Source organism: Camellia sinensis, chromosome 2 (assembly GCF_055761805.1).
Source record: "Camellia sinensis isolate YWXY chromosome 2, ASM5576180v1, whole genome shotgun sequence".
In the NCBI taxonomy this organism is placed as follows: Eukaryota; Viridiplantae; Streptophyta; class Magnoliopsida; order Ericales; family Theaceae; genus Camellia; species Camellia sinensis.
Genome location: NC_138962.1, coordinates 182,122,933 through 182,195,021, shown reverse-complemented (window position 1 = coordinate 182,195,021; position 72,089 = coordinate 182,122,933). Strand labels below are relative to the sequence as shown.

Genomic DNA, 72,089 nt, shown 5'->3' with positions numbered 1-72,089 from the left:
ATGTTTCAATATATGTATCTGTTATGTTGGTGTAGGTCACGCGCCATGAGCTGTTGATCCATTGGTTTGCTATCAAGTTATCTGTGAAGTTATTTGTGAGTAATAACTTAGTAAAGCTATGTTCGATATGAAATACTTTCTAAAAATTGTGATACGATTTGAACGGTTTTGTTTTGAATGATAGAACAGAATGTGATGTGATTACATGAATGATGATCTACTTTAGTGAAATGTAGTTGTGGTATCCTTAGCAGAGGCTTTCGCCTAAAGGACATAATATTATGGCTTATGGTCATGAAGCCCTTGCCCGGGGGAGATAATATTATGGCTTAGGCCCTTGCCCAGGAAAAACAATACCGTAGCACAAGTCCTTGCCCGTGCAAAACAATACCGTGCCCAACAATACTGTGGCCTACGTATGAGATATGTTACTTGGTACCAGAGGTTCCAATGTGGAACTTAATATGCCTGACCAAAGAGATATGTTTAATGTTAACAGATATACCACGCATTATATTAATATGTTCATGACTCTGTTTCTGATATGAAGATGCTTATGCTTCTGTTCAATAAAAGATTTGAAAGTTATATCTGTGAAGGACATCATTCATTAAACCTTTTACTCTATTATTATTCACTAGGCTCTAACTCACTGTATTATATGTATGTAGGTGACCAGACGCGTCACCAGGCTCTGAGTTAAGAAGCTGGAGTCTCAATCGTGTCAGCTAGTTGTTACGCCTCCCAAGGAGGTTACCTTTTGTAGCTCCCATGTGTTTGGGACTTTATTTTCTTTTGGAAGTTAAACAAGTTTTATGTTTATGTGTATATTTATAGCGAATGTGGCATGGACTACTGTATGTTTGGCGTCATGCCTATGTATATAAAGTTTGATTTTGAATTACTATCGCATGGCTGTCAACATACCTTAGTGGACTATACATATTTTCTATATTTGCTTCTGTAGCCTCTTATATTTTATGATTTTCAGGTCAGAGGCCTTAGGTAGTCCGAGGATTACTGGTCGGTTACAATGCTAAATCTATAGGGGCGGGTTTGGGTCGTGACATTTTTAGTCCAAAAATCAAATGATTTCCAACAAAACATCTATTCCTTTCAACATAACTTAACAATATACTCATCTCCACAATATTTCTAGTGAATCGATTCGAAAACCCCTCTTTTATACTCCCAAAACCAAACCATAAATCAAAACCACTACTCTCAAATCACTATAACTTTCAAGAAACACATAATGAGGCTAAGAATCATACAAAAAGGTTGAAGAAATCCCTACCTCAATATTAGAAAGAGAGAAGAATAAGATCCGAAGTTTGACAGAAAATTAAAACTTTTCCAATTAGAATGTTTATTTTTACGAGCTCTAGACTTTTTTCTAAAGTACTACGGTAGCGAGAACGGATTTGAGTGTATAAAGGTGTTTAGACAAGAACTAAAGAGAGAGTGTATAAAGAAATTTGGTAAAGTTACCTTTTAGAGAGAGAGAGAGAGAGATGTTGGAATTATGGTTTTTATAGGCTTATTTTGGACTAATTTTGAGCCCAAATTTGAGTGGGTCCCACACGTCTTTTAGGGTGGGTCCAAAGAGGTGACACGTTCTTTGCCGCATGACAAGTCACGGTTCGTCAAAACCATTTATGAGTGCATAGAAAGTTGACGTCATTTTCAGGTTCGTGGAATGGACAATTAGAGAAGTAAAATGTGGGTTTCCTAGAAATGAATTGTCCCACATTGAAACTTGAACAGAGCTTTTGTGTATATATAAGCTCTAAGTGGACAAACTTGGGTTGGGCCCCAAGGGGCACCCCAAGTTTGTAGAAGAGAGAAGTTATGGACAAAGTAAGCCTTGACTCAAACCACCATACATGCGCGTTCACCGCCTCCGTCGTCCGACCGACCGACTGAGCTGGTTGTGTGTTAGGTCCTTACGTTGATTTTTTGGACAAAATTTGTTTGAATTTTTTCAAAAAATTCTTGCAAAAATGGACGAAATTAATTCAAGTTTTGCACCAAATTTCAATTCAATTTTCTCCCCAAAAGATGCCTCCTCCAGTCGGAAATTTCTTTATATTTTCAACAGATTAAACTGTTCCAAACATATTTAAATCTGCCAAGCAGATTCGAATAGGTTCAAACCTGTTTCAACGGGTTCAATTCAAATTTGTATTTGTTCAGTTTGAATTTGTGTCTGTTCAATTCAAATTCATATATGTTTGGGTCTTTCCTAACAGTCATCAATCTGGCTATAAATAGAGACCTTCTTCTAGCAGATTTTCACATCCAGAAATCATATTTTCTTTCCTTTTTTTGCTCTCTCTTTGCGTTGTTCTTTTTACTAGTTTTTAGAGAAAATTTTGAGAGTATAGAACGATGGTTCTAATTCGCTGTATAAATTGTTTGGAGTGCTACTACAATCTGTGTAAAGATCATTGTATCCTAGGAGATAGACACCATTTATCCATAATCACCGAAGCGAGCCCAATCTGTCTTAAGAACAAAGTGTCACACACTCGATTTGATCAATTTTGTACTTATTCGTTTCGATAAATAAATTTTGTAAGTAATTTATTTTTATTTGTTTAATTTGGTTTTAAGTTATTTATTTTACACAAAAGATTGTTCCAACATTCCTAAGACAGATTCGAATTATTCTATTTATAAAGAATTTTTCGTTTGTTTCATTTTCTTCATTTCTTCTTCTTATATAAATTATTTTCTGTGGTTTTACAAAAGTAATATTCTGGTTGAAAAATACAAATAGTAGCAATATACTGTTTGACAAACAGTATTAATATACTGATTATCATTAATAATTATAGAATATTAATTTGTGAAGTTAATCAGAAATTAATTTTGATTTTCATAAATAATTTCTAAATTTTCATTAATTAAAATTCTTTTTTCAATATTTTAATTTTTTGAAATATAACAGAAATATTTTTCTATGTGGAATTAATTTGTTTAAATAAATATTTTATTTTCAAATTAATTGGGAAAAAAAGTTATAATTCTCGTTTATTTTATTTTTACAAAATTAAATTCTGTGTTTATGGTTTAATTTTCTGTAAAGTATAAAATTCTAATTATAATTTTGTTTTATAATTTAGAATTCATGACTACTGAAACAAATGCTCAAACAAATACTGGAATGGTGATTGTAATAACTCCAACCCCTCCTCCTGTTGTGACTATGCTAGTCAATCACGGTGAGAAGTTAGAGAAGTTCTTAGGAACTAATTTTAAAAGATGGCAGCAAAAAATATTATTTTATCTTACTACTCTCAACTTGGCACGTTTTCTTTATGAGAATGCTCATACTCTGAAAGAGGATGAAGCCGACCGACAAGTGGTTACTGCAGTCGATGCCTGAAAACATGCTGATTTTTTTTGCCGGAACTCTATCTTGAACGGACTTGATAACACGTTGTACAACGTCTATAGCCCTATCAATACGGCAAAGGAACTTTGGGAGTTCTTGGAGAAAAATACAAAACAGATGATGCTGACTCGAAGAACTTCGTAGTAAGCAAATTTCTTGACTTTGTGATGATTGATTCTAAGGCTATGATCAACCAAGTTCAAGATCTCCAACTTATTTTGCATGACATTTATGCATAAGGCATGTCTCTCAGTGAATCCTTCCAAGTTACTGCCTTAATTAAAAAATTACCACAAGGCTGGAAGGAATTCAAGAACTACCTCAAACACAAGTGCAAAGAAATGATTTTGGAGGAATTGATTGTGAGTTTGAGGATTGAGAAGGACAATCGTAATTCTGAGAAGTGGGTTGGTAAACACCCAATGGAGTCTAAAGCAAATGTGGTAGAACATGCTTCAAAAGCAAAAAAATGGAAGTATTCTGGGGAAAGTTCCGCACAAAGCTCTAAAGGAGGGAAAACTAAGAAATGCAAATTTAATGGCAAATGTTGCATCTGTGACAAAGAGGGACAATGGGCCAAAGATTGTAGTAGCAAGCGCAAAGGCAAAGGAAGATGAAGCAAGAAGCCTGCTCAAGTCAATATGACCGAAGTGGACAAAATTTCCAATGGTGTTGATGACATAAATTTTTGTGCAGTTGTTTCCGAGGGAAACCTTATCGGAAATCCTAAAGAATGATGGGTGGACACTGGTGCTACTCGCCATATCTGTGCCGACGAAAAGATGTTCACATCTTATTCTGTGGTAGATAACGGCGAACAACTTTTTTATGGCCAACTCCTCGACTTCTAAAATTGAAGGACAAGGAAAGATTATTTTGAAGATGACATTTGGAAAGGAACTTACTCTTAATAATGTGCTGTACATGTAACAACCCTCATACTGTTTACTGATTAGGGACTGATTGATTACCGATAATCACCGATTACTGTTAAACGAAACGGATAATGACTGATAACTGACTGATAATTGAACTGAGTGAATACTGAACTGACTGATTGAAATTGGAATCTGAATTAACTGAGTATATGTTAGTTAATTGCATTCTATCTGTTTGATTGTCTGATTATCTGTTCATGTTTATATGTTTAAACTGCTAATTGAAGGCCTTATCGGCGGCCGAATTAGAAACCGATTGATGTTCCGTGACCCTCATAATTAATATGATTTTATGGTATAAGTATCTGAAAACTGATTAGGTATGATTAAATTAGATTAAAATGAGTTAATTGCAAAGTTTGCCGTAATTACCTAAATGCCACTTAAGTGGCCCACTACTTGGCTCATCTCATTACACTCATACATAAACATTTCATCAGCCTTTCTCCTTGCTTTGCCGACTTAGAGAGAGAGAGAGTGAGAGTTTGTGTAGTTCTTGGGATTTGGCTTAAACAACTTAGAGAATTGAAGGTTGATTGTTGCTTTGTGGTCCTACACTAGTAATTGAGGCTCTAGGTAAGAGAACTCAACCTTTATTGATGTGTTTGAGCTAGTTCTTGCATGATTCATGTTAATTTGTAGAGCTAAGTCATGATTTGGTCCATAAATGATGGATTGAAGATCATTTCTTGCATGCATGTTGGTATTGTTGCAATTTGAGGTTGATTACATAGACATTAGTGCATGCATGCTCATATTGTTGTTAAATGAAGCTCAATTCTTGCATGCATGTGTTCTTGGTTGAATTTGGAGTTGAGTCATGGCAAAATGTTACATGCATGTTCACAACTATGTCTAAGTCCATGAGTTCATCTTGTTTTTGAAGGTTTGAGCTCTTTTGAAACAGCATTGAAGCTTTGAAAATGATTTAAGATCATGCATGTCATGTTTGAAGATTGTTCTTGAAAATGATTTGAAATTGGGTTTGAATTAAACACCCTTGGGCTTTGATTTCTCAAATTGAGCTTTGAAACATGATATTCTATGTGTTTATAAATGTTTTCCAGAAAATGGGCCCAAGAGGATTGGTTTTGATGCTTTTGAGCTTGGTTTTGAACCTGGAGCTCGAATCTGGATTTTCCAGATTTCGCACTTCCGCTCGAGCGGAGGAAGTGCCGCTCGAGCGTAGAATTCGAGCAACCAGCATCTCTCTGCACTGTTTGGCAGTCCGCTCGAGCGGAGGATTGGGCGCTCGAGCGGAGTCTTGTCTCAAGCTCGAGCGGGCGTCGAGCGGGGATTTCACCCATCCAGTACTTTTACAGTACGCTCGAGCGGGAAAGTTTACGCTCGAGCGTGTACCTTTGTTTGCCTGTACGCTCGAGCGGGGAAACCTGCGCTCGAGCGGGACTCTGTTTTTCTGAAAATCCTGAAAATGCTTTTAAATGTACATTTTTCCATCCTCATCCCATCCTAGGCATTCTTAGGCCTAGTTTAAGACATTTAGATGAGGATATCGTTGTAGAACACACCAAGGCAAATTAGGGATTAAGTTATAAGATTTCCCAACTGTGTAGCTTAGTGTGTGTTCAACCTGTGAACTGTGTAGGGTTGGCAACTGGGGAGACACGCTCTAGCATACTGTAGCCCAGAACTCTGTGAGTAACAATTGTGTAAAGATATGTTCAACTGATTATCTTCTGAATACTGAACTGAACTGTTTACTGAACTGGTATTATTTACTGAATGAATGTATGTCCTTTATTTCTGAACTGTACTGTGGCATCCTTAGTATCTACGGTTTACTGTTACTGTTACTGTCACAGAGATCTCTGTCGGTTTCCTTGTGGAACCACTACTGTTTACTGACTGATTGCCATCATTACTGTTCGGTCTTTTAAGACCTACTGTTACTGTTATGCTAATGGATGTACCACATATGACTGTTTACTGTACTGAGCAACTGAATTACTGATTGAAATGAACTGTTTTCATTACTGTAAGGACATTCATTCTAAACCCCTTTACGCTTTATGTTATTCACTGGGCTTTAGCTCACTGCTCATATATATATGTAGGTGTACAGGCACCAGAACGGAGCTAGGAGCGTCAGGGTAACTCCAGTTTTGTCAAGCCAGCCTTTGTGCCTCACTGCGAGGTTCCGAGTTGCCATGCTATGGCTTGGGGGTGTTTTGTCTGTTTTTTTTCCCCCTTCTGTACCGTTTTACTGTTTTGTATAGACCGTACTGTTTGTACAGACGAAATGTTTTCTGTACTGTTCTGTAGGGTTGAGTCCCTAGTTGAATGGATGTCAATATTGTACGTACTGTTTATGTATAAATGTGTGAAAACCCTTTTTGCATACAGACTGTCACAGCTCAATGGACACTATTTATTTACTGTATTGGCTTCCGCCAGGCCCTGTACTCTGTTTTACTGTATTACTGTTCTGCAGGCCTTCGGTAATCTCGGATTACTGGCCGGTTACGGTACTAAACCCATAGGGCCGGGTTTGGGTCGTGACAGAGTGGTATCAGAGCGATACTTAACCACGAGTTATACCGCACACACGTGTCCAAATGAGCTATAGGGTGTCCTAGAAAGTGATTAGGGCATCTCATGAGCATGTTAAGTGTGTGATTACGTTATGACTGAATATTTGCTAATGTGTTAAACTGGTAAGCAAATGACTGCTTATGTTTAAAACTGTTATAACTGCTTATAGTGAAATGGATAATGCAAATGAACCTGAATCCTCGTCTACCGAGGCAAGAATGGAAAGAATGGAAAGAATGATAGAACTGATAACTGCTAGACTTGAACAACAACAGAACCAACCACCTCCTCCTCCTCCGGTTCAGCCGGAACCTAACGTTAATGTGAATGATGGGGATATTATTGCTCTGACCCAGAAGTTCAGCAAAATGAAACCGCCATCCTTTCAGGGAGGCCTTGAACCATTAAAAGCTGAAGCTTGGGTTCTGGAAACGGAAAAGTTGTTCGAAGTGTTTCCGTGCTCAGAAGCAAACAAAGTATTGTTAGCTACCTTCACCCTACAAGAAGAGGCTAGAAGGTGGTGGATGTTGATCCGTGATACAAATACTGTTATGACTTGGGCTCAGTTCAGGGAGTCCTTCTTCGAAAAGTATTTCCCTCAGTGTGTCAGGGATAGAAAAGTGACCGAATTTGAACAGCTGAAGCAGGGCACAATGTCCGTTGCAGAATATGAAACCAAATTTACTGAACTTGCCCGTTATGCACCGCATATGGTGGATACTGAATATAAGAAGGCCAGAAAATTTGAAGGCGGCCTTAATGTGGCAATACTGGACCGAATAAACGTTTTGAAACTACCGACTTTTGTGGGTGTTCTCGACCGGGCATTGATGGCCGAGTCGAACATTGCAGCAGTGAAACAATCTGAAACACCAGCAACTGAATGGCATGGCAAAAGGCAGGGTTTCAAATTTAAGAAAGGCAAGTACAACCCGTTGAACAAAAAGCAAAACACAGGGTCAATGACTACTTCTAGTCAAGGAAACTGTACAATACCGCCCTGTTCTGAATGTGGAAAAAATCATAAGGGAGTTTGTTACAAATTATCTGGAGCCTGTTACAGGTGTGGCAAGGTGGGCCACATGGTTAAAGATTGCCCTTCTGCTCCTCAGGGCAATAGCAAAGCTGCAGCCAGCGGCGCAGCATCAAATGCTCCACCAAAACCGAACCCTAAAGCTACCGGGAAAGAGCCTATGAGGCAGGGCCGAGTGTTCGCACTAGTACCGGGAGATGTGCAGAATACCGAGACCGTTGTGTCAGGTATTCTCTCTATCTGTACTCAAAATGCATATGTACTGATTGATTCGGGGTCTACGCATTCTTATGTATCGCATGCTTTCTCACGGAAATTGAATAGACCCTTAGAACCCATGAACTATCTGCTAGCCGTATCATCACCCGTAGGGGGATCCATGACATGTGCTTATATGTACCCCGCATGTGAAATTATTGTTGGGGATATGCATCTGTTTATTGATTTACTGCCATTGAACATTGATCATTTTGACGTAATATTGGGGATGGATTGGTTACAAAAATATCATGCCACTATTGACTGTGTGACCAAGCAAGTTGTTTTCCGTCCACCTGGTTTGCCTGAATTTGTGTTTAATGGGAGTGGAGTAGTACCTCCTCCGTATTTGATTTCGTCAGTGAAAGCTGTTAAATTAATTAGAAAGGGGTGTAAAGGATATCTGTGTTCTGTACTGACTGTGTCTACTGATGATAGTGTTAAAACTGATGTGAATTGTATTCCTATAGTCAGGGAATTTCCAGATGTTTTTCCAGATAATCTTCCAGGAGATTTGACTGATAGGGAGATTGAATTTACCGTTGATATGATTCCCGGAACACAACCAGTTTCTAAAGCTCCTTACAGAATGGCTCCAACTGAACTGAAGGAACTGAAAGTGCAATTGCAAGAACTGTTAGATAAAAAGTTCATCAGACCTAGCACTTCGCCATGGGGTGCTCCTGTTTTGTTTGTCAAGAAGAAAGATGGCTCACTGAGACTGTGCATTGACTACCGTGAACTGAATAAGGTAACTGTAAAGAACAAATACCCATTGCCACGCATTGATGATTTATTTGATCAGTTACAGGGTGCACAAGTGTTTTCTAAGATTGATCTCAGATCGGGGTATCATCAACTGAAGGTTAAACCGGAAGACATTGATAAAACTGCTTTTAGAACAAGGTATGGCCATTATGAATTTTTAGTTATGCCATTCGGAGTCACGAATGCCCCTGCTGCATTTATGGATCTTATGAACAAAATCTTTAAACCGTACCTTGATGACTTCATTGTAGTATTTATCGATGACATATTGATTTACTCCAAAAGTATAGAACAGCATGAACATCATCTGAGACTTGCCCTACAAACCTTAAGAGAACAGAAACTGTATGCTAAACTGTCTAAATGTGAATTTTGGCTTGACCATGTTATGTTTCTGGGGCATGTTGTTAGCAAAAATGGAATTTCTGTTGATCCGCAGAAAATTGAAGCTGTAGTGAACTGGCCTAGACCAACAAATGTGACTGAAGTCCGAAGCTTTTTGGGATTGGCTGGATATTACAGAAGATTTGTCAAAGATTTCTCCAAAATTGCCCTACCATTGACTCAGTTAACTCAAAAGGGGACATCATTTAATTGGACTGATCAAAGAGAATCTGCTTTCCAGGAGTTGAAAACTCGACTTGTGACTGCGCCAGTTTTGACCTTACCATCAGGTACGGATGGTTATACTGTATATAGTGATGCTTCTTATAAGGGTTTGGGATGTGTTTTAATGCAGAATGGGAGAGTAATTGCCTATGCTTCCCGTCAACTGAGACCGCATGAAAAGAACTACCCGACCCATGACCTGGAACTTGCTGCAGTGGTGTTTGCACTGAAAATTTGGCGTCACTATCTGTACGGGGTGACATGTGAAGTATACACCGACCACAAGAGTTTAAAGTATTTCTTCACACAGAAAGAACTGAATATGAGACAACGGAGATGGCTGGAACTGATTAAAGACTATGATCTACAGATATTGTACCATCCGGGAAAAGCCAATACCGTTGCCGATGCATTGAGCCGGAAATCGATTGGACACTTAGCCTGTTTGCTTACAGGACAGAAAGAATTGCTTTGTGACCTTGAAAAATCTGAAATAGAAATTGTTTTGAGAGAACAAGGTGGAACCTTAGCTGCTATTTCTGCTCAACCGGCACTGGTTGAAGAGATTAAAGAGAAACAGCAACTGGATGACTTCTTGAAGAAGATCATCGAAGAAAGAGAATCTAAACCGAGACCGGGATTCAAATTCGAGAACAATGTACTGAAATTTCATGAAAAACTGTGTGTACCAAATGATACTGAACTGAAAAGAAGAGTTCTGCAAGAGGGCCACAACTCAAGATTGTCTATCCATCCGGGGAATACGAAAATGTATCAAGATTTGAAACAGAATTTCTGGTGGCCGGGAATGAAGAAAGAAATTGCTGATTTTGTATCCAAATGTCTTCATTGCCAACAGGTCAAAGCTGAACATCAACGACCTGCCGGACTATTGCAACCCCTACCCATACCAGAGTGGAAATGGGAGCATATCACGATGGATTTTATCGTTGGATTACCTCGCTCCAGAAAAGGTATGGATTCAATTTGGGTTATTGTTGATAGACTAACCAAATCTGCTCACTTCTTACCTGTCAAGACGATTTATAATGCGGACAAATTGGCTGTTATTTATATTGATGAAATTGTAAGACTGCATGGAGTGCCTGTGTCTATTGTTTCTGACAGGGATTCGAAGTTTACATCGAGGTTTTGGCAAAGTCTACAGACTGCATTGGGTACTGAACTGAGACTGAGTAGTGCCTACCATCCTCAGACAGATGGCCAATCAGAAAGGACCATCCAAACTCTGGAGGATTTACTGAGAATGTGTGTCCTTGATTTTCAGGGAGACTGGGAAAGTCATCTGCCATTAGTTGAATTCGCCTACAACAACAGCTACCATTCGAGTATTGGAATGGCGCCTTTTGAGGCATTGTATGGCAGAAAATGTAGATCTCCAATCTGCTGGGCAGAAGTTGGAGATGGGCCTTTGCTTGGACCCGAGATTGTGTATGAAACAACTGAAAAAGTGAAACTGATACAGCAAAGACTGAAAACTGCACAGAGTAGACAGAAAAGTTATGCCGATGTCAGAAGACGGGACAGAGAGTATGAAGTGGGTGATCACGTTTTTGTGAAAGTGACACCAATGAAAGGCCAGACTCGTTTTGGAGTCAAAGGCAAGCTAGCACCGAGATACGTCGGACCATACGAGATTATTGAGAAAATCAATCCGGTGGCGTATCAAGTTGCGCTTCCTCCTGAAATGGAGCATATGCATAACGTCTTCCACATTTCTATGTTGAGAGACTATCTCCGGGATCCCTTCCATGTAATAGAGCCTACCCACGTAGTGTTGAGTGATGACTACACTTACGAGGAACGGCCTATACAGATTGTAAACCGACGGATCAAGAAACTGAGGAACAAAGAGATCCCGTTAGTGAAAGTTGACTGGCAGAACCATGGTGGCGTGTACGCCACTTGGGAAAGGGAAGATAACATGGCTAAACGATATCCTGAACTGTTTCCACTGAATCCTGTTTTCTTCCAGAATGAAGGTAACTCGAGTTTAGAGGACTAAACTCTTTATAAGGAGGGGAGACTGTAACAACCCTCATACTGTTTACTGATTAGGGACTGATTGATTACCGATAATCACCGATTACTGTTAAACGAAACGGATAATGACTGATAACTGACTGATAATTGAACTGAGTGAATACTGAACTGACTGATTGAAATTGGAATCTGAATTAACTGAGTATATGTTAGTTAATTGCATTCTATCTGTTTGATTGTCTGATTATCTGTTCATGTTTATATGTTTAAACTGCTAATTGAAGGCCTTATCGGCGGCCGAATTAGAAACCGATTGATGTTCCGTGACCCTCATAATTAATATGATTTTATGGTATAAGTATCTGAAAACTGATTAGGTATGATTAAATTAGATTAAAATGAGTTAATTGCAAAGTTTGCCGTAATTACCTAAATGCCACTTAAGTGGCCCACTACTTGGCTCATCTCATTACACTCATACATAAACATTTCATCAGCCTTTCTCCTTGCTTTGCCGACTTAGAGAGAGAGAGAGTGAGAGTTTGTGTAGTTCTTGGGATTTGGCTTAAACAACTTAGAGAATTGAAGGTTGATTGTTGCTTTGTGGTCCTACACTAGTAATTGAGGCTCTAGGTAAGAGAACTCAACCTTTATTGATGTGTTTGAGCTAGTTCTTGCATGATTCATGTTAATTTGTAGAGCTAAGTCATGATTTGGTCCATAAATGATGGATTGAAGATCATTTCTTGCATGCATGTTGGTATTGTTGCAATTTGAGGTTGATTACATAGACATTAGTGCATGCATGCTCATATTGTTGTTAAATGAAGCTCAATTCTTGCATGCATGTGTTCTTGGTTGAATTTGGAGTTGAGTCATGGCAAAATGTTACATGCATGTTCACAACTATGTCTAAGTCCATGAGTTCATCTTGTTTTTGAAGGTTTGAGCTCTTTTGAAACAGCATTGAAGCTTTGAAAATGATTTAAGATCATGCATGTCATGTTTGAAGATTGTTCTTGAAAATGATTTGAAATTGGGTTTGAATTAAACACCCTTGGGCTTTGATTTCTCAAATTGAGCTTTGAAACATGATATTCTATGTGTTTATAAATGTTTTCCAGAAAATGGGCCCAAGAGGATTGGTTTTGATGCTTTTGAGCTTGGTTTTGAACCTGGAGCTCGAATCTGGATTTTCCAGATTTCGCACTTCCGCTCGAGCGGAGGAAGTGCCGCTCGAGCGTAGAATTCGAGCAACCAGCATCTCTCTGCACTGTTTGGCAGTCCGCTCGAGCGGAGGATTGGGCGCTCGAGCGGAGTCTTGTCTCAAGCTCGAGCGGGCGTCGAGCGGGGATTTCACCCATCCAGTACTTTTACAGTACGCTCGAGCGGGAAAGTTTACGCTCGAGCGTGTACCTTTGTTTGCCTGTACGCTCGAGCGGGGAAACCTGCGCTCGAGCGGGACTCTGTTTTTCTGAAAATCCTGAAAATGCTTTTAAATGTACATTTTTCCATCCTCATCCCATCCTAGGCATTCTTAGGCCTAGTTTAAGACATTTAGATGAGGATATCGTTGTAGAACACACCAAGGCAAATTAGGGATTAAGTTATAAGATTTCCCAACTGTGTAGCTTAGTGTGTGTTCAACCTGTGAACTGTGTAGGGTTGGCAACTGGGGAGACACGCTCTAGCATACTGTAGCCCAGAACTCTGTGAGTAACAATTGTGTAAAGATATGTTCAACTGATTATCTTCTGAATACTGAACTGAACTGTTTACTGAACTGGTATTATTTACTGAATGAATGTATGTCCTTTATTTCTGAACTGTACTGTGGCATCCTTAGTATCTACGGTTTACTGTTACTGTTACTGTCACAGAGATCTCTGTCGGTTTCCTTGTGGAACCACTACTGTTTACTGACTGATTGCCATCATTACTGTTCGGTCTTTTAAGACCTACTGTTACTGTTATGCTAATGGATGTACCACATATGACTGTTTACTGTACTGAGCAACTGAATTACTGATTGAAATGAACTGTTTTCATTACTGTAAGGACATTCATTCTAAACCCCTTTACGCTTTATGTTATTCACTGGGCTTTAGCTCACTGCTCATATATATATGTAGGTGTACAGGCACCAGAACGGAGCTAGGAGCGTCAGGGTAACTCCAGTTTTGTCAAGCCAGCCTTTGTGCCTCACTGCGAGGTTCCGAGTTGCCATGCTATGGCTTGGGGGTGTTTTGTCTGTTTTTTTTCCCCCTTCTGTACCGTTTTACTGTTTTGTATAGACCGTACTGTTTGTACAGACGGAATGTTTTCTGTACTGTTCTGTAGGGTTGAGTCCCTAGTTGAATGGATGTCAATATTGTACGTACTGTTTATGTATAAATGTGTGAAAACCCTTTTTGCATACAGACTGTCACAGCTCAATGGACACTATTTATTTACTGTATTGGCTTCCGCCAGGCCCTGTACTCTGTTTTACTGTATTACTGTTCTGCAGGCCTTCGGTAATCTCGGATTACTGGCCGGTTACGGTACTAAACCCATAGGGCCGGGTTTGGGTCGTGACAGTACATTAGCAAGAATCTTGTTTTCTGATCTCTATTGAGTAAAAATGGGTTTAAGCTAGTGTTTGAGAGTGATAAATTTGTACTTACGAAAAATGAGATGTATGTAAGAAAATGTTACATGGTTGATGGCCTTTTTAAAATAAATGTAATGACTGTTGTACCCTCTGTTATTAATAAAAATACATATTCTTCTTACTTGCTTGAATCTTCAAATTTGTGGCATGGTAGACTAGGACATGTTAATTATGGATCTTAGCGTAGATTAATTAATATGAAATGTTTACCTAAATTTGACATTGATTTAAATCATAAATGCGAAATTTGTGTTGAGGCAAAATTAACTAAAACTTTTTTTCATTCAATTGAAAGAAGTATGGAACGACTTGAATTAATTCATAGTGACATTTGTGATTTTAAATCAATTCAAATTAGAGGTGGGAAAAAATATTTATCACTTTTATAGATGACTATACTAGATATAGTTATGTTTGTTTAATTCAAGCTAAAGATGAAACTTTGGAAACTTTCATTCAATATAAGAAAGAAGTTAAAAATCAACTTGGTAAGAAAATTAAAAAACTAAGAAGTGATAGAGGTGGTGAATATGAGTCACATTTTGGTAAGTTTTGTAAAGAACATGGAATAATTCATCAAACCACCGCTTCTTACAGACCTCAGCAAAATGGAATTGCTGAAAGGAAAAATAGGACTTTAAAAGAAACGATGAATGTCATGTTAATAAGTTTTGGATCATCTCAAAACTTGTGGGAAGAAGTAATACATTCTGCTAACTATATTCTTAATAAAGTACCTTAAAAGAAAGTGAACCAAACACCTTATGAAATGTGGCATGAGAGAGTGCCATCCTATAAATACTTAAAAGTGTCGGGGTGTTTGGCTAAAGTTGCTATTCTTAGTCCTAAAAAGACTAAGATGGGTCATAAAACTGTTGATTGCATATTCATTGGTTATGTCATGAATAGTAGTGCATATCAATTTTTGATTCATAAGTTAGAACATTCCGAAATGCATGTAAATACTATTATTGAATCTCGGAATGCATCTTTCGTTGAACATGTGTTTCCTAATAAAACTGGACAAGAGACTAATACTAATAAAGGATGTTATGATGTTATTGCTAGTCATGATCACGAACAAGGTCAAGAATGAGGGCAAGAGATAGGTTAAAATGAGGAAGAGAAATCTAAGCGTAGTAAACGTGCTAAAACCTCAAAATCTTTTGGTCCAAATTTTCTAACATTTTTGTTAGAAAATGAGCCTTTAACTTTTAAAGAAGCTATGTCCAGTCCTAAGGCTCCTTTATGGAAAGAGGCTGTAAATAGTGAAATTGAATCCATATTGGAAAATCACACTTGGAAATTGGTGGATTTGCCACCAGGCTGTAAACCTCTTGGGTACAAGTGGATTTTCAAAAGAAAAATGAAAGCGAATTGATCAATTGACAAATACAAGGCAAGATTAGTGGTTAAAGAATATAGACAAAAAGAATGTCTTGATTACTTTGACACAAATTCACCAGTTACTAGAATAACACCCATTAGAATGTTAATTGTCATTGCATCTTTAAACAATCTAGAAATTCATCAAATGGATGTGAAAACAATTTTCTTAAATGGTGAGTTAGATGAAGAAATTTACATGGAACAACCAGAAAGATTTTCTATTCCAAGAAAAGGAAAGAAATTGTGTAAATTGGTTAAATCATTACATGGTTTAAAATAAGCGCCAAGGTAATGGCATGAGAAATTTGACAAGGCAATGATGTTAAATGAATTTAAAATTAATGAATGTGACAAATGTGTGTATATTAAAAACACAAATAAAGGTTATGTTATAGTATGTCTTTATGTAAATGATATGCTCATCATAGATAGTAATAATGACATGATTAAAATTACCAAGAAAATATTGAATAAACATTTTGACATGAAGGACATGGGAATTGCTGATGTAATTCTTGGTATAAAAATTACCAAAACATTAGAAGGATATACTTTGTCATAATCACATTACATTGAGAAAATACTTGACAAATTCAGTAAAGATGATGATCATCTTGCTAGAACACATGTGGATGTTAATTTATTCATTTCTAAAAATGTACCGGAAAGTATTTCTCAATTAGAGTATGCCCAAATTATTGGAAGCTTAATATACTTGATGAACTGCACTCGCCAAGATATAGCTTATCAAGTAAGTAAATTAAGTATATATACGAGTAATCCAGAAGTAAAACACTGAAAAACAATTATAAGGGTTCTAAGATATCTCCGATTTACTCGTAACATTGGGCTTAATTATACTAGATATCCAACAGTACTTGAAGGATACTGTGATGCAAATTGGATATCGGATACTAAAGACTCAAAATCCACTAGTGAGTATGTCTTTAGTCTTGGTGGGGCGGCTATATCTTGGAAATCTTCCAAACAGACTTGCATTACTAAGTCTACTATGAAATCAAAATTTATAGCTTTAGATAAAGCTAGGCAAAAGCAGAATGGCTTCGCTACTTCCTTGAAGATATTTGAATATGGCCAAAATCGGTGTTTGCTATATGGATACATTTCGATAGTCAATCAGTAATAGGTAAAGTACAGAGTCATATGTATAACGATAAGTCACGACACATTCGGCGTCAACATAACACCATGATACAACTACTCTCTAATGGAATTATTTCCATTGAATATGTGAAATCTAAAGACAACATAGCGGATTCACTAACCAAAGGGTTAGTAAGAGAGTTAGTTGAGAATTTATCGAGGGGAATGGGACTTAAGCCTATTAAATAAAGAGTTACCACAACGGCAACCCAACTTAGTTAACTAGAGATCCCAAGATCTAGGTTCAAAGGGACAACCGAGTTGTGTATGACTCATAAGGATCACTAGAGAGTCAAACTCTTACCTATTTTCATGATAAAATAGTGATGTCCGGAGCGTTTTAGTTCAAGTAATACTTTTAATGATTCTTATATCTAGAAATACCTAGTGGAGTATGGCAGGATACTCTTCATAAGAATTACTTATGTGAGTGTAAACTAGGCCAATTCTATGAGATTTGTGAAGGGTTACAATTCTCTGGAGCACTAATGAAAGACCAGATTGTTCAAGGCTAAAATGAACACAATAGTGAAAACTAAACTGTGTCGGGAGTTTAAGACATCATGTTCACTAGTTAGCTAGTAAATCCGATAGTGTCTCACAAAGGAAGGTTCAAAGCCAAAAGTTACCTATTCTTTACAAAATATTTTCAATTTTTGTACTCTCTGTAATTAGATCATGTTGTATTTTCTCTCCGTCAAATTCCATTCATGCGAGGGATTGTTGGAATTATGGTTTTTTATAGGCTTATTTTAGACTAACTTTGAGCCCAAATTTGAGTAAGTCCCACACGTCTTTTGGGGTGGGTCCAAAAAGGTGACGTGTTCCTTGCCGCATGGCAAGTCACACGGTGAAGAGGGTTCGTCAAAACCATTTATGAGTGAATGGAAAATTGATGTTGTTTTCGAGTTCGTGGAATAGACAATTAAAAAAGTAAAATATGAATTTCCTTGAAATGGATTGTCCTATATGGAAACTTGAAGAGAGCTTTTGTGTGTATATAAGCTCTAGATGTACAAACTGTGGTTGAGCCTCAAGGGACACCCAAGTTTTTATAAGGGAGGAGTTATGGACAAAGTAAGCCTTGGCTCAAGCCACCACACGCGAGTGTTGCTGCCGCTGTCCGTCTGACTAGCCGAGCTAGGCCGGGTGTGGGTTGTGGGTTGGGTCCTTACATTAATTTTTTGGACAAAATTTGTTTGAATTTTTTTTGCATTAATCCTTACATTAATCCTTGAATTTGTTTGAATTTTTTGGGTCCTTACATTAATCCTTGAAATGAATTGTCCTATATTGAAACTTGAAGAGAGCTTTTGTGTGTATATAAGCTCTAGATGTACAAACTGGGGTTGAGCCTCAAGGGACACCCAAGTTTTTATAAGGGAGGAGTTATGGACAAAGTAAGCCTTGGCTCAAACCACCACACGCGAGTGTTGCTGCCATTGTCCATCTGACTAGCTGAGCTGGGCCGGGTGCGGGTTGGGGGTTGGGTCCTTACATTAATTTTTTGGACAAAATTTGTTTGAATTTTTTCTGCAAATTCTTGCAGGAAAAATTATTTTTTCTGGATGAAATTAATTCAAATTTTGCGCCAAATTTCAATTCAATTTTCTGTCCAAAAGGTGCCTCCTCCAGTCAGAAGTTCCCTTCCATTTTCGATAGATTAAAATGTTCTAAATAGATTTAAATTTGCCCAGCAGATTCGGACAGGTTCAAACCTGTTTCAACAGGTTCAATTCAAATTTATATCTGTTCACTTCAAATTCATACATGTTCGGGTCTTTCCCAACAGTCACTAATCTGGCTATAAATAGAGACCATCTTCCAGCAGATTTTCACATCCAGAAATCATATTCTCTTCCCCGTTTTTGCTCTCTCTTTGCATTGTTCTTCATACTAGTTTTTAGAGAAAATTTTGAGAGTATAGAATGCAGGTTCTAGTTCGCTGTACAAATTGTTTAGAGTGCTACTATAATCTATGTAAAGATCATTGCATCCTGGGAGATAGACGCCATTTATCCGTAAGCACCAAAGCGGGGCAAATCTATCTTAAAGACAGAGTGTCACACACTTGACTTGATCAATTTTGTACTTATTCATTTCGATAAATAAAATCTGTAAATAATTTATTTTTATTTGTTTGATTTGCTTTCAAGTTATTTATTTTACATAGAAAATTGTTCCAACAAGAGATATCAAAAAGTGAAAGAAAATACCTTTTTCTCGTACTGATATATATACAGACCGCTGGAATAACACCGCTCGAGCATCAAACACAAAGAACTGCTTGAGCAACCAAGACATGGTTCAAGCGCACAATGAACTCCCTCCCAAAAGTTTAGACTTCAAACACAGATATTAGAAGGAACCAAAGACCGCTTGAGCGAACCTGAAGAGAAACAAACAGAAAAATCTTTGAAAAACTAACTCCCAACCTGTCCAAAACACAACCAACAACTCCGAACAATTAATCCCAAATAGCAACAAGACATCAAGAAGTCTAAACAATATTAATGAGTACCGGATTTCAGATCAAAGAATACGAAAAGTCGGGTCTTAACCCGAGTCACTATATTTAGGCTTCCACTGCCTCTATGGATTGCAGATCTGAGATCAATACTTGAGTTGCTTATTGGTCCTGCACTACGGGTTGTGCGAATCTGGTTTTTCTTCCTCTTTTAAACCCTAACCCTAACCTTAACCCTAAGTCTAAACAACCAACACCTGTTGCTGCTACCTTTGTCACTGGCACCAAAACCACAACTGAAACCACCTATTCACTCTCTTCCTGTCATTACCTCTTCCAGCCACCGTTCGTGAGAAAACCCTGTCCACCGCTATGAACTCATCGACACAAGTCATGCATCGGTGCCACCTTAGCCCAACCAGCCCCTTTTCATTCCCAACAACCTCCTCATCCTTATTCCTCTTCTTCATTGTACTACTTTCTCATTCTAACCGCCACTTCCTCCTCTTCATTCCTCATTTCTTCCAAATATGAAAACTAGGCCTCTCTTTTTCTCTAGATCGTATGGTGAAGAGTAATTGAAAAGGTTGGTTCATGCGGTGGAAGGGAGGCTGTTGGCAGTTGTAGGAGAATCACCGATATTGGAAGGAGAGGAAAAGGGGATGTAGATGTTGTAGTAGGGAATGTGAGGCTGGAGAATAGATTACAGATGGAAAAGGGGGTTGATAGCTAGAGGAGAAGATCAACATCGATGACGAGTAGTAGCCATCGGTGGAACCAATAAATAAAAACAAAATTACATGAATTCAAAATAATTATGACCTCAATTTCTGAAGTGAATGTGATGATTGTTACTTCAACGGCTCGACACTAGAATGCTTTTACAATGATTTCAACTCAAAAGAGTACTATTTCCGCTACAAATTTTTGAACCCTCCTCAAATGGAACTATATATGAATGAAGAAAAATTAGCAATTTAGAAAATGATTCACCTAAAACTACCTTAATATAGTCTTCAAAGAAAAAGAGAGGCTCGGAGTGGAATGGGACCAACTCAGTTGCTGTTCAAATCAAATAAAAGCAACAAGCAAAATTCAAACAAACAACATCATGAAAATCTAAGGAAAATCAAATAAATAAACAAATTTAAAACAAATTATAATAAACCAATATTGAATAAGAAAAATACCCTAGACTAACAAACATCATATTGCTTAGGAAAATCTCAAATCTATAGGCCTAAATAATATACAAAATAAATTAATAACATAATAGAATCATAGAAATACCCTAAACTAACAAACAACATATTGCTTAGGGCCACCTCAAATCTATAGTCATGTAAAAAGTAAATTAATAACCAATTATAATTAGGGGTACAACCCGAGCAACCTGAAAGCTGAATTATATATATATATATATATAAATTAAATAGACATAAATTATTAGTCGTTTGATGATATTAAAGTAATTTAGATCGTTACACACACAAGTAACACAATACAAATTTTTTATTTTTTTCTCACTCATAAATTGCAAAGACTACTATAACGACATCTCTATTACATTATATAAATTATTTGTTTGGATATTATTAATGATTTTATATAAAAAAAAATGTAAATAGAGTATAATTTTAACAAATTAAATAACTTAGTTGCACTAAATTTTTTTTTTTTGAAATTATGTGCAATTCAAGGAACTCAGGCAATTCAGGTTGAACTTGGTTTGGGCTTGGAAAGACAACCTCAGACTATAATTTGGACTTGGGCAGACCTAGGTAACTCTCAACACAACTTGGGCTGAGTTTTGACAACCTCTCAATCCATCCAAACCCGCCCAAGTTACACCCCTAATTATGATAAAAAATCATAAAATTACCCAGAATGTGTGAGGTCACTCATTTAAAATTGCAATTGCGTTCATAAATGGCTCACGGTGGTGATGGTCAAATGGAAAAGGGAAAATAACATTTTAGCGGTAATTTTAAGAAATAATATGATTTCATAAAAAAAAGTTATGATTTTATTTTTTAATGTCGCAAATTTTTTTATTAATTAAAAACATTTTTTTTGTAGTTTTCACTTAAATGATATTTTCCCAATGGAAAATGGGTTAGTGAGACCTCTCCTTGAATATTACCCAACAGAAGCTGTTGGAATTTTAAATTTGAAATAAAAATGGATTTGATTTTGGGTGGGATTCCATAATTTGACAAGTAAAAACATAAATAAAAATAGTACTCTTTACCACACTAAAAAAAAAAAATAAAATAAAAAAATTTAAAAAAAAAAAAAAAAAAAGGTGGTTAAGGACAGGACATGAATGCGGATAGATGTGCCACGCCAATTTGAAAAAAAAAATAAAGAATTTTGAACTGAATTAGTTGTAAGCCCACAATCTGGGTGTCAGATTGTATCTAGAATGCACATGTGTGGTACAGATTGAGCCTGTGTTTGGCAAGTGGGTTTGCAGATTTTTTTTGACTATTTTAGTCATAAAAAATAAAATAGGCTATTTTAGCCATAACAAACAAAACATCGCATTCAATCCACTCTCACAAAAAAACTCAAAAAAGTCAAAAAGTCAAAAAGTCCTCCCAAACCAAGCTTTTAAGCCCAGGCTAAAATAGCCAAAAAAGTTAAAAAGCCAAAAAACCAACCCACTTCCCAAACGGAGACTGAGTGAGTGTTGTGGGGTCGATATATAGGATGAATTAATTCAAGGTAATATTTTTGACTAATGATATATGTATTAATTGATATTAATTAATATATTAAGGTATAATTTTAGAAATTTTGAATATTTATAATTTATATAATGGGTGGGGTCATAATTTTGAAATAATAATATCATAACATAATTAATACATTAATTAATATATTAATTAATACATATAACACTATCGAATATTTTTTGAGTTTGTATCTTTGAAATGGTTGAGAAATACAATTACATTTATTACATTTTTTTTTAATGATTATATAAAATAGTTTCCAGCGCACAATTGTCTATAGGTTTATGCATTTACTACATACAATATGGTCATAAAAGGCCTTAATTACATAGATTTTTAATTTTATGTAGGAAAATTCTAAACATATATAAAATTTGATAAGAATGATGAGATAATGTCATTATTATAAATTAATATATTAAGGTATAATTTTAGAAATTTTGAATATTTATAATTTGTATAATGAGTGGGGTCATAATTTCGAAATAATTTTGAAATAATAATATCATAACATAGGTTGATACACTAATTAATATATTAATTGGTACATATAACACTACCGAATATTTTTTGAGTTTGTTGCTTTGAAATGGTTGAGAAATACAATTACATTTATTACATTTTTTTTTAATGATTACATAAGATAGTTTCCAGCGCACAATTGTCTATAGGTTTATGCATTTACTACATACAATATGGTCATAAGAGGCCTTAATTACATAGATTTTTAATTTTATGTAGGAAAATTCTAAACATACATAAAATTTATATAAAAATTTGATAAGAATGATGAGATAATGTCATTATTATAAATAAATTCATCTTTAATAATATTTATTTTGAAATGAAAGGTTCACAATGAATAATATCATTATGTATAAAAATTATGTATAATTTTTATTTATTTATATAGCATTACTCTTTTATTTAACATGGTTGACTCTGATTTGTATCTTAATTGTTTTTGGGCTAAATTATAAAATTGGTCTTTATAATTTAAATTCATAATTTCAATTTCATTAATTTAAACTCTATATTTAAATTGTGTTTTAATGTGGCCCTTTAAAGTAATACTAGAAACCCTAATTCAGATCTTTAAATTTACTTACAATAATGTGACAAGAGAAGTAGGCCCTATACAATTAAATATATCACAAATCAAAAATTGACATATATCCTACTAAATTATTGTGAATCAAATTATAAGAGATTTTTTTGTGGGTCTCATATATTTTTCCTTTAACATTATGAACATAAATAAGCACTTAGTCAGATATCGGTGGTTCTACATGCAATAATTAGTGTACTAACTAGCGTACCAACACTAGTTATGATATTATTATTGACTATACTCATTAATCACATTACAAATCTTAAAAATCTCTTAAATTATGTTGTATCATCAAGAATAATGCTATATGTACTAATTAGTGTACTAATTGATGATGTGACATAATTTACGTGGTTTTTGAGATTTGTAATGTGATTAATGAGTGGGGTCAATAATGATGTCATAACTAGTGTTGGTACACTAGTTAGTACACTAATTGGTGTATGTAGCACTGCTGATATCATCAATTATTGACCCTACTTATTAATCACATTACAAATCCTAAAAACCTATTAAATTATGTCACATTATCAATTGGTACACAAATTAATACACTAATTGATATATATAGCATTATTCATCGGATATACATGTGGGTAAAAGAAATTAATGTGGGGTCAAGTCACAAAACATAAATAGCATTATTATTACATTGCCAAGTGCTACTATTTTATATTTGATTATTTATTTATTTATTTATTTATTTTATTTTTTTGAGAATGTGAGGTAAATTTTTATTTTTAACAATTTAAATGATTTTTATTGGGTATATTACTTACCAAAAAACACAAATATGAAAGATAGGTTTGAATGTATGAATGACCTGTAAACCCCATTACTCCATCACCATCAATATTATAATTGACCCTCAATTAGAAATAATCATTAAATTGCTATACATTGTCCATTCAAAAAAGAAAAATTACAGTTAGACCCAAATGACCATATTTAGTTGGGTACGAGTCCCTCTATCTTCAATTTCTTTCCCTGTCCGCATCAAAAAAGTCACAATTGTTGGATAATGCTTCGAGATGCAGGTTCTTTGACATTCTTGCATGATTTATGACATCAGTATTTTGAGACAAAAGCATGTTATAACCATTTTTTAATCTTTGACAAGCATTGATTCACTCACTATCTAGATAAAAATAAAATAGTAACCAATTAAATTAGTCTAACTACTTACCAAAAAACTAGGTATAAAGAGAAAATTAATTTTTAATGCAAGAATGAATCTACAGATAACACTAAATCATCAATTTATTACCGTTCAAGTTTGAATAGAAAATTGGATTGTTCACTTAAAAGAGGAAAAAAAAATGGAGTTAAATTTCAAATCACCATATTTAGTATCTTTGTAGCACAGTACCAGGAATATCTCTAGTATGAGATTTTAGAATCCCCTTAATATCACATGGAAATGTGATTGATATATTCATTCTTTAAAAACCAAAACAATGGTAAATTAACTGATGGAATTGCAATACAAAATTATCGACTAGATAAGCTCAGTTGGCCACCATCTATATTTTCTACAAGGCCATGGAATCCATCGTTGTTAAATGCAAAGATTGATAGTTTATCTTGTATTATGGGATTTTGTTGTGTTATTTATTTATTTCTCATTAGGAGGCTCTTTCTTAAGTTGATTATTGGCTTGGTGGTTGCTCCCCCATTATAGGATCTCTTTGCTAGGCTAGTATAATTGTCTTATTATAATTCTTTATATCGTAAATACTTTAATTGACAGAGACGGAATTAAGAAAAGACTATAAGGGGCCATAACCCTCCTGTTTCTGTGAAAAATATTATTTGTCATGGCATTTTAAAATATATATCTCATTTTATACATAAAATAGCCCTCTAGTATAAAAAATACATATTTCATTCTTATCCCATCTTGCATTCTCTTTTTATTTTGCACCAAAAAACTTTTCATCCTATTAGAAATTGCTGTGGTATATGATTTTTTTTATGTGTATAGATATAATATATATATCATATTATACATACATATGTGCTTATGTATATGATGAAAATTTTTATTTGTCTTTTAGCCCCTCCGATGATGAAATCTTAGTTTCGTCACTACCTACTGATTGATAAAAAAATAAATACAAATACAAAAAAATATCGAATTCCAAAGTAGAACAATCTAATTTAAAATTTTCACTAAATTGAGCATGTCTAGCTGAGAGGGTAATTTTTGGTAAAAATTGGGCCGAGCTATGTGGTGGGTTTCATGGCCCAAAGCACCAAGGACTTGGTGAAAAGGCCGAAGGTTATTTCGGCCCAGGAGAGATAAAAGATACTCCGGCCCAAGCTGTTAAAGTTACTCCGGTTCAAGAACGATAGATTTATTCCGAGATGTTGACTTACTACGGTCAAAAGAGATGAAGTTACTTCGGCTGAGGAATCGTAAAGCTGCTTCGGTTTGGACAACTTGAGTTAGTACGGTCCCAAGAAAGGTAGTCCGGTCATGATGAATTCAGGGTAGGTCGGTCAGAATGTAGCTGCTCAGTAGATCGGTCCAAGCATACCACTGTTCGTGTATGAGAGAACCGAGATATGGTGTAGCATGAAGAAAAACCAAACTACTGTTAGTACGGCCCACTTTGTGGCTCGGCATAGCTAATGTTACTTCGGTCAAATAGTAATTCGGCCATGGAGAAAACCATCCCACTTGGTTTAAGCAGTGGGGGAGGGTGTAAAAGGATAAGCATTATCCTTAGGAGAATGAATCCTAGGAGGACTCTGCATGGAGAAGTACAAGTCCTACTAGGATTGTGCCACGGAAAACTTATAAAAGCCCACAAGCATCACCTTGGAGGAGGTAATTGAACACAATTCTTTTTTAGAGCATAAAACTTTGTCTATTTGTCAAGCTTACTCATCGGAGAGGTTTCCGGCACACACCCGCCGGCTAGCTCACGTTTGTGTTTTCAGGTGATAAAGCGACGTCGTACGGAGGAGCGTGGACTTGGTCAACAGGATTATACGAGGAGAATTATTTCTTCCCCGTACACTAGCATATTTTTTCACAATCCATGGACCCTAGCATGGAATGACATAAATTATTCGAGAACATGTGTTCGTGTATTATAAATTTATAATTATATAAAGTAAAATCTTTATTTTCCAATGTCCACAGTTAGAACTGCGAACCAGACCCACTAAATGGAGTAGTTATTTCTCGTTTTGAGAACGTTACGTGTTTACTTAATAATTGACATCATATTATTTATAAAACAATTATAAAAAATAGAACAAAATCATCATATGATGGCATGCTATTGGGCAAACACATAGCTACATTGAACGTAATAATTTTTGTAATATAAATAGCTCTCGAAAGAATTTCGGCAAAGTTACCACTAAACTATCATGACAAATTGTAGCTTTAAAATTTTAATTACCATAAGGTAAGCATGACCCATTTGAATTCAACAAAAGTCAAAGCCAGAAATCCATGTTCACACATTGCTAATCATGATTATGTTATTTAAATAAATGTACCCTATAAAAATCTTAAAATTGCAATTAATTTCTCCAGCTAGGCTCGTATTGGCAATAATAAAACAAAATCCTCCATAATTATTATTATTATTTTTAATATCTCATTATCCCTATATATACCAAGACTATTGGGGCAAGAAAATCACAACATTTAAACCATTTCCTTCTATCTTTCTTTCCCTGTCACCATTCCCAACCATGACAAGAAAGAAAGTGAGCCTTGCCTATATTGAAAATGAATCCGCAAGGAAATCAACTTTCAAGAAAAGGAAGAAGGGCATAATGAAGAAGGTGAATGAGCTAAGCACCTTGTGTGGGGTTGATGCGTGTGCCATCATTTTCAGTCCTTACGATGCTGAACCAGAAGTTTGGCCTTCTCATTTGGGGGCCCAACGCATCATCTCGAGGTTCAGGAGGATGCCTGAGTTAGAGCAAAGCAGAAGAATGGAGAATCAAGAAAGTTACACTAGGCAAAGGCTCACCAAGGCAGAGGAACAACTGAGGAAGCAACACAAGGACAATCGACACAAGGAGATGACTCATCTCATGTTCCAATGCTTGATTGGCGAAGGGTTGCAGTATTTGAACATGGTCGATTTGCATGACTTGGGTGTCTTGTTGAACCAAACCATGAGGGATGTTGATGGTAGACTTGAGTTGCTTACCGAAGCAGTTCTTCCTCAAGAAATGGCGATGTTGAATGCAATGGCAAGAGGAGAGAATAGCTTCAATGCTCAGATGCCTTCAGGGATGGCCATGCCTACCATGCAGAATCAACAACCGATTAGGAGTTTGCTAAGGTCAAATGTGCACCCAGGGTTGGATGGGAATGTGGCATACACTTTCCCTTTACAATGGTCTAGGGGCTAGTTTCATTTTTCCTTGAAAACTAGCATGTTATGGTCATTTGTGTTTCAGATTTAGCACTTCATTGTGTCAGCATTTTTTTTTTCTTCGTCTTTCTAGTTTGTTGTTTTTGTCATTGCACAATGTTACTTATGATCCGCAGAATAATTATGTTATGTTTTTTTACTACCTTATTTAGCAACTTCAAATAAATCACAATTTCTTATTGCTTTGACCATTCATTTATTTTTTGGGAAATTATAAAATTAATTACTTTACATGACCCTAATCAGATTATTGTAAAAGAATATTTGGCAAAGAATTGATGTTTACAATAATAGTAGTAGCGAGAATGCTAATAAACCATATTGTTAGATTGTGTCCCATACGACAATTTTGTAAGGCACGTCATACTTTATAACCATTTTGTTGGCAGGTCTTATCTTGCAAATTTTGAATTTGATAGTTATACGATCGTTGTACTTATCTTGTAATTTTTTGTAACTAGAGATTATTATTTTTGTATTGCAGCTCAAATCATAGTCTACTCATTTTGATTAATGCATAACCATTTTGACTTTATGTTGTAATATTTGTTGGATTTCCTAAACAACTCATTAATTGCATTATGACTAATTTATTGCACTACTACAAAAATAGTTAAAGATCACACTTTGGTAAAAAAAAAAAAAAAATCTCACTTTTATTGGAAGTGTGATAAAAAAATTAGATTGATATTTTAATCACACTTAATTTGATTGAGTGTGATAATATTCATTTTTATGTCACTTTTCAATTAAGTGTGATTATATATATATTTTTTAATCACACATTCTAATTAAAGTGTGATTATATATACACTACTACTTTTTAATCACACTTTTTAAATAATTGTGATTATATATATATTTTTTAATCATACATTCTAATTAAAGTGTGATTATTTATATATTTTTTAATCACACATTCTAATTAAAGTGTGATTATATATACACTATTACTTTTTAATCACACTTTTTTAAATAAGTGTGATTATATATATATTTTTTAATCACACACTTTAATTAAAGTGTGATTATTTATATATTTTTTAATCGTACCTTCTAATTAAAGTGTGATTATATATACATTACTACTTTTTAATCACACTTTTTAAATAAATGTAATTATATACAATCGTGCTACGTCGCTCGAAAGGGAGCCCCCCCTAATCCCCCGAACCAAAAACGACGTCGTTTCGTCGTTTTTGAAATTTTTTTTTTTTTTTGGTTTAATCAGAGAAGAAGAAGTAGCCGAAGGGAAGAAAGAAAGAAGGGAAGAAGAAGAAGCAGAGGCAGACGGCGGAGGCAGAGAGGAGGAGGGACTGGAGGGGGAGGAGGAGAAGGGACTAGAGGGGGCCCAACAAATGGGGCTGGAGGCGGAGACGGGGGGCGGGGGCGGAGGCGAGGCAGAGCCGACGAGCAGCGACGATCCTCGCGGTGGCGAGGCGACGGCGGTGGTGCTCCTCCTCTCTCTTCTCTCTCTTTCTCTCTTCCCTTCTACGTTTCAACTCGAAAATGGAAAAAGAAGAAAAAATAAATAAATAAATAAATAAATAATGCCCAAAACGATGTCATTTGGGAGTTAGGGGGATTAGGGGGGAGGGATTTTCGAGCTCTCAAACATTATTCAATTATATATATATATATATATATATGTATTTAATTACACTCCACTACAAAAAAAAAACATCTTTGGCGATTAAAAATGCACCTTTGGTCGCTGAAAGTATAGGTTTTGGTGACTAAAAAAGTATTAGTAGCCAAAAGTAAAGATTTTTTGCGACTAAAAAAGTATTAGTAGCCAAAAGTAAAGATTTTTGGGGACAAAAACAATGTAGTAGCCAAAAGTATAGGTTTTGGCGACTAAAAATCTGTTTGGTTGCCCATATATAGCTTTTATCGACTAAAAAAACTTTTAGTAGCCAAAAGTAAGGCTTTTTGGCTATTGAAAAAAATTTAGTAGCCAAAAGTGAGACACTGAGGGACTAAAAAGATGTTTGGTCGCCAAAAGTGAGGCTTTTACCTACTAAAAAAATTTTAATAGCCAAAAGTGAGGCTTTTTGGCGACTAAAAGTCAAAATTGAGGTATTGGGCGACTAAAAAGATGTTTAGTAGCTAAAAGTGAGGCTTTTTGGCGACTAAAAAGAAGTTCAGTCACCAAAAGTCATAATTTTAGCCCGGGAATTAAATTTTTGAACGACTAAAAAATAATTAGTAGCCAAAAGTATAGAATTGGTGACTAAAATTATATTTAGTCGCCAAAAGTAGTCTTTTTTTTTCTAGTAAATAATTTATTTTTACATAAATTATGTTCAATAAAAAATAATTATCTTTATATATATACTTTTATATTAACTAGCATATCACCCGTACTATGCACGGATTGTGTTTATAATTATCTATATATGTGAATTGTGATTTTTAAATATTTTCTTTTTTTTTTAATTTTAAATGTCTTCTTTTTTTCCTTTTTTATATTATATTAAAATTTAATATTTTGATAATAATCACATGTGTTCGACTTTTCAAGGAATTAAATGTATTTTCTTTTTCATTATATTATATTAAAGTTTAATATTTTAATAATAATCATATGTGTTGAACTTTTTAAGAAATTTTTTATACTTGTTTTTAATGCATTAAAGTGTTATTATGAGGAATACTAATCATATGTGTTGGGACTTTTCAAGGAATTCATATGTGTTGAATTTCAAAAAAAAAATTATGCTTGTTCTTAATGCATTAAAGTATTATTATGAGGGTAAGACTTGAAAGTTGTGAGAAGTTAATAAATGCTTTTTTTAAAAAAAAAAATCAAAAAATCAAGAAATTTAGATTTGGAGATTGGAGCTCCCACAATACTTGGGGTTAAAATCCCCTTTCGCTTAATATATAGTATAGATAGATATAGATACAGGTCTATGTACTATATAAATAATATATGTTGCATATATAATCATAAGGTATTATAGAGGTGTAGTGGAAAGAGTGTGTTGTATAAGGTTTATGGTATGAGAGGGGTTGATGGTTCAAATCTCTACAAGAGTAAATGAAAAGCTAGTGAGATCACACTTAAAATGTGTGATCTAAATATTTTAATCACCTAAATATTTTTAATCACACTTAAAAAGTATGATCTAAATATTATTAATTACACTTAAAAAGTACGCTTTCAAAGATCACACTTTAATAAAACTTAAAAGGTGTGATTAAATGACATACATCACATAAAAAAAGTGTAATCTTTACCTATTTTTGTAATAGCGTCGTTATGAGATTATTTTGAAATCAATGATGATATACAAATAGCAAAAGGACAGCGTTAATGCGATACACAAAAAGATTAGTTCGGTACATTTTATTATCGAAAAAGGGGTCACTGCTGCTCAAAGCACAGCAGTGACTGTGGTGCTTCTATTTGAGGTGTATTATAGCTTTATTTTTATGATCCAAATCGTTTATTTTGTAGGGTTTGTTGAGTAATTCATACCTATCAAAAATCATATTAATCGGATATCAACAACTATACGATCGATAACCAAAAAAATAAATAATAAGTTTTTCTTTTGAAAAATAGCATAAACAATATGCGATTCGATCTTATAGTTATTGATATCAGATTAATATGATTTTTGGTAGACATGAAGTACTCATCAAATCCTACAATATGAACGGTTTAGATCATAAAAATAAGACCATAATACACTTCAAACGGAAGCACCACAGTCACTGTTGTGCTTTGAGCACAGCAGGGACCCCTGTTCCTTTATTATCACGTCTCAATTCTCAAACTCTCTTTTGGTCTCTCACATGAAAACTCAACCTTGAACCCACCCTTGCCACTTGAACCCTAATTGTAAATCTAAGTTTTACGGCACCCAAATACTTGATTGACATGAAAACCAAATTAGCAAAATGTGAGCCCACTCTCAAGCTCCTGCCTCTTTGCTTGTGGAACCATCTTCTCCAATACGGCTACATTATTTTTGGATTTTTCTCCAGCAAGACAAAGAAATGTATTTTTTAGCTCCTCTTTACTTTCGCTTTTTGTTCCCAACATTTTTTTTCTTCTTTCAAATACCCTTTATTGAGCCATTGACCAAAAAGTTGTCTCTCTTGTGCTCAAGCGAACTTTGAGGATTTCTAGTACTTTTGCAGGTCTACGAAACTACTGAGAGTATGGCATTCTCTGCTCGAGTGGTGTTTCTTGCGCTTGAGCGATCTTGGCTCGAGTGGTTATTCTTGCGCTCGAGCGGTCTTTTGGAACTCTTAATACTTTTGCAGGCTTGGAAAAGTAGTAAGAGGGTGATGTTCTTCGCTCGAGCAATACTTTGTTCGCTCGAGCGGTCCCTCTTTTTGTGTCTAGTCACTCGAGCGGTGTTTTAGTTGCTCGAGTGGTTTATGCGTATATCAGTTCTTAAAAATCATTTTTTGAGTCACTTCTTCATATATCTCTCTCTTTCTAAAACACTTCCAAACTCTAAATCTAGACTCTCTCTCTCTAGAACTCATCTTCTACCTCAAATACACCTTAATATAGTGGTTTCTCAACCTTTGTCCTTTTGTTTAAAAGGTAGAACTCACCTAGAGCTTTGTTCTAATCGGAGAAATTCGTGTTTTGGCTCCATCGAGTTCTACCTATCTTTTCTTTGAATCTTCTTCTTTGAGGTAGGCACTACTTTGACATTTTTGTATAGTTTTTAACTTAGTTATTTGTTTTTCTAAATAAGATTGTGATTTGAGAATTTTTGGATAAAACCTAGAGTTTTGGCTTTGGAATCAAAAGAGGGGTTTTCAAAATGGTTTTCTAGAAAATGATTGTGGAATTGCAGATATGGTTGAGTTATGATAAAATGGTGGATTTCCATCATTAAAATTGACTTTTCAAAGAAAATGAATTTTGGCTTAAAATGTGAATGCTAGATTTTGAAAAGAGAAAATGGAATTGATATTAGTTTCATGGAATTCGAATGATAATGGTGATAATGGTGGAGGTGGATATAAATTATCACTCATATTTGGAAATGTTAGAAAGTATATTTGGAAATAATGGAAATTATTTATCTGTTTAGAGATATATGTTTTGGGCTATCGGTGAAGAATAACTGTAATTGTTATAGAAATATCTTTCCATATCCTTTGATTTTCACTTATGCAATCAGGGTGACCATGATTAGTCATTGAAAATGCACTATTAATTTTATTTAAAAGCTTTCGATGACTAAATATTTTAGTCGTTAATTACCTTTCCCGACAATCATTCAACGACTATTTTGGTCACTTAAAATTTTAGTTGATAAAATTTCAGTGACTAGAAAAGGACTTTTGGCAACTAAAAATTTAGTTGTCAAAAATGCCATTTGTTGCAGTGGTTATTATAGTTATTTCGGGGTGTTACAAACAGTGGAAAAATCTTGATAATAGTTTCAAAAGTCAGGGAGGTTAATGTAATTATTAAAACTACAGAGAAGGTTTTTGTAATTGTCAAAAATCTTAGGGGAGATAAGCATAATTTATCCTTCAAAATTTGATACATGTAGCGTTCCACATAATCATGGGAAGATGCAATTGGTTAACCCAATAGTTTTTTTTTTTATAGCGTAAATTACATTAATTTACAGTAAGCACTCATTTGGAAAGAAGGATTGTGTTGGGTTTGGGGCTATTTTTGTCACAAAAAGACAAAATAGACTTTTTAACCCAATAAAACAAAACATCACTTCCAACTTATAATCATTACATTCTTTTTCTCACAAAAAGTCAAAAAAATCAAAAAGCATATCCTAAACAAGACTTTTTAGTTCCAGATTAAAATAACCAAAAAGTCAAAAAACCGACCAATTTTCCAAAAGAACTCTAAAAAATTAATGTGGATTCATTCTAATATGCTCTCAACTAAAATGAATCTCACCACATTAATTTTTAGTGTAAATTATACTAATTTCTGCTGAAATTTTTAAAAATACAATAAGTCTCATAATTTTGATATAATTATATTGAATTTAGTGTATTTTTTTTTTCAAATTTTAAGGGAGATCAATGTAACATATCCCTAATTTTTATGTGTATTGTTGTTTTGCACCTTTTATGAATGTGGAATTATTATTATTATTGTTTTCCTTGGTGGGTTTGATTATTCTAGTTGCTAGTGAGCTAACCCTCATCAAATCCCACCAACCAGTTGCCTTAAAATACATAAAAGCAAGACTTCATTGGTTACTCTTTCTTGTGGGCTAGATAAAATTGATGAACTCTCTGTAGCTAATTAGGGCATTTTCTCAATTTTCATTTGCTCCCAAAAGACCCTCATTTCAAAAATATTTTTGTAGCTGATTTGATCAATTGCAATGGCAAAAGAAGAGAAGAAAGAGAAAGTGGAGATGAAGGAGATTACAGCTATTTACAAGGTTCATTTACACTGCCCTAAATGTGCTGATGATATTAGAAAGCCTCTTCTCAGAACCCCAGGTACTTCCTTTATATATGATTGACTTTAGTGCATGTGTTAATTTAGTTATAGATATGCTATATTGTTTCTCGTCTTATTTATTTATTTATTTTTATTGATTTTTTCTGTATGTACTCCTTATATCATATTTTATATCAATAAATTTATCTTTTGCTGATTTAAAAAAGAAAAAAAAAACTTCATTTATGCATTGGCCTTTTCTTTCCTAGTGTTCTTGTTCCTTTATTTCATAGTCTCTCCTTTTATTTTATTTTTTTTCTTGAATTATATGTTTTTGTTTTTGATAAAATGAAATAGTGAAGGCCCCTATTTGCTATTGTTTTAAATTTTTTCTGCTATTTTCGTTTTTTTTGTTTATGTTTCCGGAAAAAAAAAATTATAATAAAAAGTTAATAGAGACATATATCACTTCCATTTTTTTTTCTTTTGGTGCAAACAAAGTGTTCAAATTATTAAATACAATTTAAAAGAGTTTTTTAAAAGGGATGTTGCCAAAAGACCTTTTGTTAAACAAGTTTTCTATACTAATTTTGATCTTTTTCATTTTCATTAACAAAAACAATACCAAAACGCTTTATCATAAATAAACAAGTTTAGGTCCTTACTATGTCCCTCTCTTAATACTCGAAGAAGAAATGAGAAAAACATATTTTGGGATAAATTTAGTTGACAAGAAATGAACGAAGAAAAATTATCAAAATCTAAAATTATATAATTACTTATGGTTGGAATTTTTTATTTTTATTTTTAAGGTTAAATATGTGTCTCTCATTGTTCTCAATTTTTTTTGGGATACCATGAGATTATCACTATCTTATTATCGTTGTAATTAACCAGGGGTTCAGAGTGTGGATGTCAAATTTGAGAAAGGTGAAATTACAGTGAAAGGTGTGATCGATGAGAAGAAAATTCATAAACAAATTGAGAGGTTGAGTAAGAGAAAGGTTGAGATTTTACCACCTCCAGCCAAAGGCAAGGAAATTGTTGAAAAGACAAAGGAAACCAAAAAAGTAAGTTTCCGACAAAGCTCTTATTCTATTGAATCATTAATTACCAATTCATCCAAATCCTTAAACTGAGAGAGAGAGAGAGAGAGAGAGAGAGAGAGAGATGTTTTCCTATTACTTAGCATGTTAGATTTTCAAATCCTGCAACCCATACTGCATAAAAGCCCAATTTCTAATTCAATCCATCCTTCGAGTGAACCAACATTATTTAAACTTTCATAGTTCATGAAATCTTATTGCTGAAACTATAAATGCATGAAGATAGTGTTATGTTTATTCAGAGGAAAGCAACACAAACCACATTCAAATAATATACAAACACAATGTAATCATTTTATGTGAAACTGCGCAATTGCATCGTTAATTTAAACAATGTTGATTATGTTTCACTTATTCAATACTCTACTTGGGATTTCAAAATATATAATCAGTAGCATAGATTTTATTACTAGAGGAAATAAAAATCATGTAGAGAATTATTTTACAGAAACTATATTTATAGTAAAAAAATTTACTAACCAAATTTATTTTGTATTCCAAGTTCTATAATTGTTTTAGTTTGTTTCCGTTTTACATTTACCAGAGTCGATTGCAATAATATTGTAGTTTATTTCTCCATATGGTTCCTATTCTAGAGTAAAATTTTGTAACACATTCATACATTTATATGCATTAGTAACAAGTGACTTTCCTTACTCAATTCAAGCCCACGGTTACCACAACAACAATAAAAGTTTTTATGCACTGCAACAAATGTGAGCAAGACCTACGGAACAAGCTACTAAAGCACAAAGGTAGTACTACAAGAACTCCAAACATTTGTTCATTAAAAAAAAAAAAAAAAGAACTTCAAACATTTTTTTATTATTTTTTGTTTTTGGATATGTTGTCATTTCCATATGCAGGTATTCACAATGTTAAAACCGACATGAAAGCGCAAACAATAACAATTGATGGAATTATAGAATCTGAAAAGCTCGTGACATACATGAAAAAGAGGGTGCACAAACATGCAGAGATTATACCTCCAAAAAAGGAGGAAAAAAAAGAGAAAGAAAAAGAAAAGGAGAAAAAGGAGGAAAAGAAAGAGAAGGTTACGGTGGAAGTGAAAACTATAGAAACGACAAAGATTGTAGAATTCACAGAAGAGAAGAAAGTGGAAGCGAAAACAGCAGAGGGAAAAGTTCCATACTTTGTTCACTATGTTTATGCTCCTCAAATGTTTAGTGATGAAAATCCAAATGCTTGCTCAATAATGTAGTTGATCAACATGTTTGTGTATGGTAGTTTTGCAATTGCATGGAACATCGAATAATTTCCAGTTTAATTTTAATGTTATGTATATGACTATCGAACCACATTTTTTAGGTGGCATCCATTAAATTGAGTTGCAATCAATGTTTGTATTCTTCCTTTTCTTAATTATTTAAATGTACCTCATTTTTTAATTTAGTCCCTACATGTCGAATTGGACACTTGAGCTATAGAAGTGAATTTGTTTACATAATAAATGAAGCGGGTCAAATTAAGCATGTAAGGATGGACTAGGTCTAGTAGAATCTATCACCAAGCCTTAATTTTGGTTTTATAATAGGTGTACCAACATTCCTAGCGTGTTTTTAGTCACATAAGCATATTGACTTTGGAGAAGCAGACAAAAATAAGTAAACAAAACCATGTCAGTTTCATTTGTATCTATCAAAGAACATATATGAATGCTATAAGGTTTTTAAACAAGAAACCTGATCGGATATCTGGCCTCCTAATGATTTACATACATTTCACAAAAATCAACAAAATCAGTTTGCGAATTCCCAATTGCATAGTAATATAAAGGCCAGTGGCTTTGGTCCAGTCCAAGATCGGATTGGACCGCGCTGTTGGACCCGTGAGGGCCCACCACGAGTCCCGTTTTGATAATCTAAACCGTTCAATGTGTAGAACTCGTCGAGTACTATATGCCTGTAAAAAATCACGTTGATCGGATATCGATAACTATGTGAACAAAACAATTTTTTATCAACCATTAATTTTTTCACCGTCCATTTTTTTTTTTACAAAACTGATTTGATCACATACCTATTGATATCCGATCAACGTGATTTTTTATAGGTATATAGTACTCGACGAGTTCTACACATAAAAAGCTTACTTGTTTTGTTTCAAATGCCGAAAGTTATAGAATAATCCCAATTTGTATGATCTCATAGTATTGGATTTATTCATTCATCTTATTTAAAAAACAAACACTACATGTTGAATTGTTGATGGGATCAATATGTTCACGAATAAGTCTCATCATTTTCCTTTGTGTAAATCCTAGTGTCAAAAGGCTTTTTGATCAGAGAAAAAAAAAATTATTGATGAAAAGAATGCTCACATGATTCAATAAAATATTACTTGTTTCCGATAAATAAAAAGAAAGTATTGTAGACCCTTCTAATTTGTTAAGTGAATTCCAATTATGATGTGTTTTACAAAGGGCTAACTATCTAGTACCTACTATAATACTTATCAACAGACATTGATGGAATGCAACACACAAAATTAGATTATTTAGAAACATGATCATGCATGCACATTATTTTTCTGGCTGCAAAAACATTTTTAATTATCTCATAGATTTGAGTGAATCATGTGTAGCAGTGTTGGAATTATTGCACATCCCATGAATGTGAACAAAAACACATCCATGCACATCAAAGAGAAAAACCATACAAACAATTTATATGGTTTGACACAAATCTACTTACGTCCACGTGTAAAAAGAAATCCCTATTTATAACCAAACTCAAAAAATCCTAGTCTAATAATTACTAAAATCATAGTGAATTTCGGACTCCACGCCTCAATTCAAATATATGGGGGAAATAAAATTTGTACAACACACACACACCAACAAGAAGAATGGAAGAAAGTATGATGAATTATTTGTCAAAGCTATCACCAAACTTTGTGCTAATTAGTAGGGAAATGTATATATTGATTGCTATGTTTTCTGACTTACTCACATTTGCTCTAAACTTGCAATTTTATTTATTTATTTATTATTTTATTTTTTCAGATTTAGGTAAGAAGGCCAAGTTTAAGTAATCTTCATTTTCATTTAATCCTTATCTGAATTGCAGTTTTTCAAATGTCATTCTTTGAGTATATAACTAATTGAGTTTGCCAGTTGTACACTCATTTGAATAATCAAAGTTAGCTGATCTACTAAAAGGAATATTTGAATTGTGCAAGAGTCTTTTTTTCTTTTGTATTATTAGATGCAGCAATCATTGTGCAAGTAGCATAGATTAAGAATCAAGCATTACTTGTAAATGTAAAGGAACCATACATAATTTTTAATTTTTTATTTATTTATTATCATTAGAAAAGAAATTTTATAAACTTAAAATGCAACATGACATCAAAAAAAAAAATATTATGACAAAGCTTCAGTGCTCATTGATGATATTCAAATAAAGAATGAAAAAATAAAGAATGGTTATAAAGAATGAAAAGGCAAATAGGGGCATATGAATGGTTATAAGGATGAAAGTAAAATTTCCACTTCCATTTGGTATCATCTTTACCTGCATATATATGTATATACTATTCTTAAGAAGAAGAAAAACAAAGGAAGTGGCATATTGAAAATTTGCAAAGTGTTTTTTTTTTTTTCCATTTTTTTGAACCATGTAACAACTTCTTTGATTGAAAAAATGTGTGCAACTTCCCCACAGTAACCATTTCATGACTGTAGAACCAAAAAATATATGGATTAATTGGGGATTCGATAAGGTTAAGTAATAGTCGGATTCTGTATTTTCTATTCAATTCAATATAGTGGCCCCGTTTGGTAGGCCTTATTTTTAACTTATTTCAACTTTTAGCTTAATTTAAGCTATTTTGATGTGTTTGGTTCAGTTTAACAATACAGTTTATGATTTTTTCTAAGTAAAAAATCAACTTATTCTTTGAGTAGGGGAGGAGAAACTTAATTTATAAGTAAAAAATCAACTTATATTCACAACTATAAGTTTTAAGCTGTTAAACTATAAGTTATAATCACTTTCCCACAGCTCTATCAAACGGAGCCAGTATTTGTATCGCTTGCTTTTCCAAGCCAATTTAGACACTCTTTTCCAGCAGCTCCACAGTGGGTAGGAACAAGAATTTTGGGTTGTAGCAACCAAAATTCGTCACAATAACTCCCAAAAAAAAAAATTAGAGACACCAGTTTATCTTTCGAATGTAGGGGGGAAAATTGACAAAATTTAGCCAAAAATAAAATAAAATAAAATTGAGAAACACCTCTTTTACTTTGGAATGTTGGGAAATATAAATATTCCACATAACTAACCGGTTACATAAGCTTATATAAAAATAGAGTAATGTTGTGATGATTAATTTTGTATATTAAATTTGTTTATCATATAATGTGTTATTACTGCTCCATGTATTGTACCAATGCACGAATAATATATGTGTAAGATAACATGCTAAGCTAAGTAATTTGGTGAAAAAATTGAATCATTCTAACATCACTTACGAAGATACTAGTCAATTGGGTTCTAAAAGTGCATAAAGCCACAAATCCTAAGATTTCTTCTTTCTTTCTTTCTTTTTTTTATTTATTTATTAGCAAAATAAAAATTCATTGATGTAAACAAAGGTACAACTTACAAGGAGTACAATTCAATTTACATGAATACAAGAAAGAAGAACAGGTCTTGGTTAGTTACTTCATTGGTTAAAAAGACTAGGTCACTTGGCTCAAGACAATCCATCTAATTCTAACCTAAACTTCATGAATAACAAATTCTAGATTAGTGATGGAGACAAATGTTGTGTGACATATTTATTATTGCCAGCACATAAGTTATTTCAATCTAAGCAAATTGCGAAGATTAGCGATTTGACCGAGATTAGGCGCTTCGTTAAATAATGGTATTAGCATGAATTAGTATGAGCGATACGATTGTATATCTGGCGATTTCAAGCAATATTGATATGTAACTACCAATATTTAAAACCTGAACTTATCCAAGAAAAAATAAAAAGAGGAAGGGTTTTCCATGAGAGATAGGAAAACCGAATATCCGAATGGTTGGGATTGAGTGAGTAGAACTGAGTTTAGTCCTCACAAATTTCTCTTCTTTGGATTAGGCGTACGATACTTGGCTTCTACCTAGGCACAGGAAGCGTTTTCGAAACGTTAGAACTCTTTTGTCAAAAAACAAAAGCATTGTAGAAGACAATTCGTACATACTACAACGGAGTCCGAGTTAGCAGATGGGTTGAGGAAAACTTCCAAGATAAATGAATTTAGGTTATGGGACACGATACATAATATGCTATAAACCATTAATTATAGTTAGCTTAAACATTGATACGCTTTTCTTTACAGAGAAGCCGTTGATGATGCATGATATATCATTAGAGTAGAGAAATATTTACTAGATCTTATAATATTTTACATATATATATATATATATATTTAGCCTCTTCACATCTATAACTTTATTTATAACTCTTGTTTGTTAACTTATATATGTGTATTCAATAAGTTAATTATGCAAAAGTAGTAATATAGACTTGTTCCCAAATACTAAACCTCAAACCATTTTCTATTAAAATCAAAAGTCATTAGTTCAACAAAGAGAGCAACAAGAAGAGGATTCTCATTTTTTTCACAAATTAAAAAGCTAAGCTCAACAGAAGAATGAAGAAGAACTGATTGTACAAGACAGATGATGATGGTGTAGGGTTTTAAATAACAGTATTGGGATATCTATCAATATCAGTGATACAATCATATATAAACTGATATCAAACAGTTTCAGCCACTATATTAGTGAATAACGGTATCAAAACGAGAAAATTCAGTTTTGTAACGGCTGATAATTAAAACCCTGACGAAGATCAAGAAAGACAATCTGACCTTTTCTGACCTAAAATGGTCAATAAGGTGGCCGGCCACCGGAGTTCACCGCCCACCCCTCAACCGGTAACTGAGAAGAATTGGGCATATTCAAAAAGGGTAACCCCGAAGACGGGTCTGGAAACGGGTTTCCAATCCCACCACCACTGCCGCCGCCGCCACCACCCGCAGAGCTCTCATGCTGAAGCTGACCTATCTCATCTTCATCCAAAGGCAACCTCTCATAAGCAACATTAGTAAACGAAGCAGCAATCACAATAACCGGTCCAGCCGCAATCAAAGCACCGACAACATTCCCTCCCACCACCTGCCCCTGTCCCCCGGCCAAATATATACTCAAGCTGGTGGCCCCCGGTGGCGCCGGCGGCGGCAGAAAAGACCCCGAAAGTGACAAAATCTCGAACCGCCCGTGCAACGTCACGATCGCTCCTCCGCCACCAGCCGCAGCCGCAGGCGGCTGCCGGAGCGTGACGTTGGTCACCGTCCCGCTTCCGCTCAGCACGCAAATTCCTCGCTGCCGCTTCCTCGCGTACGCCGCCACCGATTCAAACACATCGCAACCACTACTAATCTCTAAAATATGTGCTCGGAGAGTGTTTGCGCTCTCTCGGGTTATAATCACCGGTGGTTTGGGCTTGTTTTTGGAGCCCGGTGGTCGGCCTCTAGGGCGGCGACCGGTGAGATCTCCGGAATTAGAGGTGTTGGTGGTGCTGATGAGGTCGAGGCCTTGGTGGGTGTTGTCGTCGTTGTCGCCGGAGAATTGGGTTTGGGTTTGGGTTTGGGACTGGTTGTTGGTGGTGGTGGGGTGGTGGAGGTGGTGGAGGAAGTGAGAAGAAGAAGATAAATCTAAACCAGCCATAGACAAGAACAAGAGCTAAAGATAGAGCAGAAAACAAGGGAAAATATAAAGTATGGTTAATTGATAACTGTGGAGATTAAAAAACTCTATGAGTATTTTATGGGTATTAAAGAAGTGAGGGAGTGCAAAGAATTCAAACCCTTGAACGAATAGAAAAAACAAAAGGGTTTTTTCGAGTACAGAGAAAGAGGAAGAGGAGGAGGAGGAGGAGAGAGTGGAAAAAGTGGCAGACGCAGCCATTCTCATGGCCAAAGAAGTATATAAATATACGAAAATTTTAAATACATAAATTTTTTTTAATAATATATATAATTTTTTATAAAATAAATTATTTATATTATCAAAACGGAATTCATGATATGTTTATGGACACAAACATCATGTTGCAGTGATGCCAACTCCTAATTGGTTTGAGAATAGATTATTTTAGTAATTTTTTTAATTTTTTAATTAAAATATGAGGTAAAAAAAATTAATACGTTTGAAATATTTTTTTGACTTTTTATAAAAAATGTAAAAAATTGTAGAAAAAGGTAGAATTTTTAATTTTTTATATGATTCTTTGGTTTTTTTAAAAAAACTTTTTTTAATAACTGTTAAACACCCTAACTTTCTAAGATATTCCCAAACCAAGCCTTATCATCTAGTCTTTAATTCAAAAGTAACATAACTAGCTATTGATCCAAAAATCACAATTTAAGTGTTAGTTATTACCACTATAGGTAATGTTTGAATCAACTGTTGAATGATATGTCATAATTCAACAATTAATCATTATTACTGATGGTGATCTTTAGATCAATTGTTAGATAATGACTGGATGAAAAACTAGAGAAGATCCTCTTCCATTAAAAACGTCCTTTTTCTTCTTCTTTTTTTTCTTTTCTTTTCTTTTTTTTTCTTTTTTTTTTCTAGCTCTCAATAATCAACTAATTTATGTTATTTCTACTTAATAAATTCTAATAAAAGTTGCATATTGTCATACACATCTCCAAACTTAAAAAAAAGAAGCTATAAATAACTCTGTAAATTGCATTAAACATTATTATGTGAATTAAATAAATTTATTACATACACTAAACAAATTTTGATTAGGGGATTTTTTTTTTTTACAGTTCTTGGTATTAAGATTTTATAGCATAAATGACATCCAATATTTTAATAATGTGTAAGGTCCCTCAAATTAATCTAGAGAAAATTTGATCTGGAGAATTTCTTTTGACTTCACAGAAAAATTTTCATCAAAAGAATTTCTCTAGACTTTTCAGAGAAATTCACTTCAACCCAAAGAAAATCTCTCAAAACTAGAGAAACTCTTCATTACAGAGCTTCACTTCGAGACTCGTTTTCGTCATCATAGTGATTCTCCTTGAGACAGATTGGGAACCTGAGGTAGACGAAGCGACGGTGTATGGGAGGAACGAGTAAAACAACCGGCGAGGGTGGGCCGCCAGAGATGGAGGGGCGACGAATATGTAAATGCGGTTGGTAGGGCAACAGCAGCGAAAGAGAGAGAGAGAAATGAGGGTAGTGCGACGGAGTGGTGAGAGGTGGCAAGCTGCGACAGTGGTAGCAGTGTAGCAGCGAGGCGAGACGGGGCGCAGGTCGCGGTCAAGCGACGACACTCCAGTGGCAGCAACAAGGGGGTCGACGGCGGTTGACAAGGAGTGGTCGAAACGGGCAGTGGGTGTGACAGAGTGAGAGTAGAGACAAGATCGCGATGCCGGTGGCAGTGCAGCAGGGGGCCGACGATGGAAGATAGATGATGGTGGCGTGGGAAAAGGGAGGAAAGATTGGGTTGTAGTGGGGATGTTTGTTTCAATTTTTCAGAACCAACTTATGGCTTTTAGCTTTGAAAAATTATTTTGGACTGTTTGGTTAAACTTATTTCAAACAGCTTCTGATTCTAACAGCTTATTTTAACTCAAAAAAGCTGATTCTGAGAAGTTGCTCACCCCTTGCTTCTGATTATCAGCTTCTGCTGTGGACATGTTAATTTATGGTTATACTCTTAAATTTTTTTATTTTTTATTTTTTTAAAAATAGAAACAGACTCAAATGGACTATAGATTATTATTATTATTATTATTATTTATGAGAAATGTAGACAAACAAAAAATAAAAATTAATTGAAAAAGCTATTTCACAGCTTATTTAACAAACACTACTCAGCAACTTAAATCTATAATCCAACAGCTATACCAAACAGATTACAACTTCTGATTAAAGTCATAATCTATAATCTGTTAAGCTATAATCTATAAGCTGTTTTAACAGCTACACCAAACGGGGCCAGTATTGTGTGCACGGGAGAAGAAGAGAGAAAGGGGATTTTTTTTTTTTAAGTTGAGAGAGTCAAATAACTCTGTAATATATGGGTGTGGGATTGAGGAATTTTAGACATGATAAAATAATATTATAGATATCTTTCATTATTAAAAATAAGATAGGGACCTTAAACTAATTTTCTCTTTTGACTAATGAATTACTCACCAAAATATGACAATTTATTATGTGAATTAAAATTTAAAAAAATTGTAATTAAATTAAATTTGTGTGATTCAGTACAATTTTTTTTTTTGTTTTTTTCAAATTTCAAGAGTGGATAATCTAATTTACCATTTATTTTACAAAACCAAAATTTTAATCAAAAAGTCAATGCACGGTATAGATTTGGACTAATTTTTCTTAGTAAATTTCTGAGCATGTAAAAATAAAGGATTTTGGTATAAAAGTGACTAATTACACCAATTATTTTGTTTGGTTTTAGTTTTTACAATTCACTTTTCAGAAAAATTTATTTTATTTTTTCATATTTTTTTCACTAATTTTTTTAATATTTTAAGAATTTTTTTTAAAAAAATTTAAACACACCTAACATAAATACACTTTAAAAGTATAATATTTGTAAAAAAAATCTTAAAAAATTCACTAAATACCAAAAGTATAAAAAAAAATTAAAATTCAATACATTTTTCATATTTTTGTATATTTATTAGTTTTTTAAAAATATTTTTCACAAATATTTTATTATTTAGATACATCTAAGTAAGGTGCATCTAAAAAAGTAAAAAAAAAAATTACTTAAAATTTAAAAAATATTTACTAAAAAAAATACAAAAAATAAAAAATTCAATTTTAAAAAAATAGAATTCAAAAAATTAAAACCAAACATATTAATCTAGTTTTTTTTTTTTTTTTTTTTTTTTTTTTTTTTTTTTTTTTAGAGTGGAATTACATCAATAGTATAGTTTGAAAGTATAATTTGTTGTACTTTCATGTCTAATATTTTTATTTTTTCAATTTGATCCCCTAAACTATATGTATGATTTTAAGGGTTCGTTTGGGATTGTGTGTTGGCTTTTTAATTTTTTTTAAATTATTTTAACTTAAGACTAAAAAGTTGTGGGATTTTTATTGATAAATCCCATTTAGAAGTGTTTTAATCCAAAAAGTCCATGAAGAAATTTATTAACCCATTTAGTCCATGTATGTATAGTTTTATTCCATCAAGTCTTTTTTCTTGATTTACACTCTCTTTTTAGACTCTTATGCCTTTATATTTAATTTTGATACCCTTACAAATATTTTTTGAACGGTTAGCAATTATATGATGTAAATATTCATATTTTAACATTCACATTGGTAAGAATGTAAAATTGGCTCGTGGCCCGTGGGCGGTCCGAAGATCATCCCTCGGCCGGGGCGGGCCCGGTTCGTTGACAATGTGAATATTCACATTGACATGTTAACATTCATATTAATAGAAATGTAAAATTAGCCCGCGGCTCGTGGACGGGCCGAAACTCGCCCGTGGCCCTTTCGGCTGCCCGGGGCGGGCCCGGCCCGGCCCTTTGACAATATGAATTTTCACATTAACATATTAACATTCACATTAATAGGAGTGTAAAATTGACCCGCGGCCCGAAAACCAGCCGGCGGGCCCGGCCCAGCCCATTTACAATGTGAATATTCATATTGACATGTTAACATTTACATTGATAGGAATGTAAAATTGGGCCGCGGCCCGTGGGCGGCCTAAAGCCCACCTGTTGCCCGGGGCGGGGCGGGCTGTAAATATTTATATTTTAACATTCACATTGGTAAGAATGTAAAATTGGCCCGTGACCCGTGAGTGGTCTGAAACTCGCCCCCGAGCCGGGGCGAGCCCGGTCTGTTGACAATGTGAATATTTACATTGACATGTTAACATTCACATTGATAGAAGTGTAAAATTGGCCCGCGGCTCGTGGGCTGGCCGAAACCCGCTTGCGGCTCGTGGGCTGCCCGGGGCGGGCCCGGCCTGGCCCGACCCGTTAACAGTGTAAATATTCACATTCACATATTAACATTCACGTTGATAGGAGTGTAAAATTGACCTGCGGCCCGTAGGCGGCTCGAAACCCGCCCACGGGCCCGACCCGGCTCGAAACCCGCCCACGGGCCCGACCCAGCCCGTTTACAATGTGAATATTTACATTGACATGTTAACATTCACATTGATAGGAATGTAAAATTGGCCCGCGGCCTGTGGGCCACCCGAAACCCGCTCGCGGGCCCGGCCCGGCCCGTTTACAATGTCAATATTCACATTGACATGTTAACATTCACATTGATAGGAGTATAAAATTGGTCCGCGCCCTGTGGGCGGCCCGAAGCCCACCCGTTGCCCAGGGCAAAGCGGGCTGTAAATATTCATATTTTAACATTCACATTGGTAAGAATGTAAAATTGGCCCGTGGCCCGTGGGCGGTCCGAAGTTCCCTCCTGGGCGGGGGCGGGCCCGATCCGTTGACAATGTGAATATTCACATTGACATATTAACATTCACATTAATAGAAGTGTAAAATTGGCTCGCGGCCCGTGGGCGGCCCGAAACCTACCCGAGGCCCGTGGGCTGCCCGGGGCGGGCCCGGCCCGGCTCGTTGTCAATGTGAATATTTACATTGACATGTTAACATTCACATTGATAAGAGTGTAAAATTGACCCGCGGCCCGTAGGCGGCCCAAAACCCGCCCGCGGGCCCGGCCCGTTTACAATGTGAATATTCACATTGACATGTTAATATTAACATTGATAGGAGTGTAAAAATGGCCCGCGGTCCGGGGTGGGTTCGACCTGTTGACAATGTGAATATTCACATTGACATGTTAATATTCACATTGATAGGAGTGTAAAATTGGCCCGCGGCCCGTGGGCCCCCCGAAGCCCTCCCACGGCCTGGGACAAGCTCGTTTGGGCCCGCGTCCGAACCCAGCCCGAGAACTTGGGCTAGGACCTGGGCCATCACTTTGAAGCTCGGCCCGCATAAGGCCCATTTAAGGCTTGGCTCGAGGCCCGGCCCGCCAAAGGCCCGGTGTCTTTTTTTTGAAGAATAATAAAATTTTGGGAGAAAAAATTAAAAAGAATTAAAAAAAATAGCGAGGCTCACCCAAGCCCGACCCAAACCCAAGTCTAGGCCTAAGTCCCTTGGCTCGACCTATCGGGGCACCCAAAGCCTGAATACCTTTGTGCCAAGGCTAGGGCCTAGGCCTAATTTTTTTTGCCAAGCACCCACGAGGCTTTACATGGGTTGGTCCCGGCCCGGGCTGGGCCGAGCCCCTACACATTGATGATATGAACATTCACATTGACGGTATGAACATTCACATTGACGATGTGGACATTCACATTAGGAGGTATTTTGGTAATTATGTCACCTATAGGATGTGAACATTCACATTAGGGGTACTTTGGTAATTATGTCACCCATAGGACTTATTGAAACATAAGAAAATAATGTGGACTAAATGGAACATAAGTAGATGAAAAGAGTATTTTGGTCTTCTTACCTCAAATGGGAACATTCACATTGACGATGTGAACATTCACATTAGGGGTATTTTAATAATTATGTCACCTATAGGTTGTGAATATTCACATTAGGGGTATTTTGGTAATTATGTCACCCATAGGACTTATTGAAACATAAGAAAATAATGTGGACTAAATGGAACATAAGTAGATGAAAAGGGTATTTTGGTCTTCTTACCTCAAAAAGGAACATTCACATTGACGGTGTGAATATTCACATTAGGGGTATTTTAGTAATTATGTCACCCATAGGACTTATTAAAACATAAGAAAATAATGTGAACTAAATGGAACATAAGTGGATGAAAAGGGTATTTTGGTCTTCTTACCTCAAATAGAACCTAATGGAATAATTAAAAAGAATATGGGTTGGATAGAATAAAACTCTTAAAAAAATGATTTATCAAAAAAGTTCCCTTTAGTTTATGATAGATTTTATAACTTTTTAATTTTTGTGAAAAAAAAAATAATTATGAATTAAATATGAAATTTTATTCTATTTAACTAAAAAAAATCTATTTTATACTATATAATTATTCTAACCCCAACCTTTATATCAAAGGAGGCCTAAATGATGTTCAAACGCTCACCTCACCCAAATTGATTAAGGGTTGGTTTGGGAAGTGAGTTAGATTTTTGGTTTTTTAGTTTTTTTAATTATTTTAGTGTGGGTTAAAAAGTTTGGTTTGGGAAGAATTTTTAACTTTTTTAATTTTTTTTTGTAAGAAAAAAGTGTAATGATTATGAATTGGATGTGATATTTTATTTTTTGTAGTTAAAATAACTTATTTTATTTTTTATGGTTAAAATGGTTAAAAAAATTCCTAACGGAGGCTAACAAGAGTTGGATACTTTAAAAATCATAAAGGAGTAAAAAATAAAAAATGAAAGAAAAATTGAGGACTAAAATATGACAAAACGCGTACTTTGTGCTCAATTATGCTGGTGATGTGACATCGCCTTTTTTGCTCAGTTAAAAAATAATATTTTGTTAATGAAAAAAAAATATTTATAGAGAAGGCTGAGAACACTAATAAAAGTAAAAAGTTTACTTTCTCTCCCAACACAGGCTTATTTTGAGAAATTAGTTTTTAGTCACTTTTTTTTTTTTTAATTTGTAATAAAAGTTAAAAGTTAATTTTTTTAAATTTTATTCATTTAGAAAGTTGGTTTTTAGTCAATGATAAAATTATAATTCTACCATTTATGGGTTAAAATGTGTTACATAGGTGAAGTTGTAAATATTTTAAACTAAATTGGGGTAGTTTGGTCATTTTATTATGATTTGACATCATAAACAAATATTAATCAAAACAGCCAAAAGTCACTTTTTACCAACTTTCTAAATCATTTGTTTAAAAAAACCAAAAGCTTGGTTGAAAGTTAAAAGGTCACTTTTTACCGTCTTCCCAGAATAAGTCACAAAAATGATTTATGCTCTTAATTTGCGAGCACTAAGATCAAAACATCACATCAATAAGTGGGCTTAACTCCTAAAACTCCTTTAGAGCTTCCAAACATTTAAGTGGGCCTAACTCTTAGAGCTGTTTTAGAGTTCATAATTTAGACATCTCAAACATTTTTCCTTCCAAAATATTAGTTGGGAAGCTGGTCAAAAGTCAATTTTTTAAATTTAAAATTTTTTTGAATCATATTATTTTTCTTTTTTTTAAAAAAAACTAAAAAATTTACAAAAAAGTAAAAAAGTCAGTTTTTTACTAATTTCTCAAAACACCACAAAATATTAGTTCCTTATTCCATTTTTTATTGTCTCAAAATATTAATCTATTTTCAAAAATTAAGGACTAAAATAATATGAATTTCTTATTTTGTCTTTTTTGTAAATTTATTAACAACACAAAATGTACAATTATGACAATTAATATTCTCCAAAAAATATATACTATCAAAGGGTATTTTGAATATCAATTTTTTTAAAGTGTAATAATTGTATTAACAAAAAAAGTTAAATTTTTCAGAAGAAACTATTATTTTGAGATGGAGAGAGTATTTTTACATAAAAATAATACAATGAGAATGATATAGTATGATTTGTTTTTTTTGTTTTTTTTTTTAACAACATTCTGTTTGATTAAAGAAAATATTGTGTAGGACAGAAAAATAATTAAAGAAAACCTCTATACAATTAGATGATTGAATCGTATTGCAATGGTTGGTAGACTTTAAAAATGTTAAAATGATCATATTATACTAACTTCTTAAAAAAAATAAAAAAATAATTATAACAAAAAATAAATATAAAAATAATACGAGGAAGAAGTTTCTGTGGAAGATTTGAATTTTGATTTGGAAGAACTATGCCCCTTTCTCAAATAAATAATGCTTTGCATGACATTAGAAAAAACTCGAACATGTTCATTTTTGCAATTTTTTTTTCATTGATCATTTTGCAAGTTTTAGTTACTATATTTAGTGTCTTTTCTTTTACATTTGATGTATATTAAAAAATTGGAGAAATTACAAAAATTAAAATAAAAAATTTAGAGTTTGACGTTTATAACAAAATAAATTTTTAATTTTGTCAATTTAAACTCAAATTTTTTTATTTGTTTTTAATTTAAACTGTGGGGTCAAATTTTTTGAATTGTCCATATGACTGAGATTGTTAGCCGAGATGCCACGTGAATGGACCAAGTCGTCAAGATATAATGTAATTATATCTAAATCCAAGATATTCAACGAATAGACGATAAGAGTCCTAAATGGTGTCAGACTCTCTATTTGGATAGAGATGAGACTCTTTAAGAGAGTTTATTCTAATCTAAATATGAGTAGTCTTGCACAAATGATATCCTCATAAATAATAGAATTCCATGAAGTAAGATTTTTAGAGTAAGTTGGACACTGATTATTATATAAAGAGAGCACCCCGTGGGTCTAAAGTATCTTCTGAACTAGTGTTTTTGTGCTGATATCTTTGAGAGATAAATTTGCTAACCTGATCGTCGGAGTGTTCCTGGGTGGACGAGCCACCGTGGTGTTACTTGTCTTCTTATGTGTAAGTGTTAGGGTTAATCTATTTTGTCGCGTGCTCTCAAACTGAGTTCTCTTGATCTCGGCAGAGAGATCAGTTTGGTTGTGAAATCGAAAATCAACACCCTCATAAACCATTTACTTATGAGAGACTTACGTATAGATCCTAATAGGTGAACTTATTATCCAGTAGGTCTTATAATAATTAATGACGTTTTTCATCAAATACTATTAAAAAAAAATCACTAATTGTTAATTTTCAACAACAATTTGAAATTTTTGTCATAAAAAATGTCACCAATTATAAGTTTTAGCAGCAATTTAAAAAAATCATCACAAAAAATGTCACTAATTTTCAACTTTCAACGACAATTTAAAAAATCTGTCACAGAAAAAATCACTAATTTTAATTTAACAATTTATATAAATCATGACAATAAAAGTCACTAAAAGTTAATTTTTAGCAACATGCAAAAATTTGTCACAAAAAATTATTTTTAGCGATTAGTTTATTAAAATTTATTTTTAATAGGACTTGATAGGAATTAAATCCAACTATTAAGACCTATTGGTAGCTTACCTTTTGCTTTGCTTATTTCCATTAAGAAAAACCTTTGGAAAATATATATATGGGTAAATTACACTTACACCTCTATGGTTTGGGTTTAATATATATCACCCCCTTGACGTTTAAAAAATTACACTAACCCCCTAGTCATTGTAATTATTTAGACGTAATTAACGTTGGTATCGAAAAGACAAAATTCATATATTCTCTCTTTTTTTACTTTGCTTTACTTTTTCTATTTTTTCCCCCTTTCCTTTGCTTTCCTTTTTTTTTTTTTTTTAATGTAATTTTTTCTATTTTTCTATCAGGAATTATTGCCTTTCATATAAGTAAGGAGTTTGTAAAGTGAGACTATTAACCGCACATGTGGGAATGTAATTATATAATCAGACCAAACCTCAGGAAATGTCAGTGTAATTTACCCTATATATATATGTGTGTGTGTGTGTATTAGCCATTAAACTCAATGTAGAAGTACATTTTAATGTCTAAAATGTTTTTTTATTGAGTTTAATGTTTAAAATATTATTATTTTTATTGATTACTTGACAAAAATTGACAAATAGTTTAGATTGAAAACAAATAAAAAGATTAAAATTTAAATTGACAAAATTAAAATCTGAGGATTTATTTTGTTACAATAATCAAATCGTAATTTTTTTTTGTTGTTGTAATTTCTCCTAAAAAAAAAATACTTTCTGATTAAAAAAAATAACTTGTGCCAAATTGTCAACTTTTTAATTTTTATCTATTTATAGTCTCATTTTGTTTCTTGAAAAATATTACCTAAGAAAATAGTATTAAATTTTTTTTATGAAACAAAATAATTTGAGGACAAAGTATTATTTACTCAATAATATTACACTTATTATTTTTTCATACCGCATTTTAAATATTATTTTATATTGTACACTCACATCCATTGAATATTAATGGTGGGAGTAATGCTATAATGACTATTTTTATCTCACATCTTATTTTATTATTTAATGTGTTTAATTGTTAATATTGTATTGAAAATATATTAGTGGTGGGTTCAATGCAACTTATTGTAATGCAACTTATTTGAGACTAATTACAGTAATAAATAGTTATGAATATATCACAATATAATATAAATAGATGATAAATATAAACTCTAAAAAATTAAAATCACTTTTAAAGATGAAATATCTTAGTCGTAAAAGTGTTATTCTATTTTTTGTAATGAAATTGAACATTTAGTAATTAATTACCATTCTTTCGTGATCAAAATTTTCATTTCAAAAGCTAAACCTTCAGCACAAATTTATTTTATAACTAAAAGTGGATTGAGTAGCGATGTTTTCAAAATTTGGTCGCTCAAGATCTTTTATTGATTTTTTTGGACGATTTTTCATGTCGATTAAAATTGATATATTATTTTTTTAACAAATTTTTTACTTTTAAAAATTAAAAATAACATATTTGTTTGGCTCTTTAGACTGGGAGATTGGACTAATAGTCCGTGGAATACACGTAGCTTTCGTTTGGGATGTGGGTTGACTTTTTTATTTTTTTGAATTTTTGGCTATTTGGGGTTAAAAAGTTTCACTTCAGAAGGATTTTTTGATTTTTTTGACTTTTGTGAGAAAAAAATGAAATGATTATGATTTGAATGTGATTTTTTGTCATAGCTTTTTAGTCTATTTTATCTTTTGGTGGCTAAAATAGTCAAAAAAACTCATGCCAAACATAGCCTTAAAGAGTGTTTGGTTGGAGACATGAGTGAGGAGATTAACTATCCCCTTGGACTAGTAATTCACTCCATTGGTAGAACTACCAATCCAATAGGGGGTTGGGATTAGAAATTGGATTTTTAAGTAAAATTTATATTTTTTTATATAAAAAAAAAATTATAATATTAAAAAAATATTAATTTTATATATGAATACTACTTGTAGTATTACTAATCCTGGTGTACAAACAAGCATTCTTTATTTTATATCTCAAACTTAATACTATTACAATAATATAATCTTCGCATTTAATTCTACCGTACTCTTAACCATTTCATCTTATTAAACCAAACAAACGTAACATATGTGTTTGAGTGATTATTGTTTCTCAGGTGAGTCAACTCGCTTGAACAATTATTGGTTGGTTTAGGGCGTCACGTAGCTATACTTCTCACCAATCATAACTCACTATGCCTACGTTTGGTTGTGTTTTGTAATTATGATTTGAGAGTATGAGTTATATTTTGAGTTTGTAGGGTTTGGAATTATGATTTGAGTGTATAAAATTTGTTTGATAAAGAATTTTGAAAATAGTTTTGATTTGAGTGGGGAATTGTTGATGTGACATTTGATATTTGGTACAAAAATTTACAACTTATAACTAAACATACAACTCAAAATTATTTTAAAGCACATAAAAAATTTTAAAAATTTCAGAAATTTTTTTTTTCGATTATATAAAAATTAACATATCAATTGCAAAAAAAAAAAAAAAATCACTATTCCGGTCAACCGGCCGGACGTCCCATAAGGCAAAATTTTCAAAAAAAAATTTGAAAAGCGCGGCTGAAAAAGCGGCTAAGACAAAGCTCTCCATAGAGCTTTCGAAACGTGATTCTAAAACACTAAACAAATATCATATTCAAACTCTAGTGTAGAAAACTAGTTTGAAAACATAAACAAACAGAGCCTATGTTTTTTCATATTTTTCAATTATCTAACACAAATTTAATAGTTTCACTCTATCTATCAATTACAATACTATTAAGCCACCACGTGACGGTGTACTAAGACAATCCAATAACTTTTTTATTGTTCGGCCACCGCTGATGGGACCCTTCCTTGTCGTTTTCCCATACCAAAAACTCTTCAAATTGGCCGCTCAACCCCCTCCCCCCCCCCCAAAAAAAAAAGTAAATTACAAATATATTTACAAGATTTGCTTAAAATATAAATTAATTTCTTGTTAGAATTTTTTATTTAATAGAATTAATTGAAAAGGTAAAAATTTTAACTGCTCTCATATACAATAATAAAATTACATAAATTATTAATTAAAATAAATTTATGATATCATTAAAAACTATTAATTAACTTGACAATTTATTAATAAAATAAGCCATTTATTATGAAATTAAAAATGTTAACAGATAAGATGTAATTTTTAGAATTACAGGGGGTAATTCATATTTTTAAAAAATTTCAAAAGTGTGTTTGTAATTTACCCAAAATTATATATATATAATTCATACAAAATAATTTACAATTGCATTTTTTTAAATAAAATATTTACAAAATTTAGTGAGAGTCTTGTCTTGAAAAGTTAGGATCATAGAAGTGTATATTATTCTGAATGAAATATCAAGGGCGCTCGGGTCATTAATTTAATTTTGAGAATTTGGAAACAATAGTCACAAATTCTAATTTTTTAGGTCATAAGAACAATAACGATTTGAAAGATTATCTTTATCTATTTATCTGTCTGCTATTCAGCCTATTTGTTCACATTATCCTTTTTAATATCACCTATTTGTCCAGATATTATTTATTTGTTCACTTAATCTATCTATTTGTTCGTATCATTACTATCACCAACAACTGCCAGCCACTTCCATGACTTTTTCAATGCCAGCGACAGTAGTAAAAATAAAAATATCCTTCAAAACAGTAATTTATTCTCCTCGCCAAATAATTTTATTAATTATGTCATTGGACTAAATTCACACACCTTCCTTCAAAATGGACTTCCCAACAATTTTTCCAAATATCTATACACAAATTTGTTTGTATGGAATTACCCATAATGTAATAGTAACATCTTTATAATTTTAAATCCCAATAATAAATGTTTTCAATTTAAAATGACTACGTAAGACATTAACATTTATGAAATTTTTGTTGGAAAATTTGGTTTTTATAAGCTTATTTTGGGCCAATTTGGAGCCCAATTTTGAGTAGGCCTCAAACGTCTTTTGGAGTGGGTCCAAAGAGGTGATGCGTTCCTTTCCGCATGGTAAGTCACACGGTAAAGGCAGTTTGTCAAAACTATTTATGAGTGGATAGGAAATTGACGTCGTTTTCGGGTTCGTGGAATAGGAAATTTAAGAATTAAATGTGGGTTTTCTTGTAAGGCTTGTACCAGATTGGAAACTTAAGAAAACTTATGTGTGTATATAAGTTCTAGGTGCCAACACTTGGGTTGGGCCCCAAAGAGGCACTCCAAGTTTGTAGAAGGGAGGAGTTATGAACAAATAGAACCTTAGCTCAAACCACCACACGTGCACCATCGTCTGTGCGCAGGTGTGGGTTGTGGGTCGGGTTGGTTCTTATATTAATTTTTTGGACAAATTTATTTGAATTTTTTCCAAAAATTCTTGCGAGAAAAATTAATTTAAATTTTACGCCAAAGTAATTTGAATTTGAATTTAATTTTTTGTCCAAATTTTGTGCCTATTTTCATATCCGAATTCCACACAGGTTCAAACTGTTTTTACAGTTATAAAATTGCCTAGACAGATTCAAATTTGTCCAGCAGTTACCAACAGATCTGTCCAATTTTTTAAATTGCATCTGTTCAAGGGTTTTGCACCTGTTTGGTTCAAAAATAGCACATGTTCAGACAGATTAATTTTCCTATAAATACCAGCCATTTCAGTAGTCTTTGACATCCGAAAAACAGACTGAAAAATTCATTTTTCTTGCTGTCTAGTTTTGCTCTCTTACATAATTTATTCTTCATATTATTTTAGGAAAAATTCAGAGAGTTTAGAACATAGGTTTTGTTCGCCGAACAAATTGTTTGGAGTGCTATTATAATTTGTGGAGATCATTATATCTTGGGAAATAGACGCCATTTCTCCGTAAGTACCGTAGTGGGGTGAATCTTTCTTAAGGACAGAGTGTCAAACATTCGACTTGATCTTTTAAATATTTATTTGGTTCAGTAAAATAAATTCGGTAAGTAATTTATTTTATTTGTTTGATTTGTTTCATTATTTATTTTACATAGAAGATTGTTCCAACAATCAACATCTTAAGACAGAATCGAATTATTCTGTTTATACAGAATTTCTCATTTATTTCCTTTTCTTTTTATTTTTCTTATGAAAATTATTTTTTATGATTTTACAAAATAATATTCTAGTTGGAAAAACAAATAGTAGTAATATACTGTTTGACAGATAGTAGTAATATACTGTCTGTTTTCTTTGACAACTAGTAGTAATATACTGGTGTCATTAACAATTCAGAATATTTATTTGTGAAGTTTGTCAGAAATTAATTTCGGTTTTCAGAAATTATTTATGAGTGTTTGTCGACGTCCCCGAACGCCCCAGGAGGAACGAGCTCCCGTTCCGTTCATTTGGGGTTACTATAGCTCAGGACTCTCAAATTGTCACGGTTCTAAGTCTGAACCAAAGAGTCCAAATCCGGCAAATCGTTTTGAGAAAAACAGATTTTGAAAGAAGTGCCAAACATGGACTGCTTTGCCAGATACAGAGTCGCCACCTAAATATTTTATTTTGAGAAATTTAGGAAACCCTAACTCGTTTGCCTAAGGCCACGTGTCCATCATCACCAAAGTTGCCTCGGCTCGGGAACTTGGGTACGATTGGGGAAGGTCACTTCGTGAGCACCCCCGCTCGCCCGATCAAAGATCGGCCTCTACTAACCATGATATCAAATTTTGAAAACATTGTGTGTTCTTATTCCGGTTATTAGCCTAGATTTACTATGTGATGCGCGCAGCATACAAGTATAGACTGGATCGCCTGAATTGGAACAAAACATTTCATGTTTGTTTTTGAAAGATGGTTTGCTACTCGCAAGTAGGCTTAAAATGCAGATTTTGCCACCCTCAGGTGGGCTTAGGGGAAAATGGTTTTGCCACTATCTAGTGGGCTTAAAACTCACAGTTGATGATTTGTTCCAATCCAAATAACCCAACCTTCACCCACAGGCATTCAGGCAGTTATATCACATAAGCATATAGCCTCATGATAAGCATGCTATTCATGGCAGTCACTCACACGCATGCAAGGATGCTAAAGCATAAAACTCACCGAGTACTCCAAGCCAAAACAAAAGCTAATTAGAAATCCATGCATGATCCTAATTATACAGAAATGCCTAATGTAACACATGCAAAAATGCAACTATAGTAGGCTCGGCTATTCTAAACATGGCATATGAATGCTACAGTTAACATGTATTCAACTTGGAATTGAAATACAAATGCAGTTAGTATGATGCGCCGAGCCCGGTGCCTGCAAAACAGATGAATGATGCAAACATGCTGTCATACTGTATGCTAATTGAAACATGCCCTAATCTAACCATCATAAGCAGGTAAATAAAAGGGAAGAAAGACGTGGGGTTGGAAGACATACATCACACTCACCCACACTTATTACAATTATGCCCTCGCGCAGAGGGTCCGAATAAATAATACAGTCCCAAATGAAAGAATAGTACAGTCCAAATGTTACAGTCCAAATAATGTACAAATTCCTAATTAATTAACAAATTAACTAAGAAAATAAATAAACTGGCATGCAAGCCAGGGACTGCCTTGATTCCATTCCGGATGATGAATGATGCATGCCCGGGTTGCCTTTGCGCGGAAATCCATGACGATGCCCCAATCAGCCTCTGTTTACATCTTTTCTTGAAATGCGCGCCAAGCTCCAAAAAGTTGCTGATTCTTCATTTTGCTGCAATAGAGAGCAGGAAAGGGGCATGGCAATGTATTTTCACAGATATATGCATGCCTCGATCCTCGTGCCACCAATCACGCATATCGATGCATGATGGCCGAGGAGTCGAATTGTGAAATTCAATATAGAATGAATGCACATATAAACACAACAAGAACCTAACTCCATCATGGATAATCCGGAGTGTCGGTGACTTGGAATTGAGACACGTTCCGTCACTCGGAGTACGGAACGTACCTCGTTTCCCGTGCCCAGGCTAACTCCTATCCCGAACACGATGTAATATGCATGACATGCATGAAATGCAACTAAGATACAATCCTAACATACACAAAGTTATGGAATGGCATACACGCTGCACGAGGTAATACACAACCGAGCATACACAATGCTATGGATGAAATGGCATACGCAATGCAATAATGGGCTTACGCCAACATGAGAGAGCCTCAGCCACACTCACATAGGAGGCCATCAGATGAAAATAAGACAATTCGAAATGCGTTCACGCGTGCACGCAAACCGAGAACCGATCCTCAGGCACCGAAATGCCACTCTAATGAGACATGGCAAAGACATGGAATATGGCACACTATAATGCAAAAATCAGAAGTAAAATGAGATGCAAAACAGCCCCGAAACCCGGTAAAATGAAACCCGATGCACGGAACAAGTCCCGAAACATGAATTTTGGCGCATGAAATGGCCTATAGCTATGCAATGCATGCGTAATTTGAACATGAGATGAAAAGAAAAAAGCAAGGCAGCCCCTAGAAAAGAATTTTTACAGTTCAAAGCATGGCCAAACAGCAAACACAAATAGGGCAAAAATAGCATGCAAAAATGGCCCTAAATGTGAGATAATGAAACAACTCACAGCTTCTGACCTCAAACAGATTAAGGCCCTTGAAAAAAGTTGAAGAGGGGCCCAAAATATGACCTTTTACAGTTTATGGAAAATCACAAAAATCAGCACAGGTATGGCTAAACTCTCATGCAAGAAATGGGCCAAAAAGTGGCCAAAGAAGCAAGTGGTAGTTTCTGGCCTTAAACACAAAGGAGCCCTTCAACAATGTTGAAGAGGGGCCAAAAATAAAGCATTTTTAAGTTGATGGCCGGACCCAAAACAGTATGCAAATGTGTACAAAATGCTATGCAAAAATGAGGCCAAAAAGGGAGATATAACACAAAGTATATAAAATATGCCTCAAACCATGAAAGGCCCTTAATGAAACATGAATAATGAGACAAAATAAGACTATTTTCAGTTCTAAAAAGAACCTAAAAATAGAAGCACAATGGGCTGCCAAAGCATGCAAAAATAGGGACCAAAGAGGGGTATAATGACAAGTGGCACATGGAAGTCCCAAACAGTGATGAGCCCTTCTTCAATGTTGAAGAGGGGCTCAAAATAAACTCACTTACAGTTTACATCATGCTCCAAAACAAATCACACGTAGGCTAAAAATACTATGCAAGATAACGGTATTTAAGAGGAATAATGAAGCAAGTGCAAGATGGGGGGCTCAAACAGTGTTGAGTCCTTAATGAAATAAGAAAATGAGCTCAAAAAAATGACCTTTTCAATTTTGGTCGGAGCTCAAAACAGTAAGAAAAGAGGCTAGAAAAATATTGCAAAATTGAGCTCAAAAGAGGGGAAACGATGCTTACCCTTGAAGACAAGTCTTTGGATGCTTCTTGGCTTGAGAAGTGATGTCTCTTAGCTGCTGGAAAGATCTCCAAGCTGCTGAAAATGGAGTAGTGGTGGTGGTGCTTGGTGGTGATGAAGAAATGAGGTGTAGGACTTAGGAATTTTTGAGGAAATGAGAGAGATAGAGGAAGCTATGATGCAAAAACTCTTAAGGGAATTTTTTGTAACCTTTCTTCCAGACCTGGCCAGCCAAGTATATACACCAAATAGGGGGAGAAAAGGAGGGAAAAAGTGGGGGGAAAACAAGCCAAGTTTCCCCCCAAAAGTTGTCCCCCCGGATACAGGTTTTTGGGGGGAAAAAAGTGTACAGCTGTAATGTACACATTGCAAGGATCATGGCCGGCCACTTTTTGGAGCTTCAGGTGGCCGGCCGGCCACCTCCCATAGCCGGCCGGCCAAGGGTCAAAAGGGTCGAGAAGATTAATGGCCGGCCACCACAAATTGGTGTCCTCCCAGGTTTCCTCAACACAACCCTGTGGTTCAAAATTGACAACTGTAAAACAGTAGAGAGAATAGGCCATTTTTAGGAAGGGTTCAAAAGGGTCAGGTGGAATTACTGGCTGGCCACCAACTTTTAGGGTCCTCCCATGTGTGTACATCACAAATATGTGGTTAAAGGTTCAAGAAAATGGCCCAAGGGTGTTCAACATTGGCTCGGAAGTGAGAAAAACGGGCGTCGGAGGGCGCCGGAGGATATATAACTGGTTGCTGAAACAATTGCTGGCCTCCCACCCTTCTACGGCCTTCCTGGTGATGAAACAGAGGCACCTTCCAAAAATGAACGAAAACCGATGCAAAACGAATGTTCGGGGGCCAAAACGCGCAGTTCGGGGCCCCGAAAACTGCCTGTTAAACATCGAAAGTGGCACTCGACCACGAAGTGGGTCTCTCAGACCTCAGTGCCCCTCAAAAGGGAGCAAATAAGAAGTACGCCAAAAATCGGAGCAATAGAAGATGGTTAAGCGGTCTCGAACAGAGGCACACGGCCTGCGGTTCCGAAAAACCGGGAACCAGGTTCCGAAATGGGCAAAATGGCCTATAGCCACAAAATGTAGCCCACGGCCATTGAGAGATGGTCTACGGGACCTCTCCCTCCCCCTCAGGAAAAGAAACAGAGAAAACCGAGTCTGGTTCGCAGACCGAGGCAAGACACAGAAGAGGGTTCGGAAATCCGGAGGCAGGGCTCACGGCCAAGACTCTGAAACTCCTGAACGAGCACATTATGCAATATCACCAAGCGCTCAACTGGTGACGTCTGAGTCTCAAGGTCGGTCAAAAATGGGGTGTCTACAGTTGCCCCTCTTTGACAGAACTCGGAAGTCACAAGTGACGGGAGTGAATGTCAAAGCCCAGAGACGACCCATTTTTGACAAGGCCAAAGACTTAGACAAACGTACAAGATAAACAGAGATGTGTCCGCAGGCATGCCCGCAGGCAAAGGGGGCAAAATGCAAAGCGATATGCACAGAGCTGGAGGTAACTCAATGATCATGCAAATGCAGCAAACTGTAATGAAGCAAGTATTCGCAAATAGATGCAACAGTTTTAAGTAAGAATGCAAAGCAACAACTATATTTCATGCAGTTAAGAATGCAGAGAATTGTTCAATTCTCGTCACGTCTCACACGGAGAAGATACGATACCTGCGTGATTCGTCTGGTCGCACCAGCCTTAAATGAACCGTACATACAATATCGTGCCTGCAAAAGAGAGAAATTCAACAAGCACAATATGCTAACAACATATATTCAATGTGATTTCGAAAGCTTGACACATGCAGTGCCAGCGAGTGAATACATCGTGATGCGAGAAAGGAACGTGCGTGACAACGCATGCCCAAACACAGAGGTATGGCAATATCAAGAAAGATGCACAATAATGTAAGTATGCTCATGAGAATGCAAGTTATGTGCATGATAATGCAAAACGAGCATAAATCAAGGTGCCCGTTTGTTACGAAATGACGAGTAAGGAAACGCGTGTTTCGGCGAAGGCGACTCGATCACTGCCTCCGATTCACTTCCTGGAAAGGCTACAACACATTCAAAAAGGATACATCCTGATTTCGATGAATAATGATGAGACACATGTCAGAACTTGAATCTAGGGTTCAGGCGGAGCAATTTCGCGACCGAAAGTGTACTTTTCTTGAACTTTTTCAGGTCTCGGGAACTCCAATCTTCCTCAAAATTTGCAGAGAGCTAGGTGAGCATGTGGGAGACATGGCCGGCTAGTTATTTTCCCAAGGGGAGGTGGCCGGCTAGTTTTTCAAAAAGAGAACAGCCGGCTGGCTAGAAAAGGTGGCCGGCCGGCCACCTGCCCAAATCTGCGGGCAATTTGGTCTTTTCAACTTCTTCTATATATTCTCTCATCCATACACTTTGAGCTCATAACATCAGCCACGAAGTCTTCTCCTCTTGCTTTCCAAACCATTTTCTCGCTCAGATCCGGGTTCTATACGCGTTTTCCAACGCCCCACGCAAGTTGTTTTCGCGAAAACATTCAGTCTCAAGCACTTTGAACTGATTAAATTTTGGTTTTGGGGCTTCTTTTCTCATTTTCGCCACTTGAGGTGAGTTTGTCTCTACTTTTAGAAGATTTTCTCGGGAGTTGACTTTTGTTGACTTTTTCCAATTCCCGAGAGTTGACTTTTGTTGACTTTTTCTAATTTTGGCTCATATTTGCCCATTTTTGCTCCTTTTGCAGATTTGTTGAAATGGCGGGTAATTTTCCTCGTGGCGGAGGCTCTTCGGGTGCCAGGGATGATTTTGATGTCATGACTTTCCCTCCGAGGGTTCAACCCTTTATTCCCGAGAGGTATGCCCCGCCGGCACATGTTCTTCCCCGGGCCACTTTTCGTCACTTTACTGATTTTGATGATCGAGCACCCGGAGATCTACTTCTGCGAGAGCCAGAGCATCACCTCTCCTATGAGGCACGAGAGGTATTTACTTTATTTTCTGCATTTTTCGTGCGTTTTGTGCGTTTGCCATGCTAGAACACACAGTTTAGCCTATGACATAGTCCTTTGTTTGCATCTTGAACATGTAGCTTAAACACTTGAATTTCTGAACACTCGGCTCATTAATTGATTGCGAACGCGCACGGTACACATTAGTTAAGAAGTGATCACACGGCTTAAACACTGATTTGTCGAACACACAGCCCGAATTTGAAGGTGAACACACAGCACACACTGACTAAGAGTAGAACACGCAGCCCAAACTCTGATTTTCTGAACACGCAACCCAAGTTGAAGGTGAACACACAGCCCAGACTGATTAAGAGTAGAACACGCAGCCCAAACTCTGATTTTCTGAACACGCAGCCCAAGTTGAAGGTGAACACACAGCCCACACTGATTGAGAGTAGAACACACAGCCCAAACTCTGATTTTCTGAACACGCAGTCCAAGTTGAAGGTGAACGCACAGCCCACACTGATTAAGAGTAGAACACGCAGCCCAAACTCTGATTTTCTGAACACGCAGTCCAAGTTGAAGGTGAACACACAGCCCACACTGATTGAGAGTAGAACACACAGCCCAAACTCTGATTTTCTGAACACGCAGCCCAAGTTGAAGGTGAACACACAACCCACACTGATTGAGAGTAGAACACACAGCCCAAACTCTGATTTTCTGAACACGCAGCCCAAGTTGAAGGTGAACACACAGCCCACACTGATTGAGAGTAGAACACACAGCCCAAACTCTGATTTTCTGAACACGCAGTCCAAGTTGAAGGTGAACACACAGCCCACACTGATTGAGAGTAGAACACACAGCCCAAACTCTGATTTTCTGAACACGCAGTCCAAGTTGAAGGTGAACACACAGCCCACACTGATTGAGAGTAGAACACACAGCCCAAACTTTGATTTTCTGAACACGCAGTCCAAGTTGAAGGTGAACACACAGCCCACACTGATTGAGAGTAGAACACACAGCTCAAACTCTGATTTTCTGAACACGCAGCCCAAGTTGATTTTCTGAACACGCAGCCCATTTACTTGCACACAGCTTATTCATTTCATTGGCACACAGCTCATTCATTTCATTGGCACACAGCTTATTCATTTTATTGGCACACAGCTCATTCATTTTATTGGCACACAGCTCATTCATTTTTATACTGACACATGTATTCATTCTGAATGCAGGTTGGTTCTCGCAATGTGCGGGGATATGGCTCCACCACTGCGAGAGATTGGTATGTCGAGCTCCCGGAGGGTGTCCGGGATTTAGTAGACCTGGCGGGGTTCGGGGCCTTCTGCATGGGATTATCGCGTTGTCCTGCCAGGAGGACATTGATGGCCGCTTTGGTGGAGAGATGGTGGGACACCACCAACTCCTTTCATTTTTCCGCTACTGGGGATTTGACTATGACCCCGCTGGATTTCGCTGTACTGATTAGCCTGGACATAGGAGGTTGGTCCATTCCTTATGACGAGGACATGGGCGAATGGGAGGCTGCTTGGATACACTTACTGGGGGCCCGCCCGCCTGTTGATAGGGCTTCCGGGAGAGTCCGATATACTTGGTTCTCTTCCCATTTTCGGCGGGTGGAAATGGAGCCCGGGACTCCTGAGGAGACAGAGCAGTATGCCCGCGGTTTTCTTATGTTCCTCTTCGGGACTACTCTGTTCGCCGATAGAGGGAACATGGTTGGGCTGTATTTGTTGAGCGCTCTAGTTGACCTATCACAGGTCAGTCGGTACGACTGGGGTGGCGCCGGCCTGGCTACCCTTTACTGCTACATGGGCGCAACCTCCCGCGGGCAGGGAGACTTACTTGGCGGTTATTGGAGAGCTTGGGAGGTACTTTCTGTCCTCTTGATTTACATTCCTGCTCCTCATTACTTGTACATTGCACACACGATGCACTTTACAGTCTGTATTTTACCCTCAGCACTTTGTATTTATATTCTGCACTGCTTTTCTCAGTTATGGGTCTACGTATACTTCCCGACGTTAGCCCCAGAGTTGGAGGTGGCAGGGCTCTTCATGACCCCGTACTCGCTGGTGTTCGAGGGCCAGCACCGGCCGAGACCCCGAGAGACTTTCCTTTATCTACGGCAGTATTTTGACACTGTGCGGCCATCGGAGGTACTTCAGAACTCTCAGTCCTTTCCATTTTCATTTTTGATTTGCCACGCATATTCTCGATTTCTGATTGGTTCATGCACTTGTTATCCACAGATCACATGGCAGCCCTGGGCGCCCTTGGGTGATGGTCTCCGATTTCAGTATGCCGAAGGATCGGGTACCTCTCAGTACAGGCTCCTGCTCGAAGGATCGGTTGGTAGAGCATGGTTTCTGGGGGAACGCTTTTTACGTCAGGTGTGGGGATACCTTTCTCAGGACCCTCCCGCAGCACCCCTAGTCAGTATGTGGACTGCTGATAGGTTCTCTTCCCAGGATGTAGTCAGTGCTATGCTGGGTACCGATGCTTTGTTACATCTCGAGGAGGGGGACTACGCCACTTACCGTCATACATACCTGATACCTCCATTGACGGGAGTTCGCACCCCGATGGCGAGGTCTGCTGGTATGCCATCCTCTAGCCTGGCTCGGGCTCGGGCTGCAGACGCCCCTTCCACCAGCAGGGCTGGTACATCTAGAAGTGGAGGTAGACCGGTTCCCCCGATTCCTCTGACTTTTTCTCATCCTGGGTGGCCGGATATGCCAACTGAGCTGATGGGGTGGCAGTTAGGGGCTACCTCTCCGACTCCGATCCCGATTGAGCCTCCAATGCCCGGTCATCGATATGCCATTGATCCCGACTCACCGCTGGTATGTTCTACTGCTTTTCATCTATCATTTAAATGCTTTAGACACTCCTTTATTCATTAATGATTTGAGCTTGTATTTGCAGCCACCCCGAGAGTACATGGAGGAGGTGGTCGGATTGGTAGCCTCACTCGAGGGCATGGTCTTGCGGAGGGAGGCACAGTTGTCTATCATGGGCTTTCAGGTACCTTTCAGTTTTCTGGCATTTATCATACTTCTGATGACATGCTGATTTCTACTACATTGGTAGGCTATTTGTGTAGAGCACATCTGACACACACCCCACTTGTACACTGTGTTTACATACACCCACTTCATGTAACCCCTTTTTGCTTGCATCTGCATCTGATGTACATATTTAGACTGATGTATTTAATTTGAACTCTTTGTTCTCAGATGCCTCCAGTATATGCTCAGCCGCGGGCCGGGCCACCTGGGCCTTCTTGGGGAGCTCGACCATCTGGGCCTTTTTAGGGAGCTGGGCCATCCAGGCCTTCTCAGGAAGCTGGGCCATCCAGGCCTTTTCACGGAGCTGGGCCATCCAGGCCTTTCCGAGGAGCTCGAGGAGGGTCCTCTCGTAGACGCAGGGCACCTGTTGTAGAGGCGGAGCCCGATGAGGAGGAGGAGGAGGAGGTTACCGACCGTCAGTCAGAGACATCTGCTGAGGAGGGGGACTCCGGTCTTGGTTTCGGGAGTGGAGGCGAGGCTGAGGGGGATCTTGAGGACGACAGCTCCGACCCGAATGATGATGATGGTGCAGAGGTTGTCCCGCAGAATAGGATGAGGAGTGCCTCTCATTCCCGCTCCCGAGGGCATTGATGCTGCTGTTTCCTGCTTTATTTTTCTTTTTGCTAGTAGTTTGTAGCACTTTGCATATTGTTAGGCAGTTTTATTTTTTGTAAAACTTATGCCTTCGTTTGTTGTAAAACATGATGGAATGAAACAGCTTTTGAAAAGGTGTTTGTATTTTAAAGTTTTAGCATCGTATCGCATCATTTTATTTTGCACAAAAAAGAAATGGAATGGGAATGTGCATTGTGTAATCACCAAGTCAGGTAGTGAACCGACGCAACAAACTAAGCAACTCAACTTACTAAGATATAATAGAATCCTAGCAAGTTTACAACTCGATAAACAAAATGCAATAATGTTGACAACTCGATAAACAAGACTTAAACAAAAAGCTTAAACAAAGAGTAACAACTCAAAAACACGAAATACGACAGCTCGACAAACAACTCGATAAGCAAAACAACAACTCGATAAACAAACAATAACTCGATAAACAAGACTTAACAAAGCGAAGTGTACTTCGGACGATCTGGGCACCGGAATGCATCCGAGACAGAGGGAAATAGAGGCTTTTGACACATCCATTGCACGGAAATGCTTGAAACTTACCCTCGGAGGGTAAAACAGGGCCAAAGGCATACACTGAGCATGGCCGGCCACTTTTATTGCAGATAGGGGGGCCACCGGCCAGTTTTTTGTGTAGGAAAGGAGAAATGTGGCCGGCCAGCTAGAAAAGGTGGCCGGCCGGCCACTTATCCCTGCAGCCGTCCAGTTTTCGACACGTGTCCTCCTGAATAGTGTTTTTCCCTCTATAAAAGCCTCAACTTCGGGAACATTCATTTCATCACTGCTTTGCACAAGACATGGAGGCATTTCTTACAGAAAATCTCACATCTTGGATCTCTTCTCTAGACGGCTCGGAAAAGCTGAACTTCCGGGGTTTCGGCTTGAATGCACTATTCACGCTGAGCCGTACTCGGCTACATCTCCCTTTTCTCTATGCCGCGACGAGGTTTTGGAACCCGGTGACGCATGTCTTTAGCTTCGGCGGTCAAGAGGTATGTCCAACTTTTGAAGATTTTCAGGTTTTGATGGAGTCTGAATGTCATGAAGAGATCTTGCCCCAGCTCCGTTTTGGCCATGCCCAGGCTTTAGGGCGGATGTGTGGACTCACCGCGCATGATGCTCGGTCTCTGATCTGTAATGGGGAGCTAGATATTCTTGGCTTGATCCATCGCTTTTCTGACGCCGGTGACCGCAACAACCATTATTGGCAAGGTTTCCGGCAACATGCCCTTTGCTTGTGCTTGCTGTCTCACTTTCTGCTTTCCTCGGGCTTCGGCGGAGCTAGCATTCGTCTGATTGAAGTTGCCCAAGGCTTGAGAGAAGGAAAGAGCTACATCGCCATGACCTTGGCCGAGACGCTGATGGGCTTGGATTCTGTCTATCGCCGGGAGACGACTAGGTTTGCCGGGAATAGCTAGTATAGCCATCCGGGAATGGGAGATGTTGGGTGCACTTGGGGAGTTTGATTTACTTCTGGGTGAATCCGTAGAGGCTGCGGCCTTGTTTTCTGTTGTTGCACAGCCTACACTTGTGACTCGAGTGTTAGAGGCTCAGAGGGGTGACCTTGAGATAGAATCCCTCCGTGAGAAGATTTCCGGTGGGAAGGTTGAGAAGGGTTTAATGGTGTATCCCGACCTGAGTGTGAGATACCGGGACCGTCTGTTTGTGCCGGAGTCTTGTCGAGAGGAGGTACTCCGAGAGTTTCATCATTCACGCCTTGCGGTGCATCCAGGAGGCACTAAGATGTATCGGGATTTGGGTCGCCAGTTTTGGTGGCGGGGTATGAAGAGAGATGTGGCAGCTTTCGTGTCTAAGTGCCTTACTTGTCAGCAAGTGAAGGCCGAGCATCAGAGGCCAGCGGGTTTGTTACAACCCTTGCCTATTGTCGAGTGGAAGTGGGAGCATGTCACTATGGACTTCGTTGTAGGCCTTCTAAGGACTCAGCGGGGTAGTGACGGCATTTGGGTGGTTGAAGACCGGTTGACTAAGTCAGCGCACTTCATTCCTATGCATGTGAGAGATTCAGTAGATCATCTTGCCGACTTGTATATTCGGGACATAGTGAGGTTGCACGGAATTCCGGTGACGATCGTCTCTGATAGGGACCCTCGTTTCACTGCCAGATTGTGGCAGAGCTTGCAGAGTGCCTTAGGCACTAAGTTGACCTTTAGCACAGCTTATCATCCTCAGACTGATGGGCAGTCCGAGCGTACTATTCAGATCCTTCAGGATATGCTTCGGGGCTGTGTTCTTGACTTTAGCGGGTCGTGGGAGAGGCACTTGCCATTAATGGAGTTTGCCTACAACAACAGTTTCCAGTCTAGTATCGGTATGGCACCATTTGAGGCTTTGTATGGCCGACCGTGTAGATCGCCTGTCTATTGGGCTGAGGTGGGTGATGCACCTCTGTTGGGTCCGGAGTTAGTGAGGGAAACGACGGAGAAAGTTGAGCTTATTCGTAGGAAGCTTGTTACAGCCCAGAGTCGTCAGAAATCTTATGCCGACCGTAGGAGGAGACCTTTGGTGTTTGAGGTGGGGGATCATGTCTTTCTGAAGATATCACCAAGGCGGGGATTGATGAGGTTTGGGAAGAGCGGGAAGTTGTCCCCTCGGTTCATTGGTCCTTTTGAGATCCTTGAGAGGATTGGCGAGGCTGCTTATCGTTTAGCTTTACCACCGCAGTTGTCCGGAGTACATGACGTGTTTCATGTGAGTATACTTCGGAAGTATGAGCCGGATCCATCACATGTGTTGGATTGGACCGATTTAGTAGTTGACGAGGATGTCTCGTATGAGGAGAGACCGGTTAGGGTCTTGGATAAGCGGGACCAAGTTTTGCGAGGCAAAACCATCCCTTTGGTAAAAGTTCTGTGGAAACATCACGGAGTGGAGGAAGCCACTTGGGAACGTGAGTTGGAAGTCCGCGAGAAATATCCGGATCTGTTTGTAGATGCTTGAGCATATGTTGTATATTTGTAATATTGAACCTTCAGTGTATTTAATATAACTTAGGTTGGGAAACATGGTTTATGTTTTTGGTTGATGGAAGTATTTTGAAACTTGCCTTATAATGGAAGTTTAATGGAATATTGTGTATGTAGAAATGCATATTGATAATACAAATTGAAATATATGTTGTTTTATATATTGCGAGATGTCTCTTGATAAGAGATGGAATGACCGGTATTGGGTCAGATTGTTTAAATATCGTAATGTTATATTGTTTAAATATCGTAATGTCATATTGGGTCATATTTTTGAAAACTTATGCTTAATTTCGGGGACGAAATTCTTTTAAGGAGGGGAGGTTATAGCGACCCCGGTCTTTTCCCTTTAGATTATTGTATCCGGACTTAGGTTCCATGGATCCTGTCATTATATATTGGTTGTTGTTGTCCTTTAATCTCTTTGTATTTTGAGTCGCGGGTTGTGTTGGGAAGATTTTGAGCAGGTTGGTTGAGCTTAGGAACCAAGCCTAGTTGCCCAGATTTTGGCCTGTCCGCTCGAGCGGGAGTTTGGGCGCTCGAGCGGAGAATACACCCATCCAGTATGTCCTGTGTAGTGTTGGACGCTCGAGCGGGGGATTGGCCGCTCGAGCGGGAGGATGTGAGTGACGCTCGAGCAGTGAGTTGGGCGCTCGAGCGGGGACCTGTCTGCAAAAACTTCTGGGAGTGTGCATCCGCAGCTCGAGCGGGAGTTTGGCCGCTCGAGCGGGAGTCTGTGAGTGGCGCTCGAGCGAGGGTTTCCACGCTCGAGCGGGGCGACTGTTATAAAAATCCGAGATCCGACTTTCTGGATCATTTTTCATCTCCCTTTTGATTCTAAAACCCTATAACCGACTTCTCTCTCTCTCTACTCACCTTTTCTCTTAGGTTTGATCTATTTAGAGTGTGTTTCTACCTCGGATCCTTTATTAAAAAGGTAGAGTGAGTCGAGGGCTTCCATTTAATCTGAACGTTTGGTGGTTTGGAGCACTTTGGAATTTGGGTCTTCATCTCCATCTTCTCCATTCGAGTTATTTTCTTCGAGGTAGGGATTTCCTACTCCATCTTATAAGTTTTGTTCTAAGTTTTGGTATTTTGATATGTTGGGGGTACTTTGGTAATTTGGGAAAAAACCCTAGTTGTATTAATAAATTAATTTGTATAATTAATTTAAGGAAATTGGGGAATCTGGTTAAATTCACGAAATTGAGGAATTCATTGATTAAATGGTGTAGTTGGATAATTTAAATCACTCGCCTATTGAATTGTTGATATATTTATTTCCAGTCTAGAAATAACTGTTTTGGGCTATCGGTGGAGGATAGTCATGTTTGTTGTAGACATTGCATGTGGATTAGGGAAAATTGAAACTAATCAATTTGTTTAAGTCATAAATTTAGACTATTGAATTAATACAGAAAATACATGTATTGATTGAGCATTGCATATGCATATTGTTTGGGAGGAGATAGGGGATGTACTCCACGGTTTAGGAGAAGATAGGGGATGGACCTCTAAACCGGATTTTGTTTGGGAGGAGATAGGGGATGGACTCCATTAGCATCACTATTATGTGTGCTTATTATATTGAAGTGTTTTTACATGTTATTGATACAGCACTAAAATGTGTATCAAACGGGATGTATGAAGTGTTTTGACATGAGCCTGAGTCTCATCTGTGTTGTTGATATTGGAAGTAATGTGAATATGATATATAATTCACTGTTGTAAGTTTGGCCAGGTTCTGAGCCATATTGATAATAATGGGAATTGAAACATGTCATAGATATTAGTGTTATGAGACTGTATTAAGTTATAACTGATTATCTTGGTTAACCATCTATTGAATACTATAGCTTTATTCAATGCTTATAGTTGGTTTAGTATTTTTCTACTGGGCTGTGGCTCACCCTTTATGTGAACATCATTTTCAGGTTCAGGTGATAAGCTACTTCCAAGGACTTAGCTTGGAAGGATTTGGCTTTTGGATTTCGAAGATTATCTTTAGTTAATTGTTTTATTTGTTAGTACATGTAAACATTCAAGCCAAGGGCTTCACTTGTATTTGGGTTAAAACTCATATTTTTTTGTGTTCAAGTGTTGACTTGGAAAGATGTTAGCCCGTAGGGCATTTAATTTGATGTTACATGTAATGCTTTTATTTTAGTAATACTCTGATGAATGAATTAATAAATTGTTTTCTTTAATTATTGCATGTCAATGATATATGTATATAATGGGTTTATTTTGAGGGCGTGACAAGTCCACTGCTGCTGCAGGTAATGTTTCCCACCCAACCTTACATATGTATTTGCTCACATCACTCGGCCCTCAGGCTCAGTTTTTCTCACAAAACTCTTGTCTTACTTTTCTCTCATCGTACACCTCTCTATTCTTTATTCTCTCATTTTTCATCTCTCCCCAGGTATGGTTAATGGACAAATTGCAAGTTGTGGACTCTTGTCCGGCCTACTCAGCCCGAGGCTATTTCTTTCGACAGCGCCTAGTCGAGGCACCCGATGAAGGATGGTGGTTTGATTGGATGTGCAATTTGTCCGCAGATCGCATTGCTTAGCGTTGTCCTTGGCTCAATCTCCCGCAATGAGCTATAGCATGTCCCCGCTGATCGGGATCTAGTTGATTGGTCTGACTCACTGTGTATTCTACTTTCCGTTTCGGTTCCTGCGCCAGTTCGGTCATGATCAGATCTGCCCACCAGAGGGGATTGAGTACCCAGCTGCTTTCCCGATCCGAGGTGCACAGCTTGCCCGGTATGCCACAGCATGGAGGACTAGAGAGCTCCTGGCTCCTGCTCCCACTTTCAATTGCACTTTGTCTGACGAGTGCTTGGATTGGCTCAACGAGGAGGCACAGGTTGGGCCTAGCT

General features: G+C 36.3%; 2 protein-coding genes and 1 pseudogene across 2 annotated transcripts; 2 read left to right on the top strand and 1 right to left on the bottom strand.

Annotated features, from left to right (window-relative positions):
• Nucleotides 1–26,799: 26,799 nt before the first annotated feature.
• Nucleotides 26,800–29,029, top strand: LOC114308746 (agamous-like MADS-box protein AGL80 pseudogene; annotated as a pseudogene).
• A 4,684-nt stretch (nucleotides 29,030–33,713) lies between these two features.
• Nucleotides 33,714–36,386, top strand: LOC114308747 (Heavy metal transport/detoxification superfamily protein). The gene is made up of 4 exons (XM_082916329.1): nucleotides 33,714–33,956; nucleotides 34,795–34,967; nucleotides 35,671–35,758; nucleotides 35,870–36,386. Exons 1-4 carry the CDS (start codon nucleotides 33,836–33,838, stop codon nucleotides 36,223–36,225), a joined length of 738 nt encoding a protein of 245 aa, XP_082772455.1. The 5' UTR covers nucleotides 33,714–33,835; the 3' UTR covers nucleotides 36,226–36,386.
• Nucleotides 36,387–40,555: 4,169 nt separating this feature from the next.
• Nucleotides 40,556–41,993, bottom strand: LOC114308749 (AT-hook motif nuclear-localized protein 23). The gene has a single exon (XM_028254412.2). The coding sequence runs from the start codon at nucleotides 41,747–41,749 to the stop codon at nucleotides 40,910–40,912; it is 840 nt and encodes a 279-aa protein (XP_028110213.2). The 5' UTR covers nucleotides 41,750–41,993; the 3' UTR covers nucleotides 40,556–40,909.
• Nucleotides 41,994–72,089: the final 30,096 nt, after the last annotated feature.

Coding starts and splice junctions, on each gene's coding strand:
- LOC114308747 (XM_082916329.1), top strand. CDS start 33,836: ATGGCAAAAGAAGAGAAGAAAGAGAAAGTGGAGATGAAGGAGATTACA. Junction 34,968..35,670: donor AGACAAAGGAAACCAAAAAA/GTAAGTTTCCGA, acceptor ACTCAATTCAAG/CCCACGGTTACCACAACAAC. Junction 35,759..35,869: donor CAAGCTACTAAAGCACAAAG/GTAGTACTACAA, acceptor TTCCATATGCAG/GTATTCACAATGTTAAAACC.
- LOC114308749 (XM_028254412.2), bottom strand. CDS start 41,749: ATGGCTGGTTTAGATTTATCTTCTTCTTCTCACTTCCTCCACCACCTC.